General features: G+C 33.5%; 1 protein-coding gene across 1 annotated transcript; it reads left to right on the top strand.

Moving 5' to 3' along the window:
- Positions 1 to 48,507: 48,507 nt before the first annotated feature.
- Positions 48,508 to 67,082, top strand: LOC149203226 (uncharacterized). Its single transcript, XM_089400154.1, has 4 exons — positions 48,508 to 50,407; positions 50,628 to 50,678; positions 50,800 to 50,872; positions 66,780 to 67,082. Exons 1-4 carry the CDS (start codon positions 49,158 to 49,160, stop codon positions 66,981 to 66,983), a joined length of 1,578 nt encoding a protein of 525 aa, XP_089256280.1. The 5' UTR covers positions 48,508 to 49,157; the 3' UTR covers positions 66,984 to 67,082.
- Positions 67,083 to 72,089: the final 5,007 nt, after the last annotated feature.

Here is a 72,089-nt window from a genome sequence, read left to right as displayed (position 1 = left end):
GCCATCATGTCCCAGTGCCTGTCAACACAAATTTTCTCCCCTGGTACCCTAATTTGCCTCCAGGGTCTACATATTGAGATGAGTTGTCCCGGTGGGTCCACCCACGGCATTTGTCAACCAATCATTAGAGAAATTTTGAGGTCTAAAATGGGCCTTAAAGAAAATGTACAACCAAAATAACCTTTATAAAATACAATAGGATTCAAGATGATGATATCAACCATGGGGGATGGTTCACCATTTTTGGAGTAAAAAAGTAAAAAGATTAAAAAATTAAAAAATAAAAGAACTACTTTTTCAACTCGTATTTTCAACTCGTATTTTCAACTTATCTCCCTACGGGCTTTTTCAAATTTCGATCAGGAACACTAGTTGGATGCATAATTTAATTCCTCGTGTAAGGAGTACCCATGATGCATACATTAGATGCACCCTGCTACATAAAAAATGAAAAATGTAATTGCAATCACATTTTTTCATGTATTTCTCATTTTTCGTGTAGCAAGGTCCATCGAAAGTATGCAACATGGGTACTCCTTGGATGAGGAATTAAATTATGCATCCAATCACGTTTTTCATGTATTTTTCATTTGTCATGTAGTAGAGTCTATCGAAAGTATGCAACATGGGTACTCCTTAGATGAGGAATTAAATTATGCATCCAACAAGTGTTCCTAATCGAAATTTGAGAAAAATCTAGGGAGATAAGTTGAAAATATGAGTTGAAAAAGTAGTTTTTAATTTTTTCCCTATAAATTTCATGATGTAATCTAATATTATTTTATTATTTCTACTATTATTTTATAATATTCCTTAGGAGGCTCATTTTACACCTCAACATTTCTTTAATGAAACCATTACATGGGTTGAGTTGGCTCTAACAACTGTCATGTCAACTCGATGCCTAGTCATCCCTAACCATTCGCATGCACCTTCAATTTCCTTCTAGGGTTGACTTTTAGGAATGAATTCATTATCACATCATCAATTCCACATGGTGACATATGAATGGTCACACATGTCACTCAGATTTGGCCCACTATGGTACCCAAAAACACTAAATCCGTATGCCATGTGTCTTCCTCTCATTGGGCCACATCATGTTGACATGATCTTCCAATTAACCAGATGCTACCACTTGTCCATAGATGAGTGTTCCTCCTATCTTCCATGTGGTTAATGGGCCCCTTCCTCATACATGGTCATGAAAAACCACTTGGTGGTTTGCACACCCCCCTGCATGGTTTATGATATTGGGCGGGGGGGTGTCACGCAATTCATCTTTGTTGTCAATATAGAGATCGAAAATATGGGAAAAATTCCAATTGTGCACCCCCCCATGCATTAATGGTCAAGTGGCAAACCCCCACAAAATTTCTCTGATGCCTCGATGGGAACATGTCCCGATAGATCCTCCCTACTACATTCTCTTTTTTTAATGGTCACCTCCCCCAATCTTCCACCAGCTTTGGAAATTAACCAAAATATACCTTCTCCAAAGCACCTCCACCAATAATAGATTTAAAAACTTTTGAATTTTGGCGTCTTTCCATTGATTGACCATATCTTCTGATCCAGGAGGCCATTTTCTGACTTCCACATACCACTGGAAAGATGTTTTAAATGTCCTGCCATATAAGTGGCCAAATGCTCTTTAATTGATCTTCTACCTTAGAAATTGTTTCGAAGTCACTACTTTTTATTTGATATCCTTTTCCATTATTCTCCTTTTACCAATATCTTGATCACCTGTGTCATCATCATTAAAACCTTTGACACCTTTTCCATCCTTTTCCATTCTTTGCCATCAATAACAACACCATCAATGTTTTTCATTTTCTGTCAATTACAAAATCATTAATTCTTTTCCTTTTCCATCAATTACAACATATTTCAAAAAAACACGTCATATATCCTTTGACCTAGTAGCTATAGAAAATCCGTCGTTTTTTATCAAACTAGGGTTTGACGTTTTTATGCTTTATCTCATCTACAAATTTGTTTTCAATGCATAGTAGAGTATATTTAATTTTATTTCAGCATGATTAAATTCCTTTTCTTCCATTTCTTGCAAATAGTATAGGTTTTCTTATTGTTATTTATTTCCTACAATTTTGAAGATTTCTTATAGCATAGACAACAGAATGGTCTTTGTGTAACTCAATTTCTCCTCAGTTGCTTTTCACCTGCATAATATCAACACAATAATAAAATAGTACATGCCACACACATATTGTTGAACCCTCTTAATTTTTTATGAACCCTGCATTGACAATTAAAGTCGAGACCTTTGGGAGTTGCAACATTCTTATAGTAATACTAAAGGCCACCACCTATATTTCACAAAATCCACCATGGATTAGGAAGACTTTGAATAAAGTAACTCCTCCTGTGCAAATTGAATACTTTAATGAGGTTAAAATTAATAACCAAAACAAATTCAATCTCTTGATACCTCAAGAAAAAATCAAGCTCGCTTTGAACCTCAAGTTCCTCCTTACACGAAAAGTTAGATCTAGAGAAACTTTTCACCAAGCCTGAAGTCAATTTCTTAGGTAATCTTAACAATGTGTATGTTCGTATACCATTGTTCCAAGAAATTAAACACACTCCTATTACTCAAAAGTTGCAAGGTAATTATGTGTAAGGAGACATCATAAAAGAAGTAAAGACCCTCAAACCATACATATCATGGGAACATTTTTAAATCTTATGATGGGGAGAGTCCTTGCTGTAAAATATTAGGATCCCAATAAACTTGTAGTTAATGTGAAAATTAACCACATAGTATTCCCAACAGAATGATTGAACATTGTGTCGCTATCAATGTAATGACCCATAATACAATGGAAGCCCTAGGACTTTCTAGTCTTAAGAAAACCCCCATTATCTGACAACTTTATGACTAATATACCATCAAACCATAAGGGATATTAGAATATGTAGTAATATCAATGGATTCATGGGACTATCCTGCTAACTTTATGGTTCTACAATCTAAATATTCCCTAATATCCTTTAATATTAGGAAGGCAACGACTATCCATGGTAGATTCATACATCTATTATAGATATGGTAACATGACAATCTCTCATGGGACCCCCACCGAACAAATCATTGATCTTGAAATTCCATTTTGGGAAGATAAAGAGGAGAGTGATGAGAAATTAGTTGTTCATTGAGTACTTACTATATACCAATACCTTACCCTCAGAGACAAAACTAAGGATGAAGAAATCGATGACTTTATAGCCTCCTCCTCCTCCTCATCCAACTCATACATTATCACCCACATATTCAAAACTAGGCTTATATTTTCATAGTAGATACATTAACTACAAAACATGAGTCCTATTCCAAATAAGAACAAGGTTCAACTTTCAAAACTATATAAATTATCTCTAGAAAAAACTTTAAGATCAATCAAGGGCTAAAAGAATAACTAATTAAGGGATTACAAAAACATAGTGATGCTTTTTCCTAGGACTATATCAACATTAAGGGGATCCATCCAATTTTTTACTCACCACATTTATATTAATGACTTCCTACCCATCCATCAAATTCAATGACGAATTAATCCTACTTTATGGGACATAGTCAAAAAGAAGATGTAAAATTTAATTTTAGCTAATTTCATTTACCCCATTTCTGTCACCTAATAGATCTCCCCTCTTGTCATTGTGCCAAAAAATAATGGCAAGTGGAGGAATTTTATTGATTACAGAGAGGTCAAAAAATCCATGCACGAAACCCACCTCCCACTACCATTCATTAATTAAGTACTAGATACATTGGTAGGAAATAAGTACTTATATTTCCTTGATGGGTTTAATGGATACAACCAGATTCAAATCACTTTGGAAGACCAAGACAAAACCACATTCACTTGTCATTGGGGAAAATTTTCTTACCATTTTTTACCATTTGGACTCTATAATACTCCCACAAATTTCCAACAAGCTGTAATTAGAATATTCTCTAACCTAATTCATGATTGAATGGAAATTTGCGTGGATGACTTTGCGACCTATGGTGATGAATTTGATGTAGCATTGGATAATCTATAAGAATTATTAATCAGGTGTAAGGAATGTCACATATCCCTCAATAATGAAAAGTACTTAATGATTTTAATAAAAGGTATCATGATATGGCATCATATTTCTTCAAAGGGTATCAAAGTGGATCCCACAAAAATAAAGGTAATATTAGACTTTCCTACTTCATAGACTCAAAAAGAGGTACAATATTTCCTTAGACATGTTGGTTATTATCGACATTTTATTGAATAATTTTCACAAATAGATCATCCTTTATTTTTCTTGCTTAGTAAAAATGTTGAATATGTATAGGCAAATAGTTGTCAACATGCTTTCAAAGACTTGGATTCTAGAGTATCTAAGGCTCCCATCTTGAGAAGGCCCAATTGTTCCCTCCCCTTTCATATATATATACATATGTGTCAAATATTGTTATTAGATTTGTCCTAGGGAAACAAGAAGAAATACATGTGTATGTGATATAATTTATTAGTAAAAATATCTCTCCCATTGAATTAAAAAATAGTAATGGAAAAAAGAGTTTCTTCTAGTGATTGATGCTATTAATAATATTTTGCATTATATAACTAGATATCTTATGATATTATATACTAACAATGCAACCATTAAATATATAATGAATAAATCAATCTCTAATGGAAGGATAAATAGATGATTGTTGTTGTTACAAGAATTTGACATAATAATCTTAAATAAACGAAGAAAATATATTGTGGTGGCATATTTTCTTTCTAGGCTTACAAAAAATAAGAACAAAATACATGTTGAAGATTCATTTCTAGATGAGCATATTTTGTAGTATCTACTAACTCACTATGGTTTGCAGATATTGCTAACTACTTGGCTGTAGGAAAATTCACCTTACCCATCTCCAAAAGAATGGAAAATGATCATCAAGAAAAGTTGTAAATTTTCATGAATCGATGGATTCCTCTTCTATATAGGACTAGATCTCATTATATGATGATGTGTGTGAGAGGATTAGATCTATGAAATAATAATGGATTCCCATGATGACCCTTGTAGGAAACACTTTGTTGATAATAGGATTAAATATAAAGCATTCCATCAAGGGTATTACTAGCCCACAATCTTCCAAGATGCAAAATAGTATGTAAATAGATGTTATAGTTGTCAATGCATGGGAAGGCTAGTACAATTAGATGAAATTCCATTACAACCACAATTGGTAATAGAATGCTTCTAGAAATGAGCACTTTACTTTGTTATACCTATCATTCCTCCTTCTTGATACAACTCCTACATCCTCATTTGTACAAACTAGTTAGAAAATGGATGGAAGAAAAGGAACTCTCAGTTGCAACAAAGAAAGTAGTAGTGGCTTTTCTGTATGAGGAGATATTTAATATACTTAAGGTAACATGGGAGATCATCACCAATGGAGGAACAAAATTTACTTTAAGTCTCATTAAGAACCTTATGATCACATACAAGAACAAACATTGAGTAGCAATTCCATAAAATCCATAGAATAACTAATAGTTATAATGTACAAACAAGATACTTGAAGCAATTATAACAAAAATTGTCTGATTTCACCATAAGGACCGGGGAAATCAACTTTCAAAAGTACTATGGGCCTATAGGACAACATGGAAAACTACTATTGGCTACACTTCATATGAGATTGTGAATGGAAATATTTTTATTTTTATAATAGAGACATAAATAAATACTCTAAGGATAGTTGCAACTTGGTATGGATTTATCCGAAGCTAGCAATAGAGACTTCTTCAAATCAATGAATTGGGTGAACTTTTCATGCTACCCTAAATCATATGACTGTGATCCAAAATAAGAAAATTAAATGGCATGACAAGTTCATAAAGAAGAATAGATTTCAAGCTAGATACTAGGCCTTAGTATTTGATTCAAAGTTTAAGGATGTCAGAGAAAAAATTGCATTCACTAGCTTGGACCCTATGAGATTGACACTATGTATGACAATGGGGGCATCAAGCTTCATACTATTTATGAGGAAAGAACTCCACTAATGGAAAGGGGATTCCAAATTTGGTTATATAATATAACCCTATCAAAGAAGCCTTCTTAAGGAAAATAAGTGAAGGATAGCCGGATAATGATATGGAGATTTTCCATAAAGGAGAAATCCTTATCAAATGATTTCATTCCTATATTTTGTTCATAGATACACATACACACACACATATTTATCACAAGGCTCAAATCCAATACAACAATATTCATATGCACGAAGTTATTACGATATTGTAAGATAATCTTCGGCAAAATCACATTGCGAATCTTTTGTCGACGCGTTTCGAACCAACCAGTGTGGTTCATCGTCAGGACAAGTTGAAGAACCAATCTAGCTTAGCGAGAATAAATAGAGTGTGCAGAGATCCCAACGGCTACATTTCTAACGGCTAATTTTGACCAAGAGACCTTGGTCAAACTACTAAAAATTTTTTTTATTATATTTTATTCTATTTTATTTTCTTAAAAAATTATTAAAAAATTCTTTATTAATTTAATATTTCTCTAAAAAGCTAAATATAGGTAAATATTTGGTAAAATTTGGTAAAATTTAAAAAATTAGGTAAATAATTAGGTGTATTATTCTTATTATGTACATATTTAATTAAGATGGTTATTATATCCCCTAATATAAATCATATTTAATTGTTATTCCAATGTCAAGGGACCAAACCCTATTTTTCTACTAGATCAATCAGTTATATAAGTAATTAATAATCTAAATATTCTTGGAGAATTAGCTATATTAGGTGAAATTATAACTACTATTATGGTAAATCATAATTACCTAGTAATAATTATTCCAAGGTAAACTATTATTACTTATTACGATATTGTTAGAAACAATGGAAACCAAGACACTACTAAGAAGGGGGTGAATTAGTAATGTGACCAAACTATGACCCTTCACAAATTATACTTTTCAAACACTATAGTTACCACTCATGTAATCAATTATGTAAAGAAAAACATCATTAGCATCAGCAAGCACATGTGAAACATATACATAAGACATCAATCTTCTTTTTATTTCTTTGGCACATACAAACTTCAAGTTTTCTATTACGTCATTGCCCCATAAGCTACTACATGTATGTTTATCAGCTGCTACTGAAAGGAACCTCTATTCCTACTAATTTATCAGTTTTCACTCAAAGGGATTGTTGCCCCTACTCGTTTATCAACCAATGCGAAAACAGACTCTTGCCCCTGCTCATTTATCAACCACTGTTAAAAGGGACCCTTGCCCCTATTCTTTTATTATTCATTTCTGAAAGGGACTGTTGCCCTTGCTCATTTATCAATTTTCACTAAAAGTGACTCTTGTCCCTACTCATTTATTATCCACTTATGAAAGGGACTCTTACCCCTACTTGTTTATCAGATATTGATGAAAGGGAATCTTCACCCTACTTGTTTATTAGCCACTGCTAAAAGGGACTCTTCCCCCTAGAATGAAAGCTACCACTTGTTGGGCCTTTTGATCCATCGATCATCCATTTTCAAACTCAAATCAATAGGAAAATTCTTTTCATAAACAAATAAATTGCTCACCTCAACTACTCACCAAAACCACCATTAAAACACCTTTCCGCAATTACGATTACTGAACAAATAACAAAATATAACAACAACATCAATCTTTTTCAATTTGCCAATATCACCATAAAAGTCTCTTCATCAAAACACCATTCAAACCATATCACCAATTTCACCTCTTCAGATATCAAATATGATCTTTGATTCACCCTTGATGCATACTCACATTATGCATCGGGTTGCACCAACAACCTCTCACACACCTTTGCACTCTTGCACACCCTTCACTTTACAGATTCGATTATGCTCATAAAAAAATTTGCACTGATATTTTTGGAATTGAGACTTTAGTTAAATTTATCTTGAATGAATGCATGAATCTTCTATTTGTGTCTTTCTCATACTTCAACTGAATCTTCTGAATATTCTCTTTAAGTCATCAAACTCTGCTCTATTGTTTCCCCGAGAAAAACTAAGTTAAACTATTGTTTTCCTCAACTCTTGTGAGTTACAGAATTTAGCAAAGGTTGTTCTATTTTTAGCAAGCTCCAACATTGGTGAAACTTCCAAATCATACTCTCAATTAGGTTCATCCCGCCAATAATGTTTCCAACTTGTTCATGCCTATGTTATCAAGTCTTAGTGCTATTCTATTATGTTTGGCATAACTGCCAAACTCCAAAAGCTATCGACTCATTTCATGCCAAAGCCTAAAGGCTTTAATATGATATGCTTCCAAATATAATATATATGCCATGATATTTGTGGGCTTTATTTTCTATGCTCCAATATATATATCTATATATATATATATATATATATATATATATATATAGAGAGAGAGAGAGAGAGAGAGATATTACATTAAATCCAACACATTGTCAATTATATATAGTTGTAGGCCCTTTATCATACTCTAGCCCTAAGGTGCTTAACTCAACACTGCATATGAGTCCTCACTTGGATCATGGTTCTTTCGATTACCACCAACCTACTCATGAATAAGTCATTAAGCCTTTTAAACATGAATGTATAACTCATTATTGCTTACAAGCTGAAGGTTTCTCCTTGTTTTCTTAAATTCCTTCTCGAAAAATGCTTCTAGGCCAATGTCATGAAGACGTCGTCATCCAGTAACATCACCTTAGGCCATTAAATATTGCCACATACTTGTGAGAGAGGAGAGAGAAAAGGGCCCAAGCATTTGTTTTTTGCAACGAATTTCTTTGATCAAATTTATAAGGGTCATGCCCATTTATTTTAAAGTCTAGGCCTTTGCTTCTATGCTACCACATTGCCTGGCCTTGCTCCATCCTGAGCCTTTACCTTCTACGTGCAACTTTCACCTTCTAGGCTTAGCTTCACAGGATGAGATGTATAGTGGGTCTCCCTGCTTTAAAATCTTTTCCAATAACAAAGACTACAACTATTGTTGATTCCGCTCAGAGTTATGTCATCCTGCACTTACCTTATGTGCAATGAATAAGGCTCTTTTGGGGTTTTGTTGTTGGGCTTATGTGTTTTACTCGCTCATCCTTCAACCAATAAAGAATGCACATTGCCTGCTACTTTCATAGCCAAATATACCTGGTCTTCTTTTCGCTGCTTTGCTAACCATCTCTACTACATTTGGCAATGCGTCAAACTTAAATATACTCCAAAGGGTCCTTCTCCAATCTAGCTTAAATATTCCCATGATTAACATAATTTAATTATAATTTTTTACCCCCAATAGACTTTTCATTCAAATTTGTGGTTGTTATTTGTTGGCTACCATAATTGTCCTATTTTTCACCTAAAACACCCTACCTTAGCCTTTGTTTTACAACCCAAACAAGATCTCTATGCAAGTATTTTTAGTTTCTTTAATCATTCTTTGGGTAAATGGATAATGTATGCTCATTTTAATTAAAAGTCAAAAAGGTCGATGTTTTTCTATGTAACTTTCCATTTGTATTACCTTATGGATATTACAATGTATGTTCACTAATTCGAGATCAAATGTGGCTATGGTATAGGAAAATCTCGAGAATCCTGCACTCATCCTGATTATTGCAATGAATATGCAAGACCGTTGGTTCGAGAGTCTGACTAGGAGTCAGTCTCAATTGTCAAAGAGGAAAGGCATCCATTCACTCCTAGGGACATGTTCTTAATTTCTTGCAAATGGCTTGGAGCATTGAAAGGTTTCTAAAGTTAGGGATTAGTTGCCAACAACTCCATCTTTTGTTATATGTTTGATATGGCCAAGAGCCAATGTAATTTGTATATATGTCAAGATAGATTAGGATGGAAGCTAGCGATAATATGAACAATTTTTGGTGTTTATACCTTTAGAAAGTTTGTATCGCCACAACCTCTCTGAGGCTGGATTTGTCACTATAATATATGTATTTAACAAAGACTCTTGTCGTTTAACAAAAGAGGGCTAATGCCATATTCATGCATGAGTTTATCTATTTACTATGACGACCAACCTGTCCTTATAGATTAATCTTGTTCTTTAAACAGGGAAACGAGTTGGTTGGCTAGGGCCCAACCAACCCAGCTCATTCTCCCTCTGTCTATTATATTGTGTGATAAGTAAATCATGTGATAAATATTTATGCGTGAAAGTTTATCTGTAAGAGGTTTTCCTGATCAGATAAACCCTTGTGTGTTTTATTTCGAAACATGATAAAGGTTCAAATCTGGAATTTTGAGTTCTTGTGTTTATGCTTGGGGTTTACTTATAAGTAGAGCTTTCTTTGTTATTGAAAAAATTATTTCATTGATTGTAAGCCGTTGTAAGGGTTTGAATCTGGAAATTCTCTTTCATTTTCAAAGTGATCTCTTTAGTTTAGATCTACTATGTGGTGCGCACATATTCCCTGGGATAAGATCTACAGAGGGGTTATTTCAATATTGCTTGGTAATTGATACATTTATTCTTTAAATTAGTTTTTACATAGCAAGCAAGTGAAAACCCTTTTTTTGATAACTGTAGCTATTTGGCAACGTTATTGTGCAGTTTAATTTATTCTCGGTTAAGGACCTCTCATTTTAATGTTTCACTATATCAATTTGGTCCTATTGAATGTAAAATTTCCTTTGGTTATTTGGAACTTTAATTGCAAGAACATAATATTGTCATCTTTAACCAAACTGAAGTTATCGGTTGAGTTTTATTCATAAAGTTATATGCACATAAGCCAATCTTGAACATAGTGTTAAACTAGAACAAGATAGATATATTTCAGAGGTGATCTTCCTATTTATGCACAGGAGTTTAATATTTCTTTTGATGATTGATGAAGTCTTGAGGTTCATGCATTGAAGGTGTGATGAGTCTAGGAGTTTTTTCTTAATTCAAGCAAGGTTTCTTTCCACAATATTTGAGTTTAGACTTGTTACACGATATTATTTTTAGTAGAAGAACAGGGTATTTTTCTTCTTTAAGGCACATAGTGTTTTGTTTTTCTTAGTATAGGAATAGAGTATAGGTATTGTTCTATTTTACCCAATACAGGAACAAAGTGCAGGAACTGTTTTGTCTTTTCCAATACAGGAACTGATTACAGGAATAGATTTATTTTGAAAAGTATTTCTGTTTTGAAATGTTTGTGCTTGCATGGTTTGAAATGAATCTTGGATTTGTTTGCTCTTGAGTTATTTCTTTCAAGTCTCTGGGTTTTGTCTTTTAGTGAAAATCCAGTTACTTGAGTTGTGTGGTGTCATTGCGTTGTTAGTACAGAAACAAAATTTCAAGGTCTTCTTTACAGATATGTTTTATTGCACCTTAGTGATTCAATTGTAGGGATAAAGATAGTGATTACAGAATTGATTTAGAATCCTTGGCGTTTCTTGTGCTACACCTCGAAGCTTACGAAGCGTTGTATTTTTGATTCAGTGTTGAGTAATTAAAATTCAATTACTACGCCCAACATTTTGGCACCATTGTCAGGGAGGCCTTGAAAAGAATTCTGGTAAAATTTTGGTTTTTCTTTTCTTTTGCAGTTGGGGTAAGTCTACTTTATTTTTTCAAAGTGCAGTGTGCTTCTATTGCTTGAAGGAATTTCTTTGAAATTAATTGTGTGATGTAGATATATTTTTTAACTAGCTACAACATTTGATTTGATTTGTTCCAACAATATTTTTTTACAGTTTTGTCAATTATTTCTAGTTTGATTTCTTTTAAAATGTATGACTAGGATAGGTAGGGGTCCTAAGCCCAAGGTGGGTAGAGGAAATATTGAAAAATTAGAAAAAAAAAAATCTCACACTGGGCCTTCTGTTGTAGGCAAGAATTCCAAGAAGACACAAACCCATCATGTAGGTACCATTCACCTGGACTCTAGGGACAGTAGTTCAGGAATCTCACAACCGTTAGAAGGGAAGAAGGAGACTATTTGGATTAAAATGATAAATCTAAACGACATTAAACATTCACAATCTATGTGAAGTGGTATGTTTAAATGAGAAAAAATGGAAGATAATGAATATGTGCATGTTGAAGGGGTTGGTGAGAACCAGCTAATAGAGGAGTAGTCTACTTTTGGGTTTCCAATTGTGGATCCACATGTAGTGGTTCAAATGAAGAATATCCCACCCTCCATTCTTCCACATTTTCATGGTAAAGTGCATGAAGATCTTGATTATTTCATTTTTGAGTTTGATATATTGTGTAGGAGTTATGATTATTCTTCAGATGCCTAGAAGCTAAAAAATTTCCCTACAACTCTTAAGGATTCAGCTTTACGCTGGTTCTTGAGACTAGGGGGAATACTATAGCTTCTTGGTAGAAAATGAAGAGGGTGTTCCTAAATAAATATCAGTTATATTGCATGACAAGAGAAATGCAGGAGTAGATTTTTAATATTGAACAAGGGGCATATGAGACCTTGGAGGGTTATTTGGTGAGATTCTTATATATTCTTCAAAGGTCGAAACATAAATTTAATTTAAGCACTATTGGAACCTTGTTTATGCAAGGGATTACAGATGATTCTAGAAATAATTTAAATTTGTTAGGACAAGGAGATATTTCTAAAAAAAAATTGATCAAATTTGTGACCTTTGCAGGAAGTTCTCACGAAACCAATCTAGATCTAGTAAGGGAATCAGGAGCAACTCTAGAAATAGAATATTTGGATCTACAAATGTTATTATCATTGATTTGGAAAATAAAATGGATAATATGAAAACTGCAATTATGAATATTGTTAGTAAACAAATAGATTCTTTCAAATCAGATGAAATTAGTAGAAGAATAAGAAATATTATCCATTTATTATCCAAAATGGAGAAAAAAACATCGTTTACATGAGTGTCATGCAGACGTTAAAAGTGATAATAGCTATGTAATATGTGCAGGGAAACATCCTACCGAAAAATCCCCATCCATGCTAGGATTAAAAGCAGCATTTTAGGGATAGAATTTGGTATCTGAGCCATTGCATGTTATGGGAGCATGAAAATTATGGCCACAGGTAAGTACAAGTATGATTTCGGAACCTGCACCATATTTTTCTGGTTATAATGCACCACATTATCCCTATCAAAACACGAACTACCTCTAGTTTTGGAAGCATGGGTATCATTCTCAGTATGGACATTCTCCTCCTCCTTAGTAACAGGGATGGAGGGGACCACCACATTCTCATTATTCCTATCCCATTCCTACATAGTCATATCCGACATCATAGTCACCTTATCCTATGGCACAACCTAATTACCATCGACATTACCTCAATAGACTCAGTCGATGCCATCACTTCCATTCCACCACCTTTCCGACCACTTCAATTGCCAGCGCAACAAGTTCCTAACTCAAAAAATAAAACGGTGCAAATGATTCATTCTATTGGATTGCTAACTTTCTCTATTTATCAGACCATGCCATTTGGGTTCAATGACCTCTAGCTGAGATCAGGAAGGATAATAAACTTAGAAAAATGAAAACAAAAACAACATGTGATGATTATTGAGCAGAAAATTGAAGAGGAAAATCCTAATATTTCAAACAATGATTCCACTATTCAGCCTGTTCTCACACACTCAAAATCTATACCTTCTTCTTCAAACCAACCTCCCTTTTTAGAGAGATTAGTTTTGGAGAAATTTGACCCCACTCCTAAGTATAACGTGGCTTCCGAGTTGAGGAATCTTTGCATAAAGGTCCCTATGTTGTAGGATATAAAATAGATTCCTATATGTACTAAGATTGTTAAGAAAATCTGTCTTAAAAATATAAGGAGGAAGAGAGTTGAACCTCACACTATCCAGTTTGTTGGAAGAGCAGCTGAGTTGATGACAGGATGTGCTCAAGTGGAGAAATATATTGATCCTAGAAACCCAATTGTCTATGTTCATATAGGTGATATCCTTGTTACCAATGTGTTGATAGACCTTGGAGCAACTATCAATGTTATGACCAGGAAAACCATGGAATGACTTCGATTGACTCACATTTGTCCTACCCCCACTATGCTTGAACTTGTTGATAGATCTAAAATCAAGTCGCATGGTTTGCTATATGATGTAGTTGTCTTGATTGATTCATGGGACCCTGCATATTTTATTGTGTTATAGCCAAAGAATCCTATTTGGGGGCACCCTTTGATCTTGGGATGACCATGGCTTGCCACAACAAATTCCTATATAGGATGTCACTTAGGTGACATGTATGTCTCCCATGGGGATGCTAGGAAAAAGGCCACCTTGTACCCACCTATCAGATCTATTCAGGAGCTTCGAGATACCTTGTGGTTGGATTATGATAGTAGTGATGAGGAGAATCAGTCCCTTTCCTTGATTCAATAGTATATTGAGTTGACTGAGGAGGGTGTGATCTAATATTTTCTAGATAACTTAGACAATATGTAGAATTTTGAATCACTTTATCAGACCTTTAGTCCAAGTTTCTAGGAAAATTGTGATCCCTAATCCTCACCCTCATCACTACATATATTAGTAGCCACCATAAGTGTTCTTGAGCGTAACACTACCCTTCTTGATATTAGTCAAGAAAAACCTTTATATATTGTTCAAACCTAGACCTATCCAAGCAAGAGCATCTTGTAAGATTGTTGTGAGATCATCTTGAAGCCTTTGCATGGAGATACGATGACATGAAAAGCATCCCCCCTGGAAACTGTACCCATCATATCTATATTCAGGAGGGTTCCTGACCTATCTAACAACCCCAAAAGTGAATGAACACTGCACTAAGAGAGGTTGTTAAAGAAGAATTGCAAAAACTCTTAGATTTTGGTTTTATCTATCCTATATCTAATAGTCAATGGGTCTCTCCATTGGTAGTAGTCCCAGAAAAGGATGGGAGATGGAATTTGTATTGACTATAGAGAATTAAATAAATCCACTCTCAAGGATTACTTTCCCCTTTCCTTCATTGATTAGGTGTTAGATACCATTCCAGGTAAAAAGTAATTTTCATTTTTAGATGGCTTAAATGTGTATAATCAAATACAAATCTCACCTGAGGATCAGGACAAGACTACCTTTACTTGTCCATTGGGGACATTTGCTTATCAAGTGCTTCCTTTTGGACTTTGTAATGCTCCGACCACCTTTCAAAGGGTAGTCTTAACTATTTTTGCTGACCTTGAGTGTGTAGAAGTTTACATGGATTATTTTTCACTATTTGGTAATTCTTTTCAAGAAGCCCTTCAAAATTTAAAGAAAGTGTTCAATAGGTGTCAAGAGGCCTGCCTTGCTTTGAGTGATAAGAAATGTAGATTGATGTGCAAAGTAGGGGTGGTCCTTGGCCATCTTATTTTTTATAAGGGTATCCAAGTAGATTCAGCTAAAGTAGAATTTATTACACACCTTCCTGCACCAAAAACACAAAGGGAAGTGAGAGGATTCCTTGGACATGTAGGTTATTAGCGAAGATTCATTGAAATTTTTTCTAGGATAACTGCCACTATTTTTCAATTATTAGCTAAGGATAGTAATTTCTCTTGGACTAAGGCTTTCCAATGAGCTTTTGAGAATTTGAAGGAAAAATTAGTATAAGCACAAGTCTTGACGGGACCTAATTGGTCCCTTCCATTCCATATTTCCTGATATGCCTTAGATATTGCCATTAGTGCAACTTTAGGATAGGAATAAAATAAAAAATCCTATGTTATTTACTTCATTAGTAAAAACTTGTCATCTGCTAAATTTAACTAAGAAAGAGTTTATAGTTGTGGTCTTTTCTATTAATAAATTCAAACACTATATTACAGGTTATGAAGTGTTTATACATATAGATCACTCTGCCATAAAATATTTGATGAATAAACCTTTAACTAGCAGTAGGATAACTAGGTGGTTTCTTTTACTACAGGAATTCAATGTTACTATAATCGATAGGCCAGGAAAATCAAATGTAGTAGCTAATTATCTTTCTAGATTAGATAATCTTGGTCAAGCAATTCTTGTAGATGATTCATTTCCTGATGAACATATTTTTGTTGTTTCGACAAACTCTTCATGGTTTGTTGACATAACTAATTATCTTGTCATAGGAAAAACACCACCACACCTATCCGCTTGAGAGAGGCAGAAGATCATTCAAAAAAGTGCTTCATATTCCTGGATCCAAGGAGACCTCTTCTATACTAGACTTGACCTTATTATCCATAGATGTGTAAGAGAAGAGGAAGTGTTTGATATGTTGAGAGTTTCCCATGATGAGTCTTGTGGGAGCCATTTTGCTGACAAATGAACAACATATAAAATTCTTTGCGCTAGCTACTTTTGGGCCTCCTTATTTAAGGATGTGAAACAGTATGCTAATCATTGTGATAGTTGTCAGTGAATGGACCACCCTACTCAAGTCGATGAAATGCCTTTATGCCATCAAGTCGTGTTAGATACCTTTGAAATATGGTCCATTGAATTTGTGGGACCCATAGCCCCAACATCCTTAAATAAAAGACATATCTTGGTTTGTACATATTTTGTAACAAAATGGGTAGAAGCTAGAGTTGTTCCTTATGCTACTAAAAGCGTTGTTGTTTCTTTTCTATTTAATGAAATTTTTACTCGATTTGGTGTTCTAAGAGAAATTGTTACTGAGAATGCACCTCAATTTGTTTTTTATCTGGTAAAAGGAATTATAGATCAATACAAGATTCGGCACAGGAATTCTACACCATATCTCTCGTAGGAAAATAGCTAGGTAGAATCTACAAACAAGGTGATCGAGTCCATTCTTATAAAAATAGTAAATCTTCATAAAAAATATTGGACAAATAGATTACTGGAAGCATTATGGGCTTACAAAACTACTTGGAGGAACAACACATGGAATACACCTTAAGAGTTGGTGAACGGGAAATAGGTCTTGTTGCCAATCGAATTCAAATTAAAACTTTTAAAATTATAGTCCAGTTGGGTTTGGATCTCTCAAAAGCACAGAAGCAGCGCCTTTTGCAGTTAAATGAACTTGATGAAATAAGAAGGGATGTTGTTCAACAAACTATCTTGATGCAAAAACAATGTAGTAAATGGCATGATAGGTTGATCAAGAAAAAGCAACTCCAGCCAGGTAACTGGGTACTCCTCTATGATTCAAAGTTTAAAAATTTTAAGGGGAAGCTTTGCACACGTTGGTTGGGGCCATATGAAGTAGTTAAAGTTTTTGAGAATGGAGCGGTGGAAATTAAAACCATTGATGGATAGGGAGTTGTTTTCTTGGTGAATGGGCATAGGCTTAAAATATATTTTCAACCCACCACTAAAGAAGATTTCATACAACAGGTACAACAACAGTTAGATTTGAAGATGATAGGTGAGAAATAATACCGGCCTACTGTGAGTACTTTTATATTTACTCTTTTCCTGATGAAAAAATAAATCAATCAATCAAAAATAAATAAAAATAAAACACATGACTATGAAAATCAGCTTGTTGGCACAGTTATGTGAGGATCCACTTGAAAACTAGCTTGCTAGTAGGCAAGTTCCTATTTAATCAAATGGAATGTCACTTGAATTGTAAATCATGGATAACCTTTTTTTAGAAGAAGTGAGTTTCAAAAGGATTTCTAGTGGCATCACAAAACTAGCAGAAACTAACCACTTATCAAAGTTAAGAGCAAGCAGCATCGTAAAATTTTATGCAAGTGACACAAAAATTTCGTTGTAGTTAACTGATTCACACAGGTCACAACATTATTTGACAGAGGCATTTACTATCTAAGGTGAATTCTCTGTCTTTCTTCTTTTCCCTTTTTTGAAATTTCTCTTTGATTTCGTCTTTGTCCCTTGGATTGAATACCCCTCCTATTCTTCTACAAAATTACCTGTCCTGATTTCTATTTTTTCCTCTTGCCCCTATAATTTTTTCCCTCATCCATTTTTCCTATATCCCTATATGGATCAATCCACCTTATTCTAAGTGTCCATTTCTTCTTCCCTTTCTTATGATAACCCAGTCCCGCCTCTTTTTTTCCCTTGTATGTCTAAAATTGAAAGCATGATGGCACCTAAATTTGATGATAAAACGATCCTCTAACTCTGCAATTTTTTACACACAATCCAACCAAATTTTTAGAGGCAATTAGACTAGTTATTTCAGTGTAATAACCCCTTCTTTTTGGTACGGAGACTGTTTCTTCTTAGTGTAGGAATTCTTCTATTACAATTGCAGGAATCGCATTCAGAATAGTGCAGGAACTCCTCTGTTATGGTGCAAGAATCTCAAAAATGTGCAAGAAACTTTTCTTGTTTCAGAGCAGGAACTTGTTATTTTAGATTTTTTGTCAGTTCAAGAATTTACTGTAAATTTATTTTAGATTTTCAGGTCAAAGTATGATATCCATGTATAAAAACAATGGCTTTGTTGTAAAATGAGCACCCATATTTTTTGTATAAGTGGCCATTATTATTATGTCTAAAGGGAAATGAATGCTTAAGATATATCTAGGTGGCTTTTATCATAATGAGAAACAAACATCCCCATAGGATGTCATTATGAGGACTAAATGCATGCATGGAGATCATTTCATTCAAATTCCTTGTCATCTCATTCAAATTCATGCCACTGATTATTAGTTTTTCCTTCCACCATGTGTGAGCTGACCACTTTTTACCATTTAATCCCTCAAAATCCTAATTGGCCTAATCACCACTCCTAATAATCATTACCTTTCCCGTTTTTAGAAATTCTACCAGATCTCTAACTGGATTTTCATACCTCAAGGATGATGGTAAAGGATGTGTTGTAGCAGCTACAACCATCCTCCAAAATTTTTCCTTAGCTTCATTTTGGAGCCTCCCTACTAACCATCCTTAGCAGCATGTCTTGCACTGCCCAGGTACATATGCTTTCAATTGAGTTTCTTTGGCTTATCACCTTGTGTTCACTAACTTGTTTTCCTTTCACCTGCAAGCTAGCATCCTGTGACTTGGTCTTCAACCGGATCTTGTGCTCACTTGGAGAATTATGCAGAACTAGAGGGCAACCAGCCTTGCTCTCCAGAATTGTGCAGAGTATCTAGGCAACTAGTTGCTCTCCAGAATTATGCAGACCATGCAGGCTGCCTTCCCCTTGAAAATTACGCAGAGCATCCCATCACTAAGCTTGAGCTCAGAATTTTTGCAGTTCTGACTGGAAGCCTTGGCTTCAATCAAAAATTGCACAGAACTTGAGGGGTAACCAAAGCCACTCAGCCCAAAAACTAGGCTTCTTGTCCATTGCATGTGCTCACAAGTTGACCGATTTCCTTGGGGACTGTGCAATCTTACATTGCATGCATGGGTAGCTTTTTCTTGAAAAATAAAAAATTAAAATGAAAAAAGCACCCCTAGATTTTAGGGACCTATTTTTAATAGTTGGGGGTTACACACAAAAGCCGTTTCAGAAACATCTCGCGAAGTGTAGCTTTTTCCTAGATTTGTGGGATGTGCGTCATAAGCCTCGATATTGTCAAAACTATTTATTTGATGCTTCAAAGCTCATTCTTCACTTCGAACTTGGAGATTTGGCATCCCCAACACATCTAGGAACCTTCGACACACTTATTGCAACTTTTTCTAGGTAAGTCTGTCTTTCATGTCTTTTACTGCTTTTCTGTCGCTTTTTATATTTTGGTTTGTGTGACTATTGTTTTCTTGGTTTTTTTTTAACACTTGTTGTCATTTTAATGCATGTTATCTTGTAGAAGCATCGTTTCAATTTTTCCATTGCATCTCCTTGTTATTGGATGCATGACACTATTTCTGCACTAACAGTCGTCGTACAACAACTCGCTTCACACACTTCGTTGTTTTCCTATTTTACTAAATCCTGAACTCATTGATTGCATGCATGTTGATTCACTCATTCTACACCCAACTTTGCATATGCAGTCAGTCCTTACTGTTTTCAGTAGCCCGTTGGTGGGTGTGAGCTGCCTTGGCCCGGACCTTACATTGCTCGGCTTGTACTGCACATTCCTAGGATGGAAGGCCATGCCTTGCTCCCAGGAATTGTGCAGATCATGCCTCACACTAGCCTCCCAGAGTGTGATGTACGCAATTCTAAAAGGCAGTGCCTTAGTTGGCCCCCATAATTGCGCAATGCAATTTTCCCAGGTTGCAGTCATGCCAACTAAAACTGCGCATTGCACAGTTCCAATCCTCAGTAGGCCAAGTTGGACTCTACTCTACATAGATTCAGTAGTTAGTCAACTCACTGGTAGTCGAGACTATGCTCTCCGCAGTTTTGGCAGTTACTCTCCCAATGAAAATTATGTAAATCTTCGAGTCAGTCACCCAGGTGTTGCATGTCAGTCCTCAAGTTGATTTTTGTTTTCAACTGATATTGTGCTTTCCATGAGTGTTACTCTGTCTCTAGGTATCACAGGTGTGCATGAGTCTTTGAGCAAGGCAGGTACAATGGCTTCCAAGAGAGCAGGGTCAAAGGACACCATTGAGATTGCAACTGGAGATGTTGTTGAGCAAGTGTCTTTGAGCTTGCCCATCTATGAAGACACTAAGTTGTTCTAGAGAAGGAGATAAAGATCAAATGGAAAAACATCAATGACAAATTTTTAGGCAACTTTGAGGAGAATCTGGAGGACCGTAGAATCTATGTTAACATACACAAGTGTGTCTTATACCGAGTTGCATGCAAGTATCCAACGTTTCCATGCCCAAACATGATCCATTGGATTTTCTCGCATACTGATCCAAAGACAATGGTGTTGAGAAGTGTCAGTGGAACAGAACTTGCTACCTTCAAGGCAGAGAAATTTCAAGAGATGTATCACTTGCTGTAGTCAGTGGTCACAATGGATACACCCTTCACCAGGCCCAGCAGCAGTGCAAAATCAAGAGACATTTTGAAGAGCTGGGTGAAAAATCCATCTAAGTTCAGGATAACACCCAACCAAGTATACAAGAGAAAGATACTGTGGAAGGCTTATTAGTTCTTGATCATCTTCCAATGTCGCTTATATGACCAGGAGAGTATAGAAACCTTCCCACAGAGTTGGGTGATTATGTTGGATTAGCTAGCGAATGAAGGAAGACCTTTCAATTGGTCTGACATGTTGGCTCTCCAGCTGAAGGGAAAAGTAACAGATTCTCGACATCTGACCAAGGGTCAGCAAGCAAAGCTCTTCATGTCTACCTACATTCTTGATCCAATTTGTGCCCATCAACAGCTCCCTGGCATGGGTGGAGCATGGAAATCTTCATAAACCATTGCGAAAACCTATTGCAGGTTGTTCTCTGAGTGTAGCTTCCATGGAGTTATAATACAACTATCATACCACTTCATCACCCTGGTGTACAGGATGATCTTTGAGCAGGATCTGCCTTCAATGTCACAGGAAACAATGGAGGCATTGGTTAACATAACAGATTGTTATGCCTCATGCCTTGGCACCTTCATCCAAATGTATAATGCGAAGAAGGATCTGCATGTTTTACTGAAGTTTTCCGTGGACAAGCTGGTAATGCAAGAGGTTGCATGCCACATCTCGACAAGGTTGTTAGCAAGACTATATAGGAAGAAGAAGGCACCTTGGCCCGCTTTTCCTTTGCAAATCGGGTTGTATGTGATCCAAAATCTCAAGCATGCTAAGGCTGAGACGGAGGAATTCTAGAGGTTCACCTTCAACATTTGAAGTTTCAATCCATATGACCTACATCACTTAGTAGAGGACCACTATACGAGATTGTATCATCCTTGGATCCACAGGGCATGTCATTGGCATGAGGAAGATCCAAGGAGATACTACTATAACTCCTTAAGGTTCAATGAACCAGTCAGAATGGTTGTAGAGTGGTTAGTAGTGCAGAAGGCAACAACATATTAGAGATCAACAACGTCAGTAACAATAGAGGGCAGCAGACCTGTGCTTGACAAAGGCAAGAGGAATTTTGCAGACATCGCAAAGGTGGAGCAAAGTTGCAAGTTCAAAGAAGATCCACTTGTATTAAGAGCAGTTTTGGAGATTGAGGCAAATAGGCGACATCACAACAGAAGGATTGCACAAAGATAGAGGGAGAAGTAGAAGATGGAGGAGGCAAAAAAGGAATTGTAGGAGTTGAAGTAACAACTAAGGGAAGAACAAGAGCTACGCAGAAGGGAGAAGGAAGTGTAGCAGGAACAAAAACAACAGGAGACATGCACACATTGATGAAACTGCACCGATACAGGTTATTGATTCATCAGAACAGCTGGCAGATAGCAATTAGGGTGAGCAGTCGCAGGAGCAGGACTTTTCTCAAGAGATTGAACATATGGACATGGATACATACCTCATGTCTAAGAACCAAGAGGTCACTCCACCAACTTCACTAGATCCGGGAGCAGAGAAAGTCCCAACCGACCAAGGAGACACTGAAATCCTTGAGGACAATCTAGAAGCAGATGTGCACAACATATCATTTGACGAGTCACAACACAGAATTGTGCAGTCATGGAGAGTGCCCAATCTGGATGTCCATGTATCTCCTGCACAGTTTGAAGAACAGGTGATCACATCTGATGTGTGTATGCATCCAGCTGCATTGGTCAATGCTACAAAGGCATATGACGAAGCCACCAGCTCAAGTGCGAGATTCTTGATAGTTGAGAACGAGAGCATGGCTAAGGAGCTACAAGTGGCCAAGTAGGGAGAGGAGAAAGCTACAACATCCACCGGAGCAGAGTTGAAGAAAGAGATACTTAATGAATTATTGTCTCTTGAGACAATCAAGCAAAGGTTGTACTTCAGGTTCGTCACCATGCATAAGTTATTTGTCCATCTTAACTATTGGAAACAACATTGTACTAAGAGAGCACGCATCTTGACAGACATACACACTGCTATCGATCACATGAAAATATGGACAATGAGGTACAAGGGAGTCCCGTTGTACTTGCCAAAGATGATGAAGCCAAAGACAGTGGAGTTAAAGGCACGCATTCAAAGTCAAATCAAGAACTATGAGGAACTCCCATAACTCATCACCAGCTTACAGGCTTCACATGAACAAGTGTTCAAGAGCATGGATGTCATTGTGCACATACATACGATCCCATCCATTGCCACACTCACTGAGGTGAAAGCAAACAACCGAGTCTGACTGGAACTGGACATGTACTTCGAGCAGTTGATGCACATAGCCACCAGCATAGATTTGCAGATGAGCGCAAACAGTATGCACCAACATGTCTCTGGTCCTCTTGCAATGAAGACCATGATGCACATGCTATCTAATGAGTTGGACAAAGGTGCCAAATCAATATACCCAGATGCAAGGGAGGCAAGAGTTCGCTTTTATAAGGATGTCACCACAGAGTACGCGAACACCATAACAGACTACCAAACTTGGCATCAATTTGCCACCATCGATCATCAAGAGGATGTCAACGAGTTAGTCTTCCCATAAATGTCTGACTCTTAGTGATGTCTTGCATGACTTACTCAAACCTACTTTTGTCTCACATGGGTACATGTGCAGATTATATTGTAAACATGTTGTAAAGTGAAAGACCAAGTGTCAATAGTAGAATGTAAATAGTCATGTGTAAGATGAAGAGTCATGAGGGTAGTTGAAGAGTCAAAAATGGGAATGTCAAGGGTCACCCCACCCTTTGCTATATATAGAACCTCATAACTCATTGTACGGGCTTTTGGGAACCAAGCTTTTGATATGTATAACTTAGGGAAAACTTGGAGTGTATTGTAACGAGCCTTGGATTCTCCATAGTGAAAAGCTAGTATATCTCTTTGGAGGAGCAAGCGGCAATGACTGTAACATTTTTCTATCGGGGCTAGTGGTTTTCATGGTTGTATGTATGATTGTATCTTTCACTCTTTTAATATAACAGAGCCAACACATTTCATGCATATGTTGTTATTGTAGTTCGGCTATCTTGGTTACTTTAATGATGTATGTAGTTGTAATTTACGCATGTATGTATGGACTATTCTGTATGTGTTTATATGAATCTTATCGAAGCATGTTGTTGGTATAACTCATCACTTTAGATTGTCGGCTATCCTTCTTTCCATCTCGTGATGTCTTTCAGCTCGTGTGTTCCCTTTCAAGATGTGTGCTATGATAAGCTTCTAAGGGACGCACTCTTCTCCCCTTTCGTGTGTTAGATCCTTTCATGCACCTTCCTTGACTTACTGAAAGGTCACACCCTTGCTTCCAAAAAGGACATCTTACTTACCTCTACACGTCACCGCAGTCAAGGCGATACCATACTACCCACTTTTGGGACTCCTATTCCAAACAATTTGAGGTCTAGTTAGGACTTCTTATCGAGGAGATCCCCTAACATGTTGGCGGGTCTAGCACCGTCAACAGGATGATGGTCATGGAAGTTTAAATGTTATGATGTCGATATAGAAATCAAGATGCAAACCAGCATGTATTCTAAATAAGTTTTGGTTCAGGAGTCGTGCAACCATTAAAAAATCATTCGTGCACTTTCCAATTTTGAAATCATGAAAGAATTCTGGCATCATGTAGCCAAGTGACTATTGATCGTTGAAAGAGCTTGAGGTGTTGAATAGTTTGGGAATTGTAGGTTGCAGCAAAACTAAGCAACACTATGGAACCATTGCATATCAAGCCTTTCTCTATTAAATAAATGGAAGGGACAATGGAATATGAAATTAGCCTACCTCTTTTACAGGAAGTTGGGTTTCTTCCTTTATTGTACAAATTTAATGTCTATGATTTATCCATTACTTGGGAATTTGTGCTAAATTTTAATGGAATGACAGCTACTGTGGGTTCGTTGAAGTTTGAGGTTATGAAGCAGTTCATTTTACAAGGCACTGTGTTGCCCAATACTGGTGAGAAATGGTTCAATAAGGGAAAAGCAGTGAAAGGTGTATGGTGTAGGTTCTTGGAAAAGGTTGATTGTGTAGTTGATTGGAAGAAATGGGTGCAGAGGAGCGAGATGGTTGAATAGTGGAAACATATGTTGTACATGTTGCATAAATTCCTCACCTATGAGGGGAGATACTCCTTGAACTACTTGTACCATATTCGATTCCTCGTGCACTTTTAATCTGGTAAGTTGAGTAATTTCCCCTATTTTCTATTAAAAATCTTTGGTAAGATGTCAAGAAGTGGCCAGAAGTCCCCAGAGGACCAAGTAGGTCATAAATTATGTCATTATGGGTTGATCAAGATTCTGGTGAGTGAAGAGCTGAAAAATAGAGGATCTACTTGGGAGGCATTTGTAGAAGCATATCAAAGTGGGGGTGGTATGAAGGTTCTTAGCTTAAAAATCCAGCAAGGAAAAAAGAGTAAGAAAAATGTAGAGCCTAAGGGTACCCAACATTAGAAAGGAAAGTTACAACAAGAGTGTAAACGTGACAAAGAATCCAAGACTACTCGGCCTCAACAAACGAGGAAGCAGGGAAAGAAATTTTAGAAGGAGAAGAAGAGTGTAAAAGTCAAGACCGTGGTGCCAAAACCATCCCTAAGAATAACATGAGGGTTGTTAAATAGTCATCACAATTCTTCTAGTAAGAAGACATTGAAACCTGCTACTCCATCTGAGGTCGAGGTCATTGAAGATTATGAATCACCTAGGAAAGACAATGTTTCTCCCAAAGAGCCTTCACTAGATATCCCCATGGAAAGTACACATGTGCAAGATAATCTTTATTTATTGGTAGGAATAACAACAATGGACAATCTTGTTGAGATTCAAGAGTGTAGGGAGGAAGATGCTAATGATGTTTCTCTGGAATCTTTAAAGAAAAAGGTTAAAAGACAGAAGGTAAACCTTGAGCAAGAGGTAGAAGAAGGAGGTATTCAAGAACATAAGAAAGAGTAAAAGCATAAGGATAATGTTCCTCCTACATCTATGGTAGAAGAAACAGAGATATAGGGAGAAGATAAATTGAAGGACTCAGTTCCTAGGAAAAGGGTAAGCCAAACTCAAAAGTTGAAACAACAAATTTACAAGCTTGAGGTCTTAAATAGGTGTATGGACACTCAAAATGCAACATTAAGAACCAGGAATGGAGAATTGTTAATAAAAGTGGCTAAGTTGAAGAAATCAATGAGAAAATGGAGGTTCCATGTGGCCCACTTGCGAACTCACATTAGCTAATTGGAAAAATGTATGAGGAAGACTCGAACAAAGAAGGCTAAAGCAGAAGGTTCGAGAATCAACATCCAAATCCAAAATTGAGAAGGAGAAGCTTCAAATTTTGTTTCTTGCAGAGGTTACTAGTTGTGTGAGGACATACAACCAGATGAGTTTGGGGGAACGTTGGCCTCCATAATTGTCCTATTTTTCACCTAAATCACCCTACCTTATCCTCTTTTTTAAAACCCAAACAATACCTCTATGCAAGTACTTTTAGTTTCTTTAATCATTCTTTCAGTATATGGATAATGTATGCTCATTTTAATTAAAAGTAAAAATGTTCGATGTTTTCCTACATAACTTGCCATTTGTATTACCTTATGACTATTGCAATGTGTGTTCACTAATTCGAGATCAAAATTGGCTATGGTACAGGAGGACCTTAAGAATGCTACACTCACCCTGATTCCTGCACTAAATATGGAAGATTTTTGGTTTCAGAGTTTGACTAAGATTCAATCTCAGTCGTCAAAGAAGAAAGGCACACATTCACTCTTGAGGACCTGTTCATGTTTTCCTGCAAATGGCTTGGAGTGTTGGAGGGTTTCTAAAGTTAGGGATTAGTTTCCATTAGCTCTGTCTTTTGTTATCTATTTGATACGGTAGAGACACAATGTAATTTGTATATATTTCAAGATAGATTAGGATGGAAGTTATCGATACTATGAACAAATTTTGGTTTTTATATCTTCAAAAATAGTTTATCGTCCTTATAGATTAATCACGTTCCTTAGATAGGGAAACGAGTTGGTTGGCTAGGGTCCATCCAACCGAACTCGTTCTCCCTATGTTTATTATATTGTGTGATAAGTAAATGAGGTGATACATACTTCTGTGTGAAAGTTTTCTTATAAGAGGTATTCCCGATCGGATAAACCCATGTGTGTTTTCTTTAGAAACGAGTGATAAAGGTTCAGATCTAGGATTTTGGGTTCTTATGTTTATGCTTGGGGTTTACTTTTAATCGAATATTTCTTTGTTATTTAAGAATTTCTTTCGTTGATTGTAAGCCGTAGTAAGGGTTTGAATATGGAAATTCTCTTTCATTTTCGAAGTCATCACTTTAGTTTAGATCTACTCTGTGGTGTGCATATATTCCCTGGGATAAGATCTACAGAGGGGTTATTTCAATCTTGCTTGGTAATTGATACATTTATTCTTTAAATATTTTTTTTACATAGCAGGCAAGTGAAAATCCTTGTTACGGAACCTATAGCTATTTGGCATCATTACTATGCAGGTGAATTTACTCTCGGCTGAGGACCTCTCGTTTTAATATTTCACTGTATCAATTTAGTCCTGTTGAATGTAAATTTTCCTTTGGTTATTTGGAAATTTTAAGTGCAGGAACAAAATACTATCATCTTTAACCAAATTGAAGTTATCAGTTGAGTTTTATTCATAAAGTTATATGCATAGAAGTTGACCTTGAACACATTGTTAAACTAGAACATGATAGCTATATTTGAGAGGTGATCTTCCCATTTATGCCCAGGAGTTTAACATTTCCTTTAATGATTGATGAAGTCTTGAGGTTCATGCATTGAAGGTGTGATGAGTATGGGAGTTTTGCCTTAATTCAAGCAAGGTTTCTTTCCAAAATATTTGAGTTTACACTTATTACACAATATTATTTTTAGTACAAGAACAGGGTGTTTTTCTTCAATACATACATAAGTGTTTTGTTTTTCCTAGTACAGGTACTATTCTATTTTACCCAATACAAGAACAGAGTGTAGGAACTGTTTTGTCTGTTCCAATACAGGAATTGATCCCAGGAATAGATTTATTTTGAAAGGTCTTTATGTTTTGAAATGTTTGCACTTGCATGGTTTGAAATGAATCTTGGATTTGTTTTCTCTTGAGTTATTTCTTTCAGGTCTCTGGTTGTTTTTTTTAGTGAAAATCTAGTCTCTCGAGTGGTTTGGTGTCATTGTGTTGATAGTACAAAAAAATAATTTCAAGGTCTTCTTTACAGATATGTTTTATTGCACTTGAGTGATTCAGTTGTAGGGATAAAGATAGTGATTATAGAATTGATCCAGAATCCTTGGCATTTCTTGTGCTATGCCTCAAAGATTACGAAGCCCTAGATTGATGATTATGTGCAGTAATTGAAATTCAATTAATACACCCAACACTATTGTCTAAATATTGATTAGGAATAACAGGAGGTTCATTGAATCAGAGAGATTCCATAGAGACCCTCTTGTTATAATTTAATGACAACATTTGGGAAATTTTTAAGGATGCAGGATGGATTAGTTATGTTTAGAAATTATAGGAGCACAATGATGCAATTACCCTTGAATTTTCACTCTATTTATATCATGACATACTTGTGGTAGGGGAAATGGCGGTCTAGGTTGATGAAGGAACCATATGCATAGTGTATGGGCTACCAAAAATTGAATAATGGTGGTATTTCAAGAAAAATCCCAAGTTATAATTGATGGAACAATATCTCAAGATAGAATAGAGTTTGGGGAAGAGAGGGAGTAGATTCCACAAGAAGTCTCTGCCAACACCTTGGTCAGATGTAACTCTCATTGTGCATAAATATTTCGCATGTGAGGGATGCCATGGTGTCATCTATTGGCATCATTTGAGAATGTTGGACCATCTATGTCACCAATGACTAGTCAACATGCCTTTCTTCCTTTATAAGACACTCCAATAAATGTATAACAACATACATAAGTCTAGCTGGCCAAAGGATGCTCTTTCCCATCACTACCTGATCAAATTATTGGTGGAGCATGCACTTCAAAGGGAAGGCCACACTTGGAATGATGTTGTGTGAGAACCAAGACCAGAAACCAAAGCAAAAGTAGAAACTAATGTAACTCCACCATAATCTGTAGTTATTGCAACTCCACTATAAGTTGTAGGTATTGCAACTCGAGTTGTAGTTGTTGCAACCCTTTATGAGGCAACCACTATAACTCCCAAAGTAGGAGTAACAACTAAGTTGCAACCATATGAAGAGGAAGATAAGAAAGGCCACAACAATGATATGAATATCACTGGAAGGCAAGCTAAAGCAACGAGGTTGAGGTGAATGACCAAAAGACTTATACCCATGTAAATTCCCAAGAAAAAGAGAACAAGGTACAACAAGAAGGGGGAGTTGGTACCAGTTATTGCAGAGGAGGAAAAACCCCCTGCCACAATGTAGAAACTAGCTAGGGTGTATGAAGAGGATGAAAGTACAACTATAAGACACATAGATTTAGAAGAGGTAGCTACTACTACTGCAACACAAGAACCAACAAGGGTGGAAGTGGAAGAAGAGGTACCTACTACAACATGGATGGAAGTGGAAGAGGTACCTATTACAATGCAGGTTGAAACCCCTACTGGAACATAAGAACTAGCAAGGGAAATTGAAGAAGAAAAATACCATGCCAAACTATAATAAGTAGTATATGGAGGAAGGAGAAGATGAACCCTCTAATATAACATAAGAACCAACAAAGGATAACTTGTAGGAATATTCTTTTGCAACTTAGTAGGAAGTAAGGGTTGCAACATTGAGTGTGGAAGTGGAAGAAATTGTAGCTCCTCAAACAAGTGTTTTTACTTAGAGCCTAAGTCTACAAGGCCATAAATAAGAAGAAATATGTAGGTATCATGTCCTTCACTCCTTTACATTCATTCATTATCAAGAAAAAGAAAATATTGGAGAATAAAAAAAAGAACTTTTTAAACAAAACAAAAAAATTTAGAAGTCTAATTGAGGGGAAATTGATCCTCTGAGGGATTAGACTATTTTTCTTAAGCAGTGGGGATCCTTGACGTGAGGGACAAGGAAGACCCTATTTTTGAGCAAAATTTATATTTTAAAAGGACACATATAGAGAGAAAATCCCTACGTAAGAAGAGGTGGTCCAAAAAAAAGATGGCAACCCTAAATTGACATTAGGATCCACTTAGACAAAGCCTAATTTAATAGAAGATAAGGCTATTCAGATAGACCTCCCAAATGTGTGGGGAAAAGCCAAAGGTGAAAAATGGAAGGGAATCATGGAAGCTTATGAAGAAGTGGTGTTTCCCATCAAGGAGCATTACTGGGATGTCAAAATACTCGGGGAAAAGTGGCTAGAGCACTTAGAGGCCCATAAAGCCAAATGGGATCATTGGAGTAAGTAAATGAAGGATAAACAACAAAAAACCTTCAAGCTTTAAAGACAGGTGGATAATATGGAGATTGAAAATATTCATCTAGGGTTGTTGGTAGAATTTTCACTCAGTTGTAGGGTGCCCTCCCCTGTCTACAACATGTACATGCAAGACAAGTATCTCATGTTTCAAAGGAAGGCCATAATGACCAATAAACCATATGAGTTCACTTCTCCAAGCCCCTTCCTAGAAGTTTATTATGAAATCATGAATGACAAGATAAATTTTTGTGTAATTTGTACCAACATAATGTTTTGTTGTACAATGATCCAACTTGGAATCCCAACTATTTTTTAGAAGATGTTCAACTATGAGGCTTTGTGTATTACATGAATAACAATATTTACAAGAAAATTGCTCATAAGGAGGTAAAAATTAATTTTAGTTGTAATATATGGATTAAAGGGGAGTATTACAGGCCCAAGGATATTCTCTGTACACATTATAGTTAGGTGAACTTTTGACAAGATGAAAAATTTATGGGTCAAAACAAACAAGAAGCCATTAATGACTATAGAATACAAGTAGACATATTTGCAAATATAGTTGTATAAGGGTGCAATTAATGCTGGAAGCAGGCCATAGGGGACATGTATCGAAAGGATCCTTTCAATTCTAATAATCTTGCAATGGAACTAGAGAGTGCACTAACACATCAAATGCATGGATAACTATGGAAATTAGTGGATAATCCTCAATTTCCACTATCCTATGATTTATTTGTCTTCTCCAAGATATTAGAGAGACTACAACATGATCAGGGAGGAGATTTCTTGTTGGAAGGATATTAAGAAGAGAAATGTCTACTTTCATGCCAATGAAGTAGGGCAACTTAACTACAGTGTCAACCATCTCCATGGTAGTCATACCCTCTCAATATCAGACTCATTACATGGTTGCATAGGGACATGCCATAGTTTTAGCTAGGGAGTGATGATAGCTCCCTCATAGCCTCTTGCTAAAGATATTTTATAATAAACCTCTCCCATTGGTCAAGCAGGTGGCCAAATTGACATCTTTTTAGCACCCCTCCAACATTGTTTTGACTACCTTTTACCATTTTTATATCAATCCATCACCTATTTTTCCCACATCAATGCATTTTTCATCGCAGTACAATTATCTTCCACTTATACCACTTTAAGGTTAATTATTATGTATTTAGGAAGGAATTTAACTTTTTATGCTAACCTATTATAATCCATGAGAATCACTTCAAGCAGTTTAAGGAAGGTATTCTTGAAGCAACAACAAAGAATAATTATTGCAACACCCTTTTATGCTATTGTAATACTTTCAAGTTATAACAAAACATCTATATCACTGCAACACCCAAAGTACCTTATTGTTGCAACACGATTAGGGTGCATGTGGTGCAACTCCCACTGTTGCAACTCTCATTGCTACAACACTACTAAAGCGAAGGTGTTACAACTCCTACCAGTGTAACATGACCATATTTTAGTGCTGCAATGCACCACTACAATACAACATAACACAGTGCTACAACTCCATTAATCCAATATGACAAAGTGTAGTGTAGAAACTCTATTGTTGAAACATGACAAAGTTAGTGTTGTAGAACTAATGTTGTAACATGCCTAAGTTCGATGTTGCAACACGCTCACACTTGACCATTGAGGATAAGTGTTATAAATCAAGGACAACTAGTACAATGCACCTCCAACCAAACTCCATTCACATAGTTGTCCTCAATAGATTACAAGTTGAATGTTTGACCACCCAATAAAGAGAGTGACAAAGGATAGTTGGCTACCTTACAAGGAAAGGTTGTCCACAACAAGCATTCGACCCAATTGCCACATATCACAACAACAGAATTAGTAAACGTTTGTATGGTATTTTCTAATTTTTGGTGAAATTGTTGTAAACATGAATATTCTCATGGTTGTTCTCTGATGCCTTAATTAAATTAAGAATACAATATTTTGTATAAAAACACCTCGTTCTACTTGAGCTCAGGGAAGTGGACAAATCGATTATAATTTTCATTCTAAATTTATGTTAATATGAAGTTTGTGGTTTTGTTCCATTTTCTGTTAAGCTCTTTCTGAATTGTGTGCTACTAAATTAGGCATTCTACAACTTTTATAAATAATGCCTCTACTAAGAAGATAGTCCCCCCTCCTTAGTTTCTCTAACCATATGGAGTATTTTCTAGTTTTTATAGTTTAGCAATTACTCTGTTTCTTTATACTTTTGCAACTCATTAATCTAATAAACTACTCTATTTATTTATACTATTGCAACTCACTAATCTAATTCTTGAAGTCACTTCAAATGAAAAATGTGAACTATTCTTACGTTTCTCCTTGATAAGATGATTAACAACCTCATGGAAAAAATATACTGTAAAATTAATGCTTCATCCACAATTCATGGCACTTCAATGACTACACAAGGATTTTTCTCATTGCACAAAGGGAACCTCTAAATATCTCAATGTAATCACTGCCAACAGCACAAGAATTTTAAAACTTATCAAATTTTATTATAGCTTGACAACATGCCTTGAACATCACCACTTCCACATAATCTATTCCACCAACTTAGTTTAATAGTGCAGTCAAAAGGAAAATTTTAGGGGATAAATTTTTCCATTGGGTTAATTCCCCAATTTATGAAAAAGATTTTTTAATTTCCATTTTTTCTAAAGTGATTCACCCAAATTCTATAGGGAAAAAAAATCTTTACTACGAAAAATAGTGAAGAGTGAGTAAACAACACTATATAAAATGCTTAGCAATTTGAAAATTAAAAAATATATATATCATTTGCACTTTTTATAGTTAAGCTTTTATGGATTAGTAAGATTCATGAAGGTTTCTACACTTCCAAATAAGTACGTGGATCCTCAAATTTTTCGTTAATTATACTTACCTCTTAGTTGCGATCTAAGGCTAAATTAGTACAACAACATTACTCTTTTTGACTAAGAAAATATCCATGATGCACAAGTGTATTATTAGGAAATAAATTCAAATTATGCATATAATTAGAATATGAGTCACAAAATAGTCTATGTCATTTGTGAACCTATAAACCAATTGAGGTCATGAATATAAACCATATCTATGTAGTTCATTTATCCTTAGAATGGCAATATGCATAGAGAATCACAATTTTTTATAATTTCTCTCTTTCGTGCTAGCCTACATTTATGGACATTTTTAAATAATTTCTCCTACAAATGAAGAACCAAGCACTTTTTAGATTACCTATGATATATGGGACCCTATGAAAGAGGTGTGATAGTCATATTACAAGTAGACTAAACCATAGATTTGCTCGTTGGGAATGGTGCAAATAGCCTAGTGGTCCATAAACCAATGGTTATTTTATTTGCAACGTGTGAAAGAGGAGTCATTGTAATTCATGTGAAATTCATGTGAGTGCAGTAGATGGAGAAATATCTAGCATTAAGTACTTCCTATTATGGTGGAATTTGAGTCTCAATTAACAAAATTTTTAACAATTATGTCCAAATCTTCATTTTGGGAGTTTAGGAATTGAATGAAAGCAAACATAATCTAAATCATAATGGCAAGGTACAATCAAGGAATTGATTATCTAACAATGGATGATTTGGTTAGGATCACAAAATGTATTGTCTAATAACCTTTATCACTTCCTCCCAACCATATTTTAAATATAAAACACTCATAATGAAAGGAAATACACCAAAATAACTTTCAAGATTATATATTATAAAAATAAAATAAAAATTCTTTTAGAAACAAAACTACTTATATATACTTTAAAAGTCAACTAAGTAGATAAAGAGTTACTTTAACCAATTTTCCTTACAAATTAATCATTATTATAATATATATATACCTTAAATTACACTGCTCTACTGGAAACTACCTACAATTAGATTTCCATATCAACATACCGGGAATCATACAAACATCCAACTAATTATTCAAAATACAAAAAAATCAGCAAATAATAATAATTATAATGCATAAAGAAGTTGACCCCTTCATGAACCATTATTCTCATGTCAGGTGCCCTCTTTATAACCATAAGCCTTACTTCCCTAGTAAGGCATCTCTATGATACCTATATCACAAGCTTCAAACTCATTTTCTCCAATCGAGATATTTATTTTTCCCATGGATATTATCTTCCAAGGGAAGGGTCAAAATCATTACTAGCATGTTGAGCCATAAGGAATTTCGATGAAATAATTGTTGGTATTATTTGTATACATGGATGTATTTTATGCGGCCTTATTCGCGTAACGTTGGTTGTTCCACAAACTACAAGCCAAACTCCGCGCCTGACTTTCTATTTGGTTACGTAAGGCTGTGCTACACATATGGATCTATTGGGAATTATTCCGTGCATTTCAGGACAGGCCTGTCATAGGCATGAGGTGTAGTGGCCAAAAAAAAACACATGATGATTACCAATGGTATTGTTGGGTACTTGGCACTGTAGTGAAGAGAGTATGATCTCAGCTCCTGTCTATGAAGAAAATGTTATTTTCTCACTTTTCCTTATCAACAAAAACAAGATCTCAGATTCTCCTTTTCTAAACAAAATGTTATTATCCCAGTTTTTTCATAAAAGTTTTGGAATTTGAGGAATTGCTGGAAAGTTATGGAAATTCCGGTTATATTTAGAGGAAATCCAGCAAAGATTTTTGTAAATCCAAGTTATAGTTGTTAAATTTCAAAATTTTAGGCTTCCTAAAAGTTTTTGATGGTGCTGGATCCATTTCCACCATAAAAACACGATTCAAACACTGCTTCTACAAGATTTTTGAAATTTTTTGCCTACTCACTTTTGGCCATCCAAGCAATTCCTCCCTGCTTACCTTTTAAAAAATACAAATTTAAATTATGTTACTTATTAATCCATATTATGATTACATTTCTTATAATAAGAATACACACGGTTAAGTTGTGTGACCTAAACAATCCATATTCCATTACTTTTCATTTTTGAAATATACAAATTTAAGTTATGTAACCTATGCAATCTATATTGCTATTACCTTTCATTTTCCAGAGTACAGATGTTCTATATTGCTATTACCTTTCATTTTCCAGAGTACAGATGTTCCATAGGCGTTTGGTTGCAATAAATTTGGAGGTATGGCGATGTACTCGTGGCCAATCCCAAGCCAATGGCGAAGGAGCACAGTGGTGTAATTAGAATCGTAGACGTAAACCTAAATTTAATGTGGTCACAAAATTGGTGGATTTCCTGTGACGAAAGATCGCAGTCTGTGTCGTTAAGTGTAAAGCAAGCGATGCAGGATATTGAAATTAATGGACGTGGGTTTCATGTTTAGATAGTTACTTTAATAATTGTTTTCCTGCTCCTCCTCCCGTGTTAAAGGTACGAGAGATCTGTGGCCAATAGGGGCCTGGCCATGACAACCACCACAACGATACTCAATGAATTCTGTCCCAGAATGCATTAAATAATGAGGGCCGATCTGTAATTGTGTATTATATGTTATTGTACATACTGTTGGTGTGTGGGCAATGGTATGGAAATGCTCTGTACGATTCTTTCTTTTTCTGCGGTCGTCAGGTGACGTCAGAGAATGCTTTGCATCGAAGAATGGAGGTGGAGTCAGTGCATGCATGATGCATGTTTGTTGTCCGGCCACGACGCCATTCCCATTCCGATGCAATGTCCATGAATCATCATCATCATCGGCTTGCGCGTGCATTTAATGCCTTCCTACTGCCTAGGTTCCTGGTTTTCCGGGTCGGATCCTTTTACTGCGACTGACCTAACAGGTTTACTATTAGCAGATAATAATTCTATGTTAACCTAAATGCCGTTTGGAATTTTGAACCGTTCTGTAACGGGATCGGTGTAAAGCGATCGGTTTTATGTTTGCGAGATTATGCAGTTTGGTAAGCTTAGTTGTAAACTTAGGCTTAAAAATTCTAAAATGTTTAATAGCTAAATAATGCTATTTTTCTGGTTGGTAATTTCTGGATGTGAAGTGTAAAAGTTTTGATTGTTTTATATGGTAGCGTTTAATGAGGCCATTTTTTTTTTAAATTTAATATTGAATTTTTAGTGGGAAAAGAATTTCAAGAAATTTAATATGGGGAATGTTTGAATCTGTTTTTTATTTATTTTTGTAGCAGAAATAAATTTAGTATTATCAAGAACTTATGGTGCACCTAAAATCTAAAATTTAACTTTTTAATTTTTATTTTTTATTTTTTCAAAAGCTATCAAAATTTCCATTGTTTTCAAGACCAAATTGTAACCTTGTTAAACTACCTTTTATATTATTTTCTAGAATCAATATATTCTTAAAATGAAACAAAAAATTAGTTTGGTTTTCCACCATTATGAAATTTAAATTATAAATTAAATTTATTTATTTATTTATTGTAATGAAATTTAAATTATAAATTAAATTTATTTATTTGTATACATAAATTAAATGTATTAATTTATAGAGAATAAAATTTTCATTTTGGAAATATATAATTTTACTATTAAAATAATTTAGTTTTATAAAAATTTAGTTAAATAAGATTATTATGTCACTACTTCATAGTGATATATATGATCCATGTAGAGCTATTAGTTTACCTGTATCGAATTTTCTTTCTCTTTCTGCAAAGTTAACTTTAATTTGTCTATGAATATTTGGCAGATGTCAACTCTGTCATTGGGCTACGGCTCTAGAACCCGAGGCCTGAGGTCATCCCTGCAAAGTTGGATGGATCACCGATGATGTAGGTCATAGGGACGCTTGTTTCTACAAAGAATTAAAGGCACATGCCAAAAGGCGATTTGAGTGCTCGTAATCAATGCCCATTTCACATATTAGAAATCATTTGGTATTCTTAGATCCATGAACTTTGTTGGCAGAGAATTGAAAAGGACAATGGTCATGACAATTGACAAAGAGACTAATGTAGGTTCGAATTTCAACAATATTAATTTGGGTGACCCATTTATTATACCCATCAATACACACGTATAGAGCGGTGATCAAGCATCCAATCCATCCCCTCCTTCCCTTGTGGATTTCATAATATTTATCTACAAGGAAATCGCACAAGAGGGCTGGGATTTATTGTATTTCATTTAGAAGAATCCCATTTCATTTGGAATTCAAGAACTAGAGTTTGAATCCCAACCTCAATTCAAGAACCATTTCTGGCTTTCACTCACTCCATAGCCCCATTGTGGGATGGAGAAAATAAGTTTGTTGTGTTGTGGCCCATTTTCACCTAAGAGTATGAAACTCCAACTCCTTTTTTCTGGTGCTTCATGGTTCTCATGAATTCATTATATTTACATTTAGATTTAAGATGTAAATGAACAACCAGAGTTCAAATCCAAATGCCAATTGAAGACCCATTTCTCTCAGATTTCACCTGCGCACATAGACTATCATCATACAATCAAAGAACATGGCATATTTACTTAAGCGATGCATATTTATCAGTCTATACACCCACTAATGCGCGGGGGGTATATATGCCTACCGCTAGATTATGTCCTTGCTTAAATCTAACGGTGGGCACATACAACCCCACGCATTAATGTGTGTATAGACTCGTAAACATTGGTTTCCTATTTACCTTTGAAATCAGATTTGTTCAAACAAGCAGGCGTGTCCCAAATCCGACGAATCAGACACGATTCGTGCCAATTTGTGTCCGGAAATTGGGACACGTTGTGAAATCTGTATCGTGTCCCAATCTGACACATCATGTCCCGATTTCTGAACACGAATCTGGAAAAAAGGGACCTGCGCGGCCATAAAAAGGAAAAAAATTTTGTTATTTTTATCATTTTCGCTCATCTCTTTTGCAATAGGTTGGATGTGGGTTTACTATGAGGGGTTTGGAACAAGGAACAAAGGGTGTGGGAGTGTTATCAAGAAGATTCCAGCAACAAGTAAGTGCATTTCCTCTCTATTTTCTTGCATTTATATTACAACAGTTTGCATATGCCTTTCTTTTACAAGTTTGTGATTTTTTTGTTTATTTTTTACAGTATTCATGGCTAAATCAAGGGCAGAAGATAAGGGGTCAAAGGAAGGGGAAGAATATACCCATTGGATATGCCTTTCCTCCCCCAATTTCACCACAGTCTATTGCAAGTATTCCCTCTATTGCAAGTGATTTTGAGGGAAGACTTCCTCCTAGAGGTAACATTGAGAAATATCCCTAGTGGAAATATGTCACAAGAGAGTAAGGCCCAAACAACAAGGTGAAGGTAGGACGCAATGTGAATTGGAGAGGCAACTTTTGCCACAATACTTTCACAAGCACATATTTCCATGTGAAAGGCCATTTGTTGGCTTTACCAGGTTGTGGAGTTGGAGCTTGTACAAAAGTTCCTTTACACAAGAGGAAAGAAATGGAAATATAGTTTAATGTTGGTATGGAAAATGTGGTTGCATAATAAATAAAAAAACCAAGAATGATGAACCCCTTCCATTTTTGAGGAAAGGCAGCGACAAATTCACATTTGAGAGTTCTAGTGGGGGACAAGCAACAAAACGAAAAGCAATTTCACTTAGTCCAATGGACAAGATTTTTCAAAAGGAGAAACGGGAAGAGCTTGATCTCACCATTACCTTTTTTTCTATCAAAACTTCATATCCTTTAATGTTGCATGCTCACCTCTATTTATTGAGATGTGTTGAGCTCTAACTCAAGGGGCTTCATTATGGTATGTGCCTCCTGGTTTAGAGAAGCTTAGAACCACATTGTTGATGAAGGCAAAAAAGAGTTGCAAAAAATTCTTGAGCCTACTAAAGAATCATGGCCAATATATCGGGTTAGCATTGTTTTTGATGGATGGACAAATCCAACACGACACCCACTCATCAACTTCATGGTGTCTTCCTTGAATGGTCTAGTTTTCTTGAAAGTAGTGGATACACTTGGAGAATACAAGGATGCACAATATATGTGTGAGTTCTTTATTAAAGTTATTGAATATGTAGATGTTGATTCTTGTGTGCAAATCATTATAGATAATGCACATGTTTGCAAGGCTATTGGCATGATTGTGGAAGCTAAATATCCACAAGTGTTTTAGACACCTTGCATTTTCTATTCATTGAACTTAGCACTGAAATCCATTGCTTCTGATGTGCTTTGGATTGGTAAAATTATTAAGTATGAACGACATATCTGTAACTTTGTACAAAATCATACAAATTCCCTCACTATCTACAAGGAGTACAACAATCTATCATCGTTGAAGATTGCGGATGCACAGTTTATTCATCATGTTGAAGAGGTTGAGGGAGGTCAAGCACGCTCTCAGGGCCATGGTTATTTTAGATTTTTGGTCTTTTTGGAGAAAGACAGATCAAGTAGCCTCTAAAAGAGTGAAGGAAGCAGTGCTAGATGATGCTTGGTGGGAGAAGGTAGATCTACTTATTCAGATCATGGACGTTGTCATTTATTTTCTTCGATTTGTAGATACAAACCAACCCATCCTAGGAGAGGTTTATGAGGGACGGGATTTCATGATTGAGTCTGTGAGGAGCCTTATTTTAGAGAGTGAGTGCCCTGAGTATGAGACATCACCAGAGGCCTTTTGTGGTACTATACAAGATATTCTTGTCAGCATATGGGACAAGAATTACACACCTTGATATTGTTTGACTCACTCATTGAACCTAAAATACTACAACCATGAGTGGCTGAATGGTGGACCTTCTTGCAGATTTTCTCCTCACATGGATGGTGAAATATTACAGGGGAGGAAAGATGCATTCAAGCGGGTTTTTCAAGATAGAGCATTGCTTGATGAGGTGGAGGATGCCTTTGTATAGTTTTCCACTGGCACTAGTCGATTTGCAAGATATGATGTGATTAGAGACATGGAGGCTAAGAAGCCCTATTCTTAGTGGGAAAATCATGGGGCAACAAACCATCCTCTACAACAGTTAGCCATGAGGCTCCTCTCTCAAGTGACTTCATCCTCTTGTTGCGAGAGGAATTGGAGCAAATATGGGAATTTTTATAGTGTTAAGAAGAGCAACCTTGAGAAGTCCAAGGCAGAGACAATGGTGTATGTGCACACCAACCTTCGTCTTATTTACAGGCTAAGGGAAGAGTGCTTGAAGGGAAAGGCAAAGATGTGGGATGCCTTTCCTTATGATTGCATATGGACAATAGTGTTAGTTGGCATTGGCCAACATGGATCTCAATGATCCAGTGTTAGAGCCTATTAGATTTGAGGATGGTGATACTGTAGAGGGGTCATCCTCCACACCAACAGATGTGGAGACGACTTTGGATATAGGGGAGGAGGACGCGGCAGAGGAGAGCAGTGGTGACCATGATGATGAGCACAATGATGTTGATTTTGATGATGACTATGAGGATTGATGACTCATGAGTCATGAGCTACCTACTGCCTTGAGGCTTGTATACTTGTAGTTGCTTAGTATTTTCTATTTCTATTTTCCATTGGCTTTGCACGCCCTATGTAAAACATTTTGATTTTGATGACTTAATGAGAAAACTACAGCTGTCAGTGTCTCTATCTTACTCTCTTGTCTTTCTCCTATTGTATCATTGATGAATTGAATATGTATTATGATTTATCATTTATGAATTTAGAATTTATGATTCATTGATTTATCATTTTTGTGACAAGTCACAAAGTATTTGAATTTTGTATGTACTATGCATGCTATAATGTTACTAACTTACTCTGTAAATAGTAAAACTTACATTTAGATGAAGATCTATGTTTGAAATCAATGAATTTGTATCATGGATGAGAATTTGTGTAAGAAATATCTATTTTATATATATATATATATATATATATATCGCAACGTGTCATCTTCCGGGGGTCAACCTGTATTTGAATTTGCATGAAATAATATGTATTTGCATGAAATATGTGTATCATATTATTTCATAAAAATAGAGTTGGTAAAAGATTACAAGTTATTTTATTTCTATGTTTTTAAATATACTATATATTTGATTTTAAAAAATTAATTAATATTTAAATATATTTAATATTAAAATTAATTCTTATTTAAATTTTTAATGATTATTTAAACAAGATTCACGTGGTGGAAATGTCACTGCCTTTTTGTATAGATATATTTCCTACATGCTACATGCAGAAAATATATTTATATAAAGAAGTAAAAGTAGTGACATTGCCACCACATGATGGATGAGAGATGATAATTATTCTACTTAAATACAATTCTAAAAAATCACATTAATATATTTAATTCATGGCATATATATATATATATATATATATATATATATATATATATATATATATATATATAACCTTTTAAATATTATTTTTTCATATTTGTAGTTTTTTATTTTGTATTTAATTTTTAAATATTTGTATTTAATTTATAAAAAATTAATAGTAGATTAATTTAAATTTTAAATTTTGTTTAATTTTTTAACATTCTGTCTATTTTAATGGTTTCATTTTAGCGACAACTCATCACAACACATTTCGGGAATTTTGATGTACACTTCAGTGTTGTCTGTAAATAGAATTTAATTATTGGAAATAATAACCATTGATAGGGGTGTTTATTTTGGAATTGAGCTTTTATAATTTTAGTTTTATTGTCAATATTATTAGGTGGATGGCAAGTATTTGACCTCAGTAGAATATTCTAGAATATTCATAATATTATACACAAATTAAAAAATGAGATTTGTGTATTAAGTAGTTATGTTCTTTTTTCCCTTTGAATTGAATTGATTAATTAAAAAAAAAAAACATAGTTTAATTATTGGAAATAATAACCATTGATAGGGGTGTTTATTTTGGAATTGAGCTTTTATAATTTTAGTTTTATTGTCAATATTATTAGGTGGATGGCAAGTATTTGACCTCAATAGAATATTCTAGAATATTCATAATATTATACACAAATTAAAAAATGAGATTTGTGTATTAAGTAGTTATGTTCTTTTTTCTCTTTGAATCGAATTGATTAATTAAAAAACAAAAAAAAAAAACGTATGAACATGATTTATGGTTTTTTGGGTCTCTACCATTAATAAGCCATGATATTGTAACAAAACCTATTTGCATATTAAGAATCTCTATTGTAAAGTGGTAATATATTTCCATGATCTAAAATCTTTTTACAAGTTTTTTGTAAATGTATATATGTTTAACTTCTATATTAATTTTTTAATAATAACAATAATAATAATAATAAAGTTAATTTTTATGAATTTTTAAATTTTAGCAATACTAAATGTATAATAAAATAAGTGTATTAATGTTTATTATGGATTAATGTCTACAAGTATTCACTATTATTTAATTTATATAATTGTACTAGTTTATTGATAATTAAAAAAATAAATTTGTAATATATATATATATATATATATATATAACATTTTAGTAAACTTTATAGAAAAAACTTAATCATGTATCTTAAAATAAAAATTGTTAATGTATTACAAATACTTTTAAGTTATACTTAAATATTAAAAGTAATTTCAAGGGCTATAGTATTTATGAGAAAACTAATCTCCCATGACATTATAATCCAAGTTACAATGATGAAATCATATGCTTTCAAGTCGTATTTAAGCTTCTTTTTTTTAGCTGTGGTTCACGGTCACTGAGTGGCCGCTACATCCACGGTAGAGAAGCGGGGCAGTTCCACCCGAAGGGATCTGCCCATCGGCCATAACAGGCCTAACCCCGAGGGCGTCGAGGAGATTTGACCCCGTGACCTCCCAACTGGGAAAGTGCTTAGCAACGGGAACTCGACCATTTGAGCTATCCCTTGGGGCTAAGTCGTATTTAAGCTTACTATTGGACTTAATCTTATTATTGTTTGTTTTAATATGTGAGAGGTATATATTATTAAAATATATTATATTATTATAATTAAAATAAATAAATTTATTAAATTAAATTTTGTATATAATTTAAGTGGGTCAATAGTGTGAATTTATAGAAGGTAGAGTATGTACAATTTTATAAGTTTTGGTTGTAAAATAATTAAGAACATAAATCCATAAAAGGTAGAGTATATATAACTTAATAAGTTTTAATAGTCAAATGCTTAAGAACACAAATATAGAGTTTGGGTAAAGTATATATACGACTTTCTAGACTTTAGCTGTTAAAGATTTAAGAACGCAAATTTAGAGAGGTAGAGTAAGTACTATGTAGAATGTGAATTTATAAGGCAAATTTAGAGAGGTAGAGTGAGTACTATGTAGAATGTGAATTTATAGAAGGTAAAGTATGTACAATTTTATAAGTTTTAGTAGTAAAATAATTAAGAACACAAATCCATAAAAAGTAGAGTTTGTACAACTTAATAGGTTTTAATAGTCAAATATTTAAGAACATAAATTTAGAGCTGGGTATAGTATATATACAACTTTCTATACTTTAGCTATCAAAGATTTAAGAACACAAATCTAGAGGGAGGTAGAGTAAGTACTTATATGTAGACTTTAATAGTAAAATATTTGTGGAAGGGGGCTTTCTTGTCTCACAAACAAGGGGCTATCATACACCATTTTGGTGTCTAGCTTGGCCACTACATTATTATTATTATTATTATTATTATATAGAGTCCTCTTAGATAAGTGGTTAAATGACAACTATGGCATTGTTTGGTTTCATATATGGAACTCATGTAACAAATCTTTGTGGAAGGAGAATATTTTGTCTCACAAACAAGGGTGTCTTATACACTAATTTGTTGTGTGGGTAGTTGTGACATCATCATCATTATTATATAAAGTCCTCTTAAATAAGTAATTAAATAACAACTATGGTAGTATTTGGGTTTCATATATGAAAGTAAGCAACAAATGACCTAACTCATTGATGATTACTTGTGAATATTATCTAGGTTATCTTTAAATTCAAAATATCTATTTGATTTTTGAGTAAAATTTTGTTGGCAGGTGGTAGCACACTTGGCAAAAAGCATGTTGGCAAGTCCTTCTGACTCCAAGTGGCTTAACCTACAAAAAAAAAAAACCTAAAATTATTTTTAAATTACCATATTTTTTTTAAATAATAAACATTATTGATTATCCTTACTTTTAGTTAACTAATACATTATAGTAATTTTTAATAACTTCAAAACATATCAAATAAATAAATAAATTTCATGTAAATACTTATATTATATAATTTATTGTGCCCTGTACAACATAATATGAGGGAGATATTGTCACGCAATGTTACGCTTAAAATAATAAAATAATACTTACATCTACATATTTTAAAAATAGTAATAGCAAAAAAATTTAATGTGGGCCATAAATAAAATATTTCAATTTCCAGCTACTTTATATATAAATAAAATGATTGAAAGTAAAAAAAATACTTTTTAGTATTAGGAAAATATGTAAAGCCTTCACTACATAATGTGGAGTTGATAGATAACTTATAAAAATAATATTATTGATATTACATGAGGTCATTCATTTTACTGAAATGTGAGCAATGAATAAAATATTTTAGTGTCAAATATATATATATATAACAAATATAAATATATATATATTTAAAAGATTTTATTAGTATGTTATTTAGACCCAATATAGATATATTTTAACTATAGATTCACTGAGAGCCAAGATGTTATCAAATAGCTCACAAAAAGATAGAAAAGATAAATGAACGTCTTAGAAATAAGCCTCTTCGAGGGGGCAACCTCCTTTACATTACACAAATGAACAATTCTTGGATGATACAAATGACAAGACCTTATTTCTATATATAGGAGTCTAAGGGGTCATAATATAATCAGAGCCGGCATAACAATAATAATGTAAGGACACAATAATAACAATAGTGCGCTTCTATGGGGCATAATAATAACAATATGGGGACTACATGGGAACAACAATATAATAATGGGGTTGTACTAATAACAATAAGGGGTTACACTAGTAATATAGGGACCTAACATGCCCCTCTCCTTCAAAAAGTGTTGTCCTCAATGCTTGAGTAGTTCTTGTTTCTCTGATTGCTCCATGTTCCAATATGATTTTTCCTTCCTCATCAAGTTTTGGTAATATTGTTTGAACTGGGATCTTCTGTAACTTTGAATGAGTGGCCACACTTCTTCGTCCTTCTTCCATTCATCCCTTGCTTCATTTATCCAATCCGGTTGGATAATAGAAATAGCACAAAACAATGCTTCTACATCTTCATCCTTTCTTGAGAGTGCATCTGCAACAACATTTTTCTTCCCCTTTTTGTAGATGATTTCAAAGTCATAACCCAACATATTTGTGCCCCATTTTTTCTATTATTCTAAAGATAATATTTGTTCTAAAAAGTATTTGAGGCTATCATGATCCATTTTTACCTTGAAGTGTCTTTCCATTAGGTAAGGTCGCCATTTCTTAAGTGCATGTAGTATTGCCAACATTTCCTTCTCATAAATAGCTTGCTTGAGATATAGACGTAAAAATACTCAATTGCCTACAACAAAACTTCTTTCACTACATTGTTGATCTGCCTGTTGTTTCATTTGATTCTGCACCCAAATGGCGTTATCCATTAAAAGTTGGAGAACTTGTTGTTGATGCTCGATGTGATCTTTCAATGCTTGAATCTTTTTCTTCTTGATATGTCGTTCTATCTTGAGATTTTGAGGAGTGGTAATTTCTTCCAATGCATTACAAGATATGGTCAGGTTCATTTCTTGATGCTCGATGTGATATTTCACTTCCTTGAACATTTTTCTTCTTGATATGTCCTTCTATCTTAATAGTTTGAGGAGTGGTAATTCCAGTCAATGCATTACAAGATATGGTCGGATTCATTTCTTCTCCCTTGATGTGGTCTTTCACTTCTTGAACCTTTTTCTTCTTGATATGTCCTTCTATCTTAAGAGATTGAGGAGTAGTAATTCTTTCCAATGCTTTACAAGACATGGTTGGATTCATTTATTCTTTCTCTGGGGTTGGTTCCTAGTGTATATACTCTTCTTTTGACATTTCTTGATCCTTTTCTTCCTCCTCTCCACAATCAATGTAAAATAATTTCTTCTCAGCACACTTATGACCTTTAATATATTTTTTATCACAATTGTAACAAAGTCCTTTTTCTCTTTTTTCTTTCAATTGTTGTGTTGTAACCCTTGTAGGTTGTAGAAGGCTAGGAGAAACAACACTTCCATCTTTATAGTTGTGAGGGGTAGACTTCCTTGTTGCCATAATTTTTCTTTCCAATTTGTAACAAAGCCCTTTTTCTCTTTTGTCTTCCAATTGTTGTGGTGTTTCTCTAAAAAAGGTATTGCTCTTTGTATCCTCATAATGTGCTATAATTTCATCCGTGAAAATTGACCACGTAACAAGTGGTTTACGAGAACAAAGCCTTTTATACCATAAAAATTTATCTTGTTCTAAATATGAAGATTCAATACATACCTTTTGTAACAGTGGTACACCATGTAGATCAAAATATTTCTCCATCTGTAGTATCCAATTTACCAGATCCTTGCCATCAAACTTCCTCATCTCACTTTTTCTTGATTTTAGGAGCTCGATCTTGAAATGACTATAACTTTGTAATTTTAGATCTCCAAGTTCTAAAATCTCTTTCTGTGGTAGCTCTCTAAGTTCTCTTTCGAACCCCTCAAGTCTGATCAGAATTTGATTATCCAAGAAAGAGTTATGCCAAATCTCCCACGGTGACTTCATTATAGACTAGTTCAGTACAACAAACTTGTACGATGTGCCACATCTCACTATTTTGACCTTAGTATCTCAAACTGATATATAGAAAACTACAAGAAGTCCTCTTTATGCAACTTCTTATGAAATTTCAATTTGATGCTCAGAGAAAAAGTTATGACGATTTTCCCTAGGTCACCTATTTATAATGTAATTCCAGAGCCTGCAGAAACCCTAAATGTCTCATATTATATCTCCGCAAATATAGTGAGACAAGATCTAAAATTCGGACGCGAGATTTAGACCGGTTTCTTCTCAAATGGATTTTTTTTTTAGCTTCTGAAACTTCGTAGCGAAAAAGTTATAGTGAAAATGTCACGATAACCTATTTGGAGCAGCGAAACCCTATAATTCAAAGCTCTCATACCAAATGTTATGAAACTAGCTCACAAAAAAATAGAAAAGATAGATGAACGTCTTAGAAATAAGACTCTTCGAGGGGGCAACCTCCTTTACATTACAGAAATGAACAATTCTTGGATGATACAAATAACAAGACCTCCTTTCTATATATAGGAGTCTAAGGGGTCATAATATAATGAGAGCCAACATAACAATAATAATGTAAGGGCACAATAATAACAATAGTGGGCTTTTATGGGGCACAATAATAACAATATGTGGACTACATGAGCCAACATAACAATAATAATGTAAGGGCACAATAATAACAATAGTGGTCTTTTATGGGGCACAATAATAACAATATGTGGACTACATGAGCACAACAATATAATAAGGGGGTTGTATTAATAACAATAAGGGGTTACATTAGTAATATAAAGACTTAACACAAGAGAAATTAAATTTTTTTAATCTAAATTTTTGAGTAAATTTTAAACTCAAAAAGAGATTTTTCATCTTGAAAATTTTGATAAATTTTTACAATTGATAGATTTAAAGTTATAATAAATCTATAATAGTTTTATTAAAATTTTAAAATATATTTATATAAGTCTTAAACCACAAATATTATTAAAAATAATTTTAATTTTAAAATGTTAATTTAATTTATTTGTCAATTTTTAATTAATTAAAACATATTTTTTATTATTATAAAAACTACAAATATTGCAGTTTCATGGTGTATGTACATATTGCAAGATTGGATTTAAGGTAACAGTTCAATTTTTTCCTTTTTAGGTTTTTCCAGTTACATCAAATTTACAGTCTCTTGAAGAAGAGGGGAAAATCCCCATTTTTTCGCTGAACAATTGACTAAACAGGAAAGGTGAATAAAATCGTTGAACTTTTATAATAATCTTTTCCTTTCATACAAAAGTAAATTATATTGTTTTAAATATAAATAGAAATACAGGTGTAGTAGGTATCATCTGTACTATTATTTCTTTTTATTTTTTCTTTGACGTGTGAGATGTATGAGAAACGAGGAATAATAACATGGCAATGTGCAGAAGCCGCTGACAAATGTAGAGCAGGATTCCAGCGCAGAAATTCCTACATGGTGTACAAAGACCTTTTTCTTTTTTCTTTTCTTTTTAAGTTTGGCTTTGAATGGCCGAATCCATTGGCGACAGCAATAGCGAGGTGAAGGAACACTTTCCATTCCTTTTGTGGTTCGTGTTCATCTCCTTGGTTCTTTGCTATTGTTTGCTTTCTGCTTCTGCATGCCTTTCGACTATTTATGCCAACGGATTTGCACTTTGTAGATTTGGTGGAAAGATTATGCTGACGGAAAGGAAGTGAAATGAAAGCAGGAGGCACCATGAAATTGAATTGGAGTGCAGGTCAACGCTTTTATTTCTTTCCGTGATCATGTCACAGGCGTAAAAAGAGGATTGACCCAAGTTTCCAGCACATAGGTCGTTGCTCTCTTTTTTCCTGTTTTGGTTGATTGAAGGTTTTAGGATTTTATTTTTATTTTTATGATTCTTTGATCATGGAGCAGAGGGATTGATTAATCAAGATTTTAATCAAGAAATAATACCAGACCAGTTATATGTCAGATTTGCAAAAATCAAGAAATACTACCAGACCAGTCATAGGTCAGATTTGCAAAAATCAAGATCCATGAGATGGGGCACTATTCAGGAAATATTTTGCATGAAGCAGCTGCTGCTGATGATTATTATTATGCTGCTGATGATTACTATTATGGCATCAGTGACAAAAGTGGTATTGAGGTCGCAGACATCTTCAAGCTGAGTACTGGTGGAAATTTGAAACGAAGCAGAAACGCAATGGAAGGAGAAAATGTCAGTGACCTATCATCTAATTCCCGAACATTGAAGATCAGTAATGAGAATTGTGGAGGATCTGATCTGACTGCAGAGACCATGGCTGAAAGAAGCCCCATTGCAACCAGTAGCTTGGATTATGGGTGCATTTTCAAATTGGATTCTGCCATTGAAACTGGGGTCAATACATCAGGGTTAGCTGAATTAGCAGCTGGAAATTCCAAAGTAGCCCAAGGATGCTATAAATCATATCTAATGTCTGACACTGAAAAACCGGAAGGGCTAAAGCAGATGATCCTGAAAGAAAATTTGAAGGAAAATTTAAGAACAGATGGAACTTTGGTGTCAGGAATGCTGATGGACAGCATATATTCTGCTATTTCATCTTCTGGCCCAAAATTAAAAAAGGATGAAGATATGCCTGAGTGGCTGGAGCTGGGCCTTGCTTCAGGCCACCATGGATCAAAGGGTTTTCAGGTCACCAAAACCTCAGAGACAAATACTAGACCAGGGAGCTTTGCAAAGACAAATACACACATTAGATATGATCATGAGAAGGATACTGGTTTCTTGAACTCTTCCTGCCATCAGCCGTATCTGCAGACCAGTAGCTTGTCCTTCTCTACGTCAGAGCCTTTGTTTTCCACTGAGTACACCTCAGGCAGTTATCAAGTTAGTCAGCAGGCAGGCCAAGAGATTAGAAGATCTGATTTTCTATACCCAATTTCAGGGCCATCGGCTTTGTTACAGGATACCATAGATAAAATACAACCTCAAGATTATTGCAGCAATGGGGAATTTGCATGGACTAGGAACAAAAGCTTTGGAGACTTTATTCGGCCAGGTGTTTCAGATAAGATAGCTCATGACAGAGAATTGCTCTCAGGTGGGTTGTCTGGTAGAACCCAATACCAGAGTTGTCCACCATACACACAACCATTATCTGGCTATCAATCACAACAAAGAGAAGCTTTGATGCAGTTAACCAGTGGATTGCAGCCATTTTCTGTAACTCAAAATGCAAGGATAAGTAAGTACAGAAGACGGGAAGCAGGTTTATGGTTCACACTGCAGGTTGCACATACTCAGTAAGAATCAATCAATTTATGCTTTTCAATGTTCAATCTCCATGACAGTCACAATCTGGTCTGCGAGAACTCCAGGCTGTATAAAATAGGAGGATAACCAGACTTTACTGTTATTTTTAAGAAATGTGAATGAACGATAGTTTCCTGTTATGCTGCAATTAAGTTACATCTACATTTTTCTTTCCAGATCTCATGTGCTTGCCTGCTGTGGCATGTGCAGGAATCGAGAACGCTCCTTGCCCCAGATTCCGAAGGCCTATTTAAGAATTAAGTAGGTGTCAGATTTGGAGGAAAAAATTAGACCTGAAGAAAATATAAGCAAAAGTTTGTGTACAGGTTAGGTGTCTTTGTGTCTGAGGCTAATCTGACGAGGAAGTTATTTTTGGCTGTAGAGATGGATCGATGACAATGCTGATGGTGAAGAAGTACTTGGCCAGCAAGCTGGGGTTGCACCACGAATCAGAGGTACCAACTTCAACTAATTCATGATTCCCACTTTATATATTAAATGAATGATTTATATTTGTGCTTGGTTTTGTTAACTTTTTTAAAGTTCTGGAAGAAATTGTGAGTACACCAACATATCAGACAAAGGCTGAACAAGAGAATTAGACAGTCTAAATACATGAATCGGAATTAATGAAAAGTGAAACCCATAAGGACTTTCTGCTTATCTTCCTCTTGTTTTAGTGGTTTTTCTCAATTCTCTTTCCTTGTTCTTACTGCACGGAGAAAATGCTTCAACTGTTTTTCAGTTTTAGTGGTCATTGTCAATTCTTTTTCCCTTCTGTTGTATTGCACATGGAAGTTCTGTATTTTTAAGGTTTTGAACATCAAATCTCTCTGTATAAAAAAATATAAAAACTGAAAAATCCTAGTACAACCATATTTTTAAAAGATTTATATTTTAATTTTTTTATCTTTTCAATATATGAATATGTACTTTCATTAGTCTATTTCAGTGTTGTATATGTCTGCCTGTTTGATTCGTGATAGTCATGATAGGAAGTCTTATGTAAAGTATGTAGTTCTAAAGAATGTCAAGTTACATAAAAAAAAAACAATACCAACAATCTGCAAAAATATAAACTTTAAAGTCCTCTGATATTGATATTTATATCGTTCTTCATCGTTCTCCATGAAAACTAAATCTCAGCATTGTTCTGAGATCATGATTTCAGATAATGGATTAAGAAAACCGATGGTAGGGCTCAAATATAAGCCTGTTTAGACCATCTGATGCTGCACTGAATTATTTCAGCCATTTACCTATAGCTACCTGTTTTTTTGTGCCCTTGCACACAATACCAAACCAGCAAGAAAAGTGCCAATGGGAGTAGTAAACCTCAAACTACATTGACCGAACAAAATAAATTTGGAAGACACATCTGCAGCATACTTTTTCTAAACAAAAAGGTATTTGCGAGATAGATTTACATTATGTGAATTCCTGATCTAGAAGTAAAATAGTTCAGAGGTTGCAAAGATCATCGTCTCCGAATTTTGCCTGGCGAGCACGTATAAACCTGCCAGGATCAACTTCGTAACAGTACTTACGAGAAACAATGCATTGAAATTAGGGCTAGGGTTAGTTGTGCTAATTATAGCATCATACCACATGTTTGGTAATTCCGTTAGAGCACATTGAAACAACAACACGAAGGTATGTACGGTAATAAAAATAAAACTGATACATTATTTTGCCATAAGGAAAAAAAAAATGCAACTAGATCGAACCACATTAGTATTTTAATAATCTTTTCGATCGTACATTCTCCATATCGATTATTGGTGACTGTTAGTACCATATATGTGGCAGAATAAATGGTCGTCTGTCAGTAGTTCTCCATTTTAACGCGCTTATTCTTTTGAGGCGCCCTTGTTCTTTGCACCCTCGTTTCTGTCAAAGTATACCAAATAAATTTTTCTTCTCCGACCGTCGCTGCTGAGTTTTTTGAGTTTTTAGAAGAATGTTACCTTTCTACTTTACATAACCTGATTGATAAAAATAAAAAAAACGCACAGCTCAGAAAAACGCACACAGTCACATTCATTTTTACTTTTAGGAAATTAGTTTGTTTGATTAGCAATAGGAGTCTCTGCTGAGTTTTTTGAGTTTTTAGAAGAATGTTATCTTTCTACTTTACATAATCTGATTGATAAAAATTGAATAAACACACAGTCACATTCATTTTTACTTTCAGGAAATTAGTTTGTTTGATTAGCAATAGGATAGATATTCCCATAGAGTTCAAGAGCCTGAATTTAGAAACTAATGTGAAGACCGAATAAGGGGAGAGTTTTAATTTGTCAATTAGGATGGAGAGTTTTAATTGTTAATTAGGTTTTCTTGGAATGGTAGTTGTTTTTTTATTAACTTTTAAATTCTAGTAATGAGATGATAAGCTATAATGTTTGTATAATCATTATTTCTGTATATTTATTGTTGTAATTGTTTCATGTTTATGAATATTATTATATTAGTTTGAAGTTTTGTGAATTTTTAGGTGAGTAATTTTTAAACTAATTTGATAAGATTGTTAAAAGAAACTCATTTCTTTTCTTAAAAAAAAATAAAATAACAAACTTAATTTCAAATTTTCAAAAAAATTAGTAAGAAAAAAATTTCTAGTAACTTAATAAAAAATTGTCAACAAAACTAATTTCTTTTCTTAAAAAAAAATAACCAACCTAATTTCAAATATTCAAAAAAATTAGTAAGAAAAAAATTCTCCTAAATCTCATAGTTGAATTTCTTTTCTTAAAAAAAAATAACCAACCTAATTTCAAATATTCAAAAAAATTAGTAAGAAAAAAATTCTCCTAAATCTCAAATATTCAAAAAAATTAGTAAGAAAAAAATTCTCCTAAATCTCATAGTTGAGTTGAAAGGACATTTATGGTGTGAGTAGGCTATGCTTGTAATTGACACCTTAGTAAAACTAACCTTATTCCTAAGGATGGTCATGCTTATAATGCTTATTTATTAAAGCTATATATTAATATAAAGAGATTTATGATAAGATTTTTTAATTATATAATTTATATCTAAGTAAATAAATTTAATTAAATAATAATAAAATTATAATTTAAATTTTAACTATAAAGTTTAGCATATAAAATTATATTAAATTAAATATATATTCAGTGATTAAAATATATTATAAGTTTTGTTATGGATACCACTGAAGTAAATAAATTTAATTAAATAATTATAAAATTATAATTTAATTTTTTAACTATAAAGTTCAACCTATTAAATTATATTATTGAGTTATTAAGATATATTATAAGTTTTGTTATCTATATTACTGAAGTAAATAAATTTAATTTTAATCTATTTGATATTTGATAAAATTTATATATAAAGAAGTTAATTTTTATTACATTAAAATCTTAATTGGGTTTATTTTAAATGATTGGAATGAATGCTTGTTATCCTACCTATATAAGTTTAGTTCCCACCAGTGACATGTTGAGTTAATAATGAGTTGTTAATTGACTTGGTTGTTAGTGGTCAATTGTTAACAACATCCAAACTTCTATCTTCAAGTATGGGAGCAACTCAAACCGCATTTGGACTTCTTGACCAGATTCTAGAATATAGGAGCAACTCAAACCTCATTTAGACAAAAAGTTCTAATATAGGGAAGCATTGGGGGTTTATGAGTTTTTCTAAGGCTAAGAGACGCCACACAAAGAAGACTCCACTACAAGAATCATCAAGAGAGGGAGAAGCTATTGATTAAGAGGGAGAAGCTATTGATTAAGGGTGGTGGGGGGAGGCACAAAAATGTTACAATTCTTCCAACTAGCTCTTGAGGAGATCTAAGTTGTAATGGTATATCTATTTATCTTTTTACATTATATACCCATGTGTGCCAACTTCCTTCTCCATTCTACGATTTCCACCATGTGTTGGGTCATATCCACTACACATGAGTCCCTAACTCCATTATTTTTCAACACTTCTTATTGTATTCCATCTTCTAGCTATACCATTTACTATAGCAATCATGACATTAAAAATTAGGTTTTGATAATTTTGTGTATAGACTTGTTGACCCCACAACTCGGGTTCTCCTAGCTTGTATAAGCCACACCATCCACTTCAACAATGGCATTGTGTTATAGGAACTACCCTTTTAGATTGGGCTAAACATGAATCAATACTCAAGTGTCCCTCTCCCAAACACGAAGGATTAGATAATTGATACCCATAAAGATAGAGGAAATTGATCCTTGGGTAAAAGGAAGGGCCATGTAATTTGTGATTAAAATATTCCATTCAATGGATTTTGAACACTAAATGTGATCATGTGAAGCATATTAATCATACCAATTGCAGAATTAAACTCACACGTCTGTCATTTTCCTTATACATTTCATAATGGCTAATGCAATTGATGGGAGGGAGATATATAATTATAGATGTAGGCTTATCAGCTTGCATTTCATTGAAATTTGCATGAGATGCCAAGTAGGAATGGAATAATAGCACACCATTATTTCTAAGCATGTGATGAAGGCAATGGTGTAATATTATCCCCATTTTTTTTAATACCAGAGCATAGCTCCCTTATTTTCTTGTGTATATGTATATAGATTTTGTTTGTTCAAGACAAGGTGCAAATATTCCATCCCAAAGTCTTCTACCTCAAGGAGATTGGTGCAAAGACTTTTGCAATGAATAATGCATAAAATTATTGCAAAATATCATACCGCCATGGTCCATCAAATTTCTTTTTCCTTGATGATGTGGGATTTCCTCACTAAGTGTGAAATTCAATCAAGAAATTATAGTTCTTACACACAAGATAATACACTCTAAAGGACAAGTTGGTATAGTAAACGACATTATAAATTGGGAGAGAAAGACTCCCAAGATCCAATAAATTAGGATCTATAACAAAACAAGGAATAGGTTGAGGAATGATCTTAGCCATTCCCATAGAAATCTCTGCTAGTCCCTAAGACTAGGAAACTAAAAGGTATGATGTTCAAATCTCAATAATGCTCATATCATACAAATAATAATACATATGAAAATATGTAAAAACTACAGACTATAATCCTTATCAATCATTCCAACCATAGAAGAATTGACATCCAATGTTATCAAGCAAGATAGAAAAAGTTGTTGTTATAGTCGATGTTACTAACATTGATGAGGTCGAAAACGGTAAATGTCTAATGAAATTGATGGGTCAAAGACCTAGAACCCAAATCCACATAGAATTAGATAACTATTCAAAACCAACTAAATTCTCCTACCAAACAAACTACTAAAATGGTATACTACCATACACATTTATGTAATCCAAATGATGAGGCTATTGAAGTAGAATATATTCTATCAAAATTTTGGTGTGGATACTTTTAGGCTATGAGTTACTACCAAAAGAAGATATGTAAACTCCCAGAGTCACGGATACCAAAGAAGACTTGTAAAGAAAATGCATAAGGAGTGGGAAAAATCACTACTCAAGTTAGTATTGCAAAGAAGTCTAACATATTGTTGGATGATGTCAAAAGTGAACATCTTTGAATATAAAGAGAAACTAACTATGGGTTCTTAGAATCAAATGATTATGCTCTTATGTTTATTTGTAATATTGTATCTGAAACAACATACCAAGTGGGAACCAACTAGAACTTTGGGTCGAACATTAGTACAACATAAATTGACCGGAAACATGTTTAAGGCATAACACCAACACGTATGTAACGAATAAATGACTAGCCATCCTATGGATATATTTCACCTACCAAGACACCTAGGTACCCTACCATAGTGTTCGTTGGTTCTCTAGGAAAATAATCTATATACAAGATGTATCCTCGTTAATCTTACATTCTTTATACACTTGCTAATGAGGATTTATAGCACAACAAACACTTTTTTTTATCATGGAGCAACATGTAGCTAAATTTGTATGTCATCTACCACACGACTTACCGATTTGACTCACAAATGATTATTACATAGCATTTTCGCTCAGGGATGCAAAATATCAACAAAAGAAAATAATAAGGGATATAATAAATTAGCTGCAGATTTACAGCCCAACGAGCCCCCTTGTCTGTTTTATTTATAATTTCCTTTCTCCTCTACTATTATTAGTCTTTAATATTGGTTTTCCCACTTTTGCAGGTGGTTTTTTTGCCTGGAGTGGGGGACGAGGTGTCTGGAAGACTAACCACTCTCATCCCCTGGTCCATGCTTCACTATTTTTGATGGAGTTGACATATCTACATCTTCTCTAGTGGGTGTCTCCATTTTTGTAGACTTTTTTAGTGGTGTGGTTGTTGGTCTCCAGGTTGACAAGTGGTCTTTCTCATTCTCATCCACATTCCCTCCTTTTTTTAGTCTTGCATGATAGATTCACTTTCCTATTCATCCAGTTCCATGTTCTTGGGTCCTATGGTCCCTCTTTTCTACCACCAAGGGTTGAATTTTAAGGCTTGTGATCTGGGTTCAACTACTTGGTGGCACATCTTTATACCTGGTAGTTTTCATTTTGGCTGTCGTGGAACACATTTGGGAATAACGACCTTTTTTCATTTATGTTTTTTAGGTGAATTCTCTCAGGAGATGGTGATGTGGTTTGCCAAACATTCCTAGGGTGTTTCTATAATATTTTCTCAGAGTCTTGCCTTTGCTTATTTTAGGGTATCGGGGTTTCTGCTTAGTCTATTATGGGCCCATTTCTCGCTGGGTTTTGTTGACATGTTTTTTATTCTAACGAATTCCTTTATTGTTCTTTTTGTGGTGTTTTTTTCATGGGGTTATTCATTGGGATTATGTGCCCTGCATTTTGTATTTTGTATTGGACACATTTTGAATCAAGATTACATACACACATCGTGTGTCTACATAATGTAATTTTTATTTTCATCAGTAAAAATTACGATTTTTTTCTATGTAAAAATAGAAGGGATAGAATAAATTAAAATGAGATAAGATTGGAGAGAAAATGCTATAGGGCCATGGAAATTGCATCACCATCGTATATTCACTGGGCTGAAAAAGTGTAAGTAGAGCATAAAGTTGCAACAATGGACATCTAGTTGATATCTTTTTATAAATTTTGTTATAGTTGATGAAATCGAATTCTTTTGGAGACCCATTTGAGAATGGAAGAGATATTTCTATTGAAATAACATACTTTCATTGTTGTAACTCGTGGAGTGAGAAAATGTTTCCTAAAATGCAAGGTAAACATGGTTGCATTATTTTCCAACCTATGAGACTTCAATCAATGATATCTTATAAACTAGGAAACCAAATAAAATTTTCTAGTTTAATACTCATTTGAACTAACATAAATACTTTTTAAACGAGTTATAATTCCCTTTGAAATCATTTGTAGAGGTAATATCACCTATCTAAATTATGTAGTCTAATTTATGAATTGTATAGCTGTCATGTTTTGTAAATGGAAGCCAAATCAAACTCTCATAGTTATTGTACAATCATGTTTTTGTCGAGGAATGCCAAATTGAGCATTCATGGTGGCTACATCGAGGAAGGTCAAATTATGCCTCCATGTTGATTGTACAATCGCATTTTTTGTTGAGGAAGGCCAAATTGAGCATTCATAGTGGCTATAAAACTATGTTTTTGTTGAGGAATGTCAAGTTAAACACCATACATCCACAAATTAGTTGATGGAGGGAGAATTGAAACTATATGGCCATGAATTTTGCTAATAAATGACAAATTATCCATTGTACAACTATGAATTTACTCTTGCCTAATGTGCTTATGCACTTTCATCATTCAACCTTTCTATCTGGGAAAATCTGTTAGAAAAGGTCCAAGGCCAAACTCTCATACCTTGATTAGAAATACATTAAGAAAATTCATGGAGAAATACAATTAAGATTATGTTTCAAAACCACTTCTAACGTTTGAGGCAATTGCAACATGATGAAATCAAATCAAAAATCAAATTGAGCTATGTGAGATTTCATCAAAAGGTAAGAAATCCCACTCCTAAGAGCCAAGTTTCTATACAGTAAGAAGATTATATCAACTCACACTACTCTTTATTAAACTAAGCACATGCTTAAATGCAAATTTACATTGTTGAGAATATCTTAACAAACTGAGCAACTAAATACAACAACAGACCTAATTAGAAACAAAATCTCACTTAGTCACTAATAAAAAAGTAAAAACTAAATGTCAGACCAAACCATAATAATTACATATAAAAACCTTAGAAATTGAATTTCATTTCAATAGAGATTTGCAAACCTTTATAAAATTGTAAGAATTCCCTTCATTATTTTCAAAAAGCCCAATTCCTAAGTAAATTCTATTTCTACAATTCCCTCAAAATTTTTGATGACTTACAAACCCATATATATATATATATATATATATATATATATATATATTATGTGTTCATAAGTGATATATATATATATATATATATATATATATATATATTTATATGTAATATAATAATGATATATTAAATAAAAAATAGTATTAAAAATATAATATTTTTATATGCCAAATAACGCTTTTCAATGACTTGAATATATGTACTTTATTAAAGTTAATGTCGAATATTTTATATGATCTTTCTATATTCCATGGCCTTATACATCAATTTGATCTTTAACTTGAGAGTAACCTTAAAATTAGATTTACTATTATTATTAAATTTTATGTTATTAACTCCATGGGGGCGCTTATTCCTCTAGCTTCATCACCACAAGCTTAACATGTCATTTTTGGGGAATTGAACTCAAGTGGAGGAGGAGTTAATTGGCTATCTTAACTACTCGTTCTACCCTTACTTGATTGGAAATCTCAATTTGTAGTCAATATGGGACGTCGTCTTGGTTCTTGTTGAGCCATATATTCTTGGCATACTTGTCTTTAAAGTATACCAGATATACTCTTAGTGTTATAGTGAAAGCTAGAACATTTAATTCTAAGCATAACTCAAATCATTTTAATAAATTACTCATCCACCATTATTAAAATGTTTTTATATTATTAAATATATTTATGTAATCATAATATCTTTTCTTTCTATATAAATATATATTCATAAATGATATAAAAATTTATATTTTTATTTAAATTATGATTATTAATTTTTTCCTTTATTTCTTATATATATAATTTGTATTCTTAATAATGTTCACATTATACTACATATAATATAAAATATTTTTAGTAATGTGATTACCCATTTTATACATCTAAATAGGACTTTGGTTTTTATGAATTAATTTTAATTTATTTGTATTCTTAGTCACGTTCACAACCAGGTAAGGAAGAATATACATTTTTTTTTAGGAATATGATTATTTTCATAAGTTTATTTATAAAAATTATGATGGTGGTTTTTAAAAAAAATAAGATAATGAAATTTAAATAATTTTATAATTAAAAGAATATAACTATAAAATTGGTTGGTTATAGTATTAATGAATGAAGAATGTATAGAAAATTAAATAAATATGATTATAATAATGAGATATAGTTTGGGTGGTTGGGAGAAAAGTTTTTATCCTCTTCATCTTGGTTCAATTTCGACATGTGATGTGTTGAGTTCAAAATGAGTATATCATTATAATAGCTTCAAGTCTTGTTGTTTGAGTGATAGTTTTACCTAGCTCGTGGGGCAAGGGACTATGTGCTGTGAACGATTATGTGCCCGGGACAAGGCTATGTGCTGTGGTTTCAGTGAATGGCTCTCAAATATGTATATTCATCATACCAAATATAAAGATTCTCAAGAAATGTTGATAGCATGGCAATAAGTTAAAAACTCTCTCTCTCAATTCCTCCTATGCAAGTGCTCAAAAAATAGGCATGATGTCTATGGCATGCATGTCCCAAAATTCTATTTATTCCCTATTACTCCTCAACATTTATTGAGATCACTACTTTGTTGCACGATTGCAAGGCCTATGGGACACATGTCGCAACATTCTTCTTCTTTTCATATGCCTTGCAAAAATCTAAGGAAGAGTGTATCAAATAGTAAGCTAAGTGCTAAGGGGCATAAGGCCCTTAGACATATAACACCACTTGAATTTACACATCCTTATTAATTTTGTCAACGTATCTACAACATTTTACTAAGTGTCAACTTTATCTAGTATCACCTTTTCATGCTCTACCATGTCCCAAAAAAAATGACAATAAACATTAATATGATTTGTCTTTCCATGGAAGGTTTGATCATTGGCCAAACAAATGGCATTGATACTATTAGACTAAATTTAAATAAGTATCTAACTTAGCCCTACATTTTAGCACATTTCCTTAAGTCAAATGATCTTCGTATAGGCATAAGTAGTTGTCATGGACTCGACATCTACAATGGAAAAAGCAAAGACATATTATTGCTTTGTTTACAACTTTATTACTCAAATTCAAAATATATATTTTCTTTTATATCTTCTTCTACTTACATCCCCTACTCAAATTGAATCCACATTTTTGTATATCTATATTGTGTTGGTGCATTAAAGCATCATTATGATAACAAATAGAATATTTGGAAATATCCCACAAATACATGTAGACCCTATTCCCTACAACCTGATATTCATGTGCACGATTAACCATGATTTGACCCAAGACTGTTATTGGGGCAATGTCTAGTCTAACAAATACCATAACATACATCAAACTTCCAACTGTGTTAACATAATAAATGAAATCCATATCCTAAAATTTTTGGTGTGTTATAGGGCATTTCTCAACTAAAACTTTAGTTCCCACAAAAATAAGACCACTTAATAGTCTATAATTTTCCATGTAAAAATGTTGTAGCATAGAGTTCACATGATTATTGTGGCTCAATCAAGGCTTTGTATACTTTATCTATATTGACCTCCATTCCTAAGATAAAATTTTTGGTCCCCAAGTCCTCAATGTCAAATTTCGTTAAATGTTGAGACTTCAAATCATGAATACATCCTCGATATCACTAAAACATAACATATCATCTACATACAAAGTGAAAAAAAGGAAATTACCATTATCCTATTTGTAATATACATGGTGATTTGATTTGGATATTAGAAATCCAAATTCCAACACAAAAAGTACATTTAAGGATACCATTTTAGACCACATAAAGATTGTTTTTAACTTACAAACTAGTTACCCCTTTCATTTTTTCATGTATTTATTTGATTGTGTCATATAGATTTCCTCTTTGAAGTCATCATGTAGGAAAGATGTTTTCACATGAATTTATTTATCTATAAATCAGAGGTTGATACTACAAATAACAAAACCCTAACATATGTTAACTTGGAAATTAGGGAATAAATCTCACCAAAGTCTATACCATCGACTTGAGAATATCCTTCGACAACCAAGCTTTCCTTGTACCTTTTCAATCCTACCATTTGAATCGACTTATTTTCGAACACCCATTTGCATTCAATGGGTTTCCTACCAAGCAATAATACCAAGTCTCATATATCATTCTTTTTTAATGCAATCATCTCCTCATTCATTTCCAATATTTAGGACTCCTTAAACCTTTCATTTTCATTGCCTCTTTCACAATTCTAAGCTTATCAATGATAATAGATAAAACAAATATACCTCTAAAATAATATGAACGATAATTATACCTATTTAGTTTCTTTATTTTTTTAGTAGAACTCCTTAAAGTTTGAGGTGTTCTTTCCTCCTCTTCCAAACTCATTGTGCCCCTCCTCCTCACTAGAGCAATCATGAACTTCTTATTCAATTTCTAGTTTAATTTTCTGGATCTTGGATGGTAGTTGAACCATAGACTTCTTCTCATCCTTTATTGGTTGCACCACTATGAGAGGAGGCATAACTTGTCTGAAAATAAAATTTATTCTATACAAAAATTTCCCACCTATAGGATCTCAAATCCTATACCTTTCACACAATTACATATATGACGAAGATACATTTAACTTCTTTGTTATCCAACTTCTATTTCTTCTCCTTAAGAACATGAGCATACGCCTCATAACAAAAAATGTGAATATGATAAAGTGAGGGCTTCTCGCTTATCTAAACTTCCATAGGGGTCTTATCCACAAAATTTTATGTGGGAGACCTATTGATTAGGTAACATGTAGTGGAAATTGTTTTACCCAAAATGTTTTCTCTAAGATAGCTCCACTAAGTAGACTCCTAGACATCATGTTCATTTATTCTGCAACTCCATTATGTTGAAGGGTATATGGAGTTGTCTTGTGCCTTTCAATGTTATTCTCCTTAAAAAACTTATCAAACTCTATAGAACATAACTCATTGCCATTATCAATCCTTAACACCTTAATCTTCCTACTTTGATTTTCCAGGACATATTTAAATTCCTTCAGCTAACTAAAGGCCTCATATTTAGTTATGAGAAAACATACACATGACTCTCTAGAATAATCATCAACGAGTGACATATGATATAGAACCTTGGAAATTGAAGGAAAAATTAATAGAACCAAATACATTAGAGTGAATCAATTCCAACATCCCAAAATATTTTTGAGAACAAGAATCAAATTGGTTATGATTCTATTTTCTATATATACAATGCTTGTAAAATTCAAGTTCAAGATCAAAATCATTCAATCCATCAACAAGATATTATTTTCAAGGCTTAGATGCCCTTCTCATCTAGATGGGTCAGTGTTTTCTACCACATACTAGTCTTCACTACAGGTAACTTTCTTTTTGGAGCAAAAGATCATTTATGTGCTTAGAAGGCATGACCATTAGAAGTAGATATAAGTTTTGATTGCAATAGTGTAGATTCTATAGATTTCTTAGCTATATAAATTGAAGAAGTATTACATTGAATGTTGCATACATCAAGTTGGAAAATAGTGGCCACATCAACACCCTTAGCGAGCATTATACCTTCTTGGACAATATTACCCCTTTGTTAGAGAAAGAAACATGCACATGCACATCATTAAGTTTGCATATTGATAGTAGGTTTCGTGCCAAACTTGGAATGTGTAAAACTCCATTGGTCCCCTTCACCCAGCCATTAGGAAATTTGATTAAATCTCTACTCTAACCAACAATATTACGCCCTTTTTTAGAGAAAGAAACATGCACACGTACATCATTAAGTTTGCATATTGATAGTAGGTTTCGTGCCAAACTTGGAATGTGTAAAACTCCATTGGTCCCCTTCACCCCACCATTAGGAAATTTGATTAAAGCTCTACTCTAACCAACTATGTTGTGAGGAGAGTTATCACCAAGATATATTGTCCTGCCTTCACATTTCTCACACAGTGGAAATGAATCTCGATGGAATGTTATATGGGAGGAAGCTCCATAGTCTCTTAACCATACACTCGTCCCTTCAAGAGTAAACAATGTTATAACAAAGGCATCTCCTTCGTGTCTCCTCCATTCTCATGAGATTGTTTTTACTTTTTTTGTTCTTAATATTATTTTTCTCTTCCTTGAAGTCTCTTCTAAAATGCATTCAAAGATTTTCCCTCTATTTAGGAGACTTAAGTATCCCATGGGATTTGAATCTACCATTTTTCCTCTTCTTGTCTTTCTCCTTTGATCTTCCATGGACAACCAAGGCCACATTTGTGGATTTAGAACTTTTTTTCCTCACCTAGTCTAACAGTAAAGTAACCAAAACCACATCAAGCATCAATGCCTTTGTTGCGCTTCCAATGACCATCATCAAGGTGTCATATGCATCTAGAAAAAGACACAAAAGGGTCATACAATAATCCTCCTCATTTATCTTCACTTTAATTGATATCAACTAGGTCACAAAAACATTAAATGCATTTAGATGCTCAATCGAGTCACTATCAACCATTCTGAAGGAAAATAATTTTTTCAACAAAAAGGGTTTTGCTTGGTACAAATCTCCCAAATTCTTCAAAAGAGTTGCTACATCTTTTGGTTTAGAAACATTTGATAATACTAAATTGACAGAGCAATGCTTAATAAAACTTATTTCCTTTCTCTCCAACACTACCCACTCTACATCTTTCACACCAATGCGTTTGGTTCCAAATACTACATCTCATAGATCTCAATATATATGTCAATCCTCCATCTTGAGTTTTTGCAATTCAAAGTTAGTGCGATTGAAATTCTCCAATTCTAATATAGATATGTTTGCCATTTCCTGCACTAATATTTCCTTCCATGTAAGTTCTAAATCAAACAAAGATTAATGAAAAAATGCCACCCCTCGAACTTTAGATCTAATGTGATCAAGCTTTGATACTAAATAAAAGGCAACGATGTAAGATATGCTTTTTGCACTAACTAATGACAAAAGAATGTGAGAAAAACTAAATAAACACAATTATAGTAATTAACAACACATAAACCTATAACAATGAAACAAAATGATTTTTTGGGGAAAACTATATCAAGAGAAAAAACCTACACTAAAAAGTAAGCTCAACATGTTATTCAACCAGTAACAATGATTACTCTATATTATAGAATCTTTGTGTTCTTAATAAGAATATTCTACAACATAAATTTTTAAAGAAATTTAAACAACATTATGTTGGATTAAAAACTTTCTTTTCATGTTACTTTCTAGTTAAAAGAAAGTAGGTTTTAGTTTGGAAATGGTATTTTTAATTTTGCAATTTAGAAATAGTTGGAATTGAAGTAATTTGGTGTTAATGTATTAAAACCTCAAAATTTTAAATAATTTAGATTTTTTTTTTTTTTTTAATATCCCCTCATAATATAATTTAAATGAACATAAATTTTTTACTTTGTAATTATAATTTTAATGGTATTATTGGGAAATAGGTTCCAGCCTAGGGATAGTTGTAACTGAGGTGACCTAGTATTAAGTGATCAAATAAAAAATGATAAAATTTTAGATAGTTGAGAAAGTTTTTGATATTTCTTTATTCTCTTAAAATATAATAAGAAATTATCTATATATATATAATTTTTTCATTTTCTTATAATATAATTTAAATGGAAACAGGTTCATCGAATGAATATTGAGATACGGTGATTTGGTGTTAAAGTTATAAAAGCAAAAATAAAATAATTTAGAAGGCTTTTATATGTTTTCATTCTAGATCAATATAGTTAAGGAGAATATAAATTATTCTTTACTTCTAGTAAAATTCTCCATGTTTAATGTTACAAATTATTTAATGTAGTGCATGTAATCATAATCTTACAACTAGTGCGCCTTATTTAATTGGTGAATGATGATGTGACATGGAAATAGATTCTGCATGCAAATTTAGTTGACTTGGGTATCCAAATTATAAAATGCTTCCAACAGCCCTTTTTTTCCTTTATTTACTCATAACGTAAACCTAGCCTGGTATGACGAGGAATTTATTTTTATATTTTGCTTCCGCTTAAGTGCTGGGCAAAGTTAACATTTTCTTGGAGAGGCTGCAACATCGCAGGAACTTGAGTTCACACGTCATCCAAGTATATACGGGGTCGAAAAATGGGTGGCATTCGCTCTGCTTGTTTCATAGTTTCCTGGCAGCTGTCACTAAATTGAATAGGAAAACAATATGGGAAACGACGCTTCTAAGGAATATAACTCTTTCATGATTGACGTTCCTCCCTGTCCTGTTGTCACCTTGAGGTGCCGGACTATCTGAGCTTTTATTGTGATTTACTCATGCCGCACGACACTCCAGTTTTTTAATGAAATCTCTATCTTATTCAGCGATTAATATTCCTTTATCATGGTCTGACTTCACGAGTAATTTAAGCGTGCAATGTGCAGTAGCATAATTTAATTATGTCAACGGTCAGTATATTCTAACAACGACGTCAGATGCGATTCCTAGACCTTAGATAACAACTGTACAGTTTGGAAATTTGCTTTGTTTCACTTAGTTGCAAGCGAAGCGGATCTTCTAGAATATTTTGTTTGTGGAGTTATATATAAGCATGAGCTAAGTCAAACAATTAATCTTGGTGGAAATATTAGAATATTTTAGATGTGGAGTTGAACCTGAGCTAAGTCATGGAAATTTGCTTTGCTTCATTTAATTACAAGTGAAGCGGAGATTCTAGAATATTTTGTATGTGGGGTTATACATAATCATGAGTTAAGTCAAGCCATTAATTTTTGTGGAGATATTAGAATATTTTAGATGTGCAACTAAGTCAAACAATTGTTTTTATTGGGGACTTTAATAACTTATTACTATTAAATTTCTAAAGTGTTAAAGAATCTGTTTTTATTGGGGACTTAATACTATTAAATTTCTAAAGTGTTAAAGAATCTACCACTAATTAAGATCAATAGTCCTTTGCAGGTTATACTTTTAATCAAATGAAAAAGAGAGAACTGAACTTTGATTTCAAGAAGAGGTAACTGAACTTTGATGATGATTGGGCTCTGTGCAGATTGAGATCAGCTGTAAAGGACAGCAAGTGATACCCTCTCTTTCTCTGCAACACGTTCGTGATGTTATATGGTTTTCCAGCTTGAAACTTAAAAAAGGAAGTGAACCTGCAGGAACGACAAAAACGGAAATTGCAAAAACTCCTTCACTCTCCTACCAAAATGTGATGATTTTGAATTATCAAAGAAGCCTACGCGATACCTAATCTTGCTGGCGTTGTACATTCATAATATCAGTTGCTTTAATGTATTTTATTTATTTATTTCAGAAAGCATATGCTCTGGTTTTGCATGAATGAAGCCATGATCGTCGGGAATATTAATAAAATATCAATAGTGTTACTTTGCATGCACGTCTCTATTGGGCTCACGCTTGACAATTTGTCTACGAAATAGTGTATGAATAATTAATTAGTGGCATACATCCATTCAATCGAGAATTAATTCAGCGATAATAAATAAATCGATCTAATCAGCAGCACACATCCATTCGCAAATACTTCAGAGTTAATGATGATAATAAATAAATCGAACTAATCCACATCCATTCGCTCCAGAAATACTTCAGAGTTAATGATGAAAAATCTATGAGAAGTGGGAAAATTTCGGTTCTTTAAAATCTAGATAGTAAAATGAAATGAGATTTTAATGTTTATGAGATTTTAATGTTTATGAGATTAAAAATAGTTTATAGGATCATGTTTTTTGTTTTTGTAATTTAATTTATTATTATTATTTAAATTGATGGTGAGTTGATTCAATTTTCTAACAATTTTTTGGTTGGAAAGACAATGCCAAGAAATGGATGCCAACATATTCCCATAACTTTCGTTGATATCTTTGAACACATCACATTCTAAAATGCAATGTTTTTTAGATTCCAGTCCAAAATGTACACACTCCTTCTTCCCAAGCTTCTTTAGGCCTTTTCACCGTCCTTTTTCACATCGAAGTTCAATTGAGCAATAAGAACCTTTGCCCTCCACGGAATGCTAGCTCCAATGAACTATTTTTGTTATAGATCACAGATAGGGTTGAATTCCTCATTGTAGTAATTCTTCTTTCTACCCAACTCTTTTCCCCATACTAGTTTACTAAACATATCCATAACAAAATTCTTTAGCTCTTTGCTATTTACTAGATAAACATTGAAGTAGATATTCCATTTTTGCATTTATGTGTAGTTTTGTCTCATCCACGTTTTCTTTCTTTCACTCATGTCTTCATTGAAGATAACATTACGCCATCTACCTACTCCCATTTGCTCAATTTTTTTTTGGATATCTTATGAACCTCATCATAACAATTGTTTTGATGAGATTTACTCTCATTTCACTCAAAACAGAACTTTTGACATATATTTTAGAAATATACACCTTAACATTAAAAACTAATTATTTTCTTCCCAAAATTTGAGAATTAAATTTAACCATAAAAATAACAATTTCCCCCACCAAAAAAATAATTAAAGTTTCTAAAACAAAGTAGGTTTCTGCATTGCACTTTGCAACGTGTGAGCATCTTCACATGCCAAGAGTAGTGATAGTTTCAAGGGGATGAATATGCCAAATATTCCAAATTTCCAGTGTATGAAGAAGCGTCTTACTGTGTCTTAAATGTTTTGGGATTAATTTTTTTTCAAAAGAGGACTATGTTTCGCCGCGTTGTACTTTGCAACTTGTGAACATCTTCACATGCCAATAGTAGCGATAGTTTAAGGGGATGAATATGCATGCCAAAGCTTCCTACTTTCCAAAGTGTATAAAGAAGCCTCTTACTTTTATTTTCTTTCGTCTTATATTCAAGATCTTTAATTTCTTTTTTAAATTATTTTTAATTACTATATAAAATTTATCAATGGAATTATAAATATGGTTTTCCTTTACTGAGTAAACTATTATGTAAGAATTGTATGAATAGTTCGTAGATATATAGCGGAGGTAAATTTAAAAATTATATATATATTTAATAAGGAAAATATTAAATAATTTTAAAAAGTAATGGGAAATCAGAATATTATAATTTATGACGTATGAAGTTTTGAGAGATCAAATTTTTTAAATTTAACAAATGAGAATATTGGAAAATCAGAACACTATAATTATAAATGGTTTGAGAAAGATTAAATTTTTGAAATATAGATGTTAACCAATTTTTTTGTTTTCAATAACATTATTTACCTTTATATAAAATTAATGTAAAGTTATTTTACTTAATATAGAATTTCAAATATTTAATTTATAACTAACACAAATATATATTTTTGCTATTAATGTTTCTTTTTTAAATATCAAAGTTTAGCTCCATGTTAAATGGAGAAGAATTATATATCTCCTTAGTAATGGGTAAAATATCAATATATTTTAAATGTTATGTTAGCACTTCCATTTTTTGTAATGAAGGAATTACACATTTCCCTCAAATTAAAAAGTGGTAAATAGTTATGAACAAAATTATAAATTTCTTATTCTAAAATTGTTTTATCTTGATATATAAAGCTGATGTAAAATCATGTTAAGTGATGTGTATATTGAAGAATTTTATATGTGGCAGACATTGAAATTTTTTTTTGTTATCAATATTTATTGTTAGATAACTTGGTAAATTGAATAAATAATATATTTGACCAGTGATATTTTGTTGATAAATTAATATTTGACCAACCAGAAATTGATTAGAATGAGATGTGTTACCTCAAAATTAAAAGATTAATGAAACCATAAAAATTAATGAGATACAATTATAACAATTTATAATAAATGAAATATTTATTTGATTGTTGATTTTATGAAAAAAACATAAAAAAGACTCAGAATTAGGTGAGAAAGAAGTTATTTACATCTAAAGACAATAAAATAAAATCTTATTAATAAAAGAAATTAAGATAAAAATCATAGCTTATGCACCATTCTACAACTCTCGCATTATTCGAGAAAGAAGCCCTTGAAATCGAGAAAAACTCTAATAACTTTAACACGGAGGATGGTTACAGGCTAAGTCAACCTTGGAATCCATCATCCACCATCTCATTCAATAACCCTTGTTCCCTATGTTTGTAGTCTTCTCCTACCAAGTACCTCTTTATCCTTTCCCCTCTTCTTTGTTCAATTTGGTTTCCCCGTGGGGTCAGATTTTGTCTTCATAGAACTCCTATTCATTACATTTTAACAGCATTATATACATCATTCTTTATCTTAGGTTTATTATTCCCAGTTTTCCTTTAATTTTAAAATCTTAAAAAAAAATCTTTCTATTTGACTTTGATTTATGAATGCATGTTAACTTTTTAATTAATCCTCAATTCTCTTATAATATAGGAACCCAAATCATCTTATAATCTATGGTTGTCATTATTAATTTACCATGATCACAATTCTCTAATAATACCTAATACAATAAGTTCATTTCTATCCTAATTTCTTTTATTAATAAGATTTTATTTTATTATCTTTAAATTTAAATAACTTATTTCTCACTTTATTCCAAGTCTTTTTTATAATTAAATTATTTTTTTCCCTTCATAAAATCAACAATCAAATCCATATTTCATTTATTATAAATTCTTATAATGTATTTCATTAACTTTTATGGTTTCATTAACCTCCTAATTTTGGAGTAACATATCTTATTCTAATCAATTTCTGGTTGGTCAAAAATTAATCAACAAAATATAACTGGTCAAATATATTATTTATTCAATTTACTAGTGACTGTTATTTAATTTATTTATAATTGAAGGTTATACTAATTGACTCATAATTCAATATGTGTTCCTATGTTGTTCCTATAAAGGTTCTCAGGTCTCTAACAAGACTCTTTGGTGGGTGATGATGGATCAACCCTATTACATACTGAAATTCTAGAAATATCTGACAATATGATAGATTGTGAAAATCTCCCATCACTCACATCAATATTTATGGTTTATATTGAAAAATTATTTTATTATCAATAATTTCTTTTAAATGTTTATCGATTGAATAAAGATTCGTAGACTTTTTAACTGAACTATGAGAATTTAATGCGCTGGAAATATGCTTCGTCCAGAGCATTATCCACGGCTAAAATTTGTACCGCCCATTTTAAAAAAAACAAAAAGGTTGCAGCGACTTAATCAGGTATTGGATCCTCAGATACTCCGCCGGAGAAAACGGTGAGAAAAGAAAACTGGTTTTCGCTTCTCCATTTGGTATGCCTTTCGAACCAGGGAAGAGCCAAAGCATCTACAACTGTACACTCAACACCCGTGTTGTTTACATAATAATACGAGGCTGCCCCCTCCTTGATTTAATTTCTCTGTGGACGTACCTTTAACGATTGTCAATCCATGTAATCGACTATTTACCTCGGCACTACAATGTTCGGGCAAGTTTATCATCGTAGTGGCTACTGGAAAGAGAATATGTAGAGGTAAAGATAACCACTCATTTCCACGCGTCAGACACTAGAGAATGACAGTAAAAACCATGTTAAGATCTGCTTGAATCATGTTGGTAACCATTTAGGTTTTGCATTTATAACATTACAATCACGTTATATGTAGAAAAGCATCATCCCTTGTATAGAGACACTGTTACTGGTGTCGCACATTAAAATTATTTCGTACCCACGAGGAATGAGAAGGGCGTATCAATTATATTTTTACCCAAAGAAACCTTAAAGCGAGGATAGATGCTCAACCTTTAACTCGCATCATTATATATAAAAACCTTGAGATGTTCAACCTTTAACTACCATCATTAAAAACATTTGTAGATGGCATGGTGAATCTTGGCTTTTTGTCACTTCCAAATATTCATAAAAGCAATTTCTCATACATATAAACATGTTTATTGTCTTCCTTAAGCAATGAGCATCTAACTATATGTAAATAGAATTTGCATCATTAAAAACATTTTTGTAGATGGCATGGTGAATCTTGGCTTTTGTCACTTTCAAATATTCATAAAAGCAATTTCTCATACATATAAACATGTTATTGTCTTCCTTAAGCAATGAACATCTAAGCATATATGTTATTGTCTTCCTTAAGCAATGAACATCTAAGCATATGTAAATAGAATTTGAAGTAATATGAAAGTAGTTAAATTATATTATAGGTAAATTTGTAATTGTTTATTAATTAAGTTTAGGCATAGTGGTGGGGAGAAATAATTATAATTTTTTCATTTATTTTTAATTTTATTTAGTAATTATATTATTATATATATAAATATGTAATTGATTATCAATTAAGTTTAGTAAAGTTGTTTGGAAAAATAATTTTCATTTTTCCTATTCAAAATTTTTTTTTTTTTTTTATAGATAATATG

This window comes from Pinus tabuliformis, chromosome 2_1 (assembly GCF_031772625.1).
Source record: "Pinus tabuliformis cultivar Carrire ecotype Pingquan chromosome 2_1, CPIR1, whole genome shotgun sequence".
Lineage (NCBI taxonomy): Eukaryota > Viridiplantae > Streptophyta > Pinopsida > Pinales > Pinaceae > Pinus > Pinus tabuliformis.
The sequence above is the reverse complement of the archived record's forward strand: the minus strand, read 5'-3'. Positions and strand labels throughout refer to the sequence as shown.

What these genes read in the sequence shown, in the direction of transcription:
- LOC149203226 (XM_089400154.1), top strand. Translation starts at nt 49,158, where the DNA reads ATGGGGCACTATTCAGGAAATATTTTGCATGAAGCAGCTGCTGCTGAT. An exon ending in CTGCAGGTTGCACATACTCA is followed by an intron (nt 50,408 to 50,627) that starts GTAAGAATCAAT and finishes TGGCATGTGCAG; the next exon opens with GAATCGAGAACGCTCCTTGC. An exon ending in AAGGCCTATTTAAGAATTAA is followed by an intron (nt 50,679 to 50,799) that starts GTAGGTGTCAGA and finishes TTTTGGCTGTAG; the next exon opens with AGATGGATCGATGACAATGC.